The 72,089-nt window shown below is 40.4% G+C and overlaps 1 protein-coding gene across 6 annotated transcripts; it reads right to left on the reverse strand.

Moving 5' to 3' along the window:
• Positions 1 to 11,126: 11,126 nt before the first annotated feature.
• LOC137090137 (uncharacterized) lies at positions 11,127 to 59,795 on the reverse strand. 6 transcript variants are annotated; one of them, XM_067453937.1, is made up of 9 exons: positions 58,979 to 59,795; positions 58,675 to 58,804; positions 58,037 to 58,153; positions 42,725 to 42,851; positions 42,444 to 42,563; positions 14,897 to 15,329; positions 14,728 to 14,805; positions 14,562 to 14,625; positions 11,127 to 13,786 (listed from the first exon to the last, which is right to left on the reverse strand). In XM_067453937.1, the coding sequence occupies exons 3-9, from the start codon at positions 58,056 to 58,058 to the stop codon at positions 12,156 to 12,158; spliced, it is 2,475 nt and encodes an 824-aa protein (XP_067310038.1). In that variant the 5' UTR covers positions 58,059 to 58,153; positions 58,675 to 58,804; positions 58,979 to 59,795; the 3' UTR covers positions 11,127 to 12,155. The 6 variants fall into 6 exon arrangements, with proteins under 6 accessions (XP_067310038.1, XP_067310021.1, XP_067310003.1 ...); XM_067453920.1 differs by lacking the exons at positions 58,675 to 58,804; positions 58,979 to 59,795 and adding exons at positions 42,949 to 43,065; positions 43,160 to 43,237 and having other exon boundaries at positions 58,037 to 58,151; XM_067453902.1 differs by lacking the exons at positions 58,675 to 58,804; positions 58,979 to 59,795 and adding exons at positions 42,949 to 43,065; positions 43,152 to 43,237 and having other exon boundaries at positions 58,037 to 58,151.
• Positions 59,796 to 72,089: the final 12,294 nt, after the last annotated feature.

Genomic DNA, 72,089 nt, shown 5'->3' on the forward strand with positions numbered 1-72,089 from the left:
AGCTTTATCCATCAGGTTCAGAATGTGTTTGAGCTTTATCGATCGGGTTCAGAATGTGTTGAGCTTTATCGATCGGGTTCAGAATGTGTTGAGCTTTATCGATCAGGTTCAGAATGTGTTTGAGCTTTATCGATCAGGTTCAGAATCTGTTGAGCTTTATCGATCGGGTTCAGAATGTGTTGAGCTTTATCGATCAGGTTCAGAATGTGTTGAGCTTTATCGATCGGGTTCAGAATGTGTTGAGCTTTATCGATCGGGTTCAGAATGTGTTGAGCTTTATCGATCGGGTTCAGAATGTGTTGAGCTTTATCGATCAGGTTCAGAATGTGTTGAGCTTTATCCATCAGGTTCAGAATGTGTTTGAGCTTTATCGATCAGGTTCAGAATGTGTTTGAGCTTTATCGATCAGGTTCAGAATGTGTTGAGCTTTATCCATCAGGTTCAGAATGTGTTGAGCTTTATCCATCAGGTTCAGAATGTGTTGAGCTTTATCCATCAGGTTCAGAATGTGTTTGAGCTTTATCCATCAGGTTCAGAATGTGTTTGAGCTTTATCGATCAGGTTCAGAATGTGTTGAGCTTTATCGATCAGGTTCAGAATGTGTTGAGCTTTATCGATCAGGTTCAGAATGTGTTGAGCTTTATCCATCAGGTTCAGAATGTGTTGAGCTTTATCGATCAGGTTCAGAATGTGTTGAGCTTTATCGATCAGGTTCAGAATGTGTTGAGCTTTATCCATCAGGTTCAGAATGTGTTTGAGCTTTATCCATCAGGTTCAGAATGTGTTTGAGCTTTATCCATCAGGTTCAGAATGTGTTGAGCTTTATCGATCAGGTTCAGAATGTGTTTGAGCTTTATCGATCAGGTTCAGAATGTGTTGAGCTTTATCCATCAGGTTCAGAATGTGTTGAGCTTTATCCATCAGGTTCAGAATGTGTTGAGCTTTATCCATCAGGTTCAGAATGTGTTAAGCTTTATCGATCGGGTTCAGAATGTGTTGAGCTTTATCCATCAGGTTCAGAATGTGTTAAGCTTTATCGATCAGGTTCAGAATGTGTTGAGCTTTATCCATCAGGTTCAGAATGTGTTTGAGCTTTATCGATCAGGTTCAGAATGTGTTGAGCTTTATCCATCAGGTTCAGAATGTGTTTGAGCTTTATCCATCAGGTTCAGAATGTGTTTGAGCTTTATCCATCAGGTTCAGAATGTGTTGAGCTTTATCGATCAGGTTCAGAATGTGTTGAGCTTTATCGATCAGGTTCAGAATGTGTTGAGCTTTATCCATCAGGTTCAGAATGTGTTTGAGCTTTATCCATCAGGTTCAGAATGTGTTTGAGCTTTATCCATCAGGTTCAGAATGTGTTGAGCTTTATCGATCAGGTTCAGAATGTGTTTGAGCTTTATCGATCAGGTTCAGAATGTGTTGAGCTTTATCGATCGGGTTCAGAATGTGTTGAGCTTTATCCATCAGGTTAAGAATGTGTTGAGCTTTATCGATCAGGTTCAGAATGTGTTTGAGCTTTATCGATCAGGTTCAGAATGTGTTGAGCTTTATCCATCAGGTTCAGAATGTGTTTGAGCTTTATCCATCAGGTTCAGAATGTGTTTGAGCTTTATCCATCAGGTTCAGAATGTGTTGAGCTTTATCGATCAGGTTCAGAATGTGTTGTGCTTTATCGATCGGGTTCAGAATGTGTTGTGCTTTATCGATCAGGTTCAGAATGTGTTGAGCTTTATCGATCGGGTTCAGAATGTGTTCGAGCTTTATCGATCGGGTTCAGAATGTGTTGAGCTTTATCGATCAGGTTCAGAATGTGTTCGAGCTTTATCGATCGGGTTCAGAATGTGTTCGAGCTTTATCGATCGGGTTCAGAATGTGTTGAGCTTTATCAATCAGGTTCAGAATGTGTTGAGCTTTATCGATCAGGTTCAGAATGTGTTGAGCTTTATCGATCAGGTTCAGAATGTGTTTGAGCTTTATCGATCGGGTTCAGAATGTGTTGAGCTTTAGCGATCAGGTTCAGAATGTGTTGAGCTTTATCGATCAGGTTCAGAATGTGTTTGAGCTTTATCGATCAGGTTCAGAATGTGTTGAGCTTTATCCATCAGGTTCAGAATGTGTTTGAGCTTTATCGATCAGGTTCAGAATGTGTTTGAGCTTTATCGATCAGGTTCAGAATGTGTTGAGCTTTATCGATCAGGTTCAGAATGTGTTGAGCTTTATCGATCAGGTTCAGAATGTGTTGAGCTTTATCGATCAGGTTCAGAATGTGTTGAGCTTTATCGATCAGGTTCAGAATGTGTTTGAGCTTTATCGATCAGGTTCAGAATGTGTTGAGCTTTATCCATCAGGTTCAGAATGTGTTTGAGCTTTATCCATCAGGTTCAGAATGTGTTGAGCTTTATCGATCAGGTTCAGAATGTGTTTGAGCTTTATCGATCAGGTTCAGAATGTGTTGAGCTTTATCGATCAGGTTCAGAATGTGTTGAGCTTTATCGATCAGGGGCCTGTACCATGATGGTAGTTTAACAAACTCAGGGTTAAAGGATTAGTTTTGAGTTGACAAAACCAAAGCATTGTATTAAGGCTTTGTTGGTCCCATGATGCTGATCATCCACTTTCTTTGTCAACTCAGGCTTTGATCCTGAGTTCAGGAGTTTAGCTGTGACATCAGTAGTGAACAGCCAATCACACGCTGTGGAACTGAGATGAACTTCTCGCGAGACAATCAGTGAGATTAATTTCTCTCTTCTGCAGAATATTGCATGATTGAAAAATATTGAGAGTTAAAATAAAAAAAATACACAGCAAGAAGAAAAGCTGTCTATGAAAGAGGACAACTTTAAGAAAAATAGTATACGTCAATGCAAGTAAAAGTTATGAAGTTAGTTTAGTTGATATAGAGAAAATTGAACATTTAAGCTCAGTAAGCTTCTTTTTTTAAGAGGCTAGTTTTATTTATTGATTTTAAAGCTTATCCATATGACTTTATGCAGGTGATGTTATTTATATGACTTATGTATTAATTTTAACAAAGTGCCTATTAATGATTGATTAACTAAAATGATAAATATGTAATTTATTAAAGGTGTAATAATTACATAAATTATATCTAAATCATTCAAAATTATTATTTTTTTATAAATAAGCATTGTTAAAAGCCAGACGCTTTAGTCTTTAAAAACCATTTACTATGCAGTGACCTTTAATTTGGAATAGAAACAGGGGGAGTGACTTTATTGCATCAGAGGTGTGTCACTTTACTCACAGCTGATTGGTCCAATTTCAGATTGAGATTTCTAATCCAGAACATAACCTGCCCCAGAGCAGGTTAGCTCTGGAGCGTAAGTTACTATGGTGATGAACACAGCTAAAAGCCAAACCACTTTAATGGTACCTAAAACCCAGGATTGGCACAAACTAAGCTTAAACAAATCTGGCTAGCCTGCTAAACCAGCTTCATGGTACAGGACCCTGGTTCAGAATGTGTTGAGCTTTATCGATCAGGTTCAGAATGTGTTGAGCTTTATCGATCAGGTTCAGAATGTGTTTGAGCTTTATCGATCAGGTTCAGAATGTGTTTAGCTTTATCCATCAGGTTCAGAATGTGTTTGAGCTTTATCCATCAGGTTCAGAATGTGTTGAGCTTTATCGATCAGGTTCAGAATGTGTTTGAGCTTTATCGATCAGGTTCAGAATGTGTCGAGCTTTATCGATCAGGTTCAGAATGTGTTGAGCTTTATCGATCAGGTTCAGAATGTGTTGAGCTTTATGGATCAGGTTCAGAATGTGTTGAGCTTTATCGATCAGGTTCAGAATGTGTTGAGCTTTATCGATCAGGTTCAGAATGTGTTGAGCTTTATCCATCAGGTTCAGAATGTGTTGAGCTTTATCGATCAGGTTCAGAATGTGTTGAGCTTTATCGATCAGGTTCAGAATGTGTTGAGCTTTATCCATCAGGTTCAGAATGTGTTGAGCTTTATCGATCAGGTTCAGAATGTGTTTGAGCTTTATCGATCAGGTTCAGAATGTGTTTGAGCTTTATCGATCAGGTTCAGAATGTGTTTGAGCTTTATCCATCAGGTTCAGAATGTGTTGAGTTTTATCGATCAGGTTCAGAATGTGTTGAGCTTTATCGATCAGGTTCAGAATGTGTTTGAGCTTTATCCATCAGGTTTAGAATGTGTTTGAGCTTTATCTATCAGGTTCAGAATGTGTTGAGCTTTATCGATCAGGTTCAGAATGTGTTGAGCTTTATCGATCAGGTTCAGAATGTGTTGAGCTTTATCCATCAGGTTCAGAATGTGTTTGAGCTTTATCGATCAGGTTCAGAATGTGTTGAGCTTTATCGATCAGGTTCAGAATGTGTTGAGCTTTATCGATCAGGTTCAGAATGTGTTTGAGCTTTATCGATCAGGTTCAGAATGTGTTGAGCTTTATCGATCAGGTTCAGAATGTGTTGAGCTTTATCGATCAGGTTCAGAATGTGTTTGAGCTTTATCGATCAGGTTCAGAATGTGTTGAGCTTTATCGATCAGGTTCAGAATGTGTTGAGCTTTATCGATCAGGTTCAGAATGTGTTGAGCTTTATCGATCAGGTTCAGAATGTGTTTGAGCTTTATCGATCAGGTTCAGAATGTGTTGAGCTTTATCGATCAGGTTCAGAATGTGTTGAGCTTTATCGATCAGGTTCAGAATGTGTTGAGCTTTATCGATCAGGTTCAGAATGTGTTGAGCTTTATCGATCAGGTTCAGAATGTGTTTGAGCTTTATCGATCAGGTTCAGAATGTGTTTGAGCTTTATCCATCAGGTTCAGAATGTGTCGAGCTTTATCGATCAGGTTCAGAATGTGTTGAGCTTTATCCATCAGGTTCAGAATGTGTTGAGCTTTATCGATCAGGTTCAGAATGTGTCGAGCTTTATCGATCGGGTTCAGAATGTGTTTGAGCTTTATCGATCGGGTTCAGAATGTGTTTGAGCTTTATCCATCAGGTCCAGAATGTGTTTGAGCTTTATCCATCAGGTTCAGAATGTGTTTGAGCTTTATCGATCAGGTTCAGAATGTGTTGAGCTTTATCCATCAGGTTCAGAATGTGTCGAGCTTTATCGATCAGGTTCAGAATGTGTCGAGCTTTATCGATCAGGTTCAGAATGTGTTGAGCTTTATCCATCAGGTTCTGAATGTGTTGAGCTTTATCGATCAGGTTCAGAATGTGTTTGAGCTTTATCGATCAGGTTCAGAATGTGTTGAGCTTTATCGATCAGGTTCAGAATGTGTTGAGCTTTATCGATCAGGTTCAGAATGTGTTGAGCTTTATCGATCAGGTTCAGAATGTGTTGAGCTTTATCGATCAGGTTCAGAATGTGTTGAGCTTTATCGATCAGGTTCAGAATGTGTTGAGCTTTATCGATCAGGTTCAGAATGTGTTGAGCTTTATCCATCAGGTTCAGAATGTGTTGAGCTTTATCGATCAGGTTCAGAATGTGTCGAGCTTTATCGATCAGGTTCAGAATGTGTTTGAGCTTTATCGATCAGGTTCAGAATGTGTTGAGCTTTATCGATCAGGTTCAGAATGTGTTGAGCTTTATCGATCAGGTTCAGAATGTGTTTGAGCTTTATCCATCAGGTTCAGAATGTGTTGAGCTTTATCGATCAGGTTCAGAATGTGTTGAGCTTTATCCATCAGGTTCAGAATGTGTTTGAGCTTTATCGATCAGGTTCAGAATGTGTTGAGCTTTATCGATCAGGTTCAGAATGTGTTGAGCTTTATCGATCAGGTTCAGAATGTGTTGAGCTTTATCCATCAGGTTCAGAATGTGTTTGAGCTTTATCGATCAGGTTCAGAATGTGTTGAGCTTTATCGATCAGGTTCAGAATGTGTTTGAGCTTTATCGATCAGGTTCAGAATGTGTTGAGCTTTATCCATCAGGTTCAGAATGTGTTTGAGCTTTATCGATCAGGTTCAGAATGTGTTGAGCTTTATCGATCAGGTTCAGAATGTGTTGAGCTTTATCGATCAGGTTCAGAATGTGTTGAGCTTTATCGATCAGGTTCAGAATGTGTTGAGCTTTATCGATCAGGTTCAGAATGTGTTGAGCTTTATCGATCAGGTTCAGAATGTGTTCGAGCTTTATCGATCGGGTTCAGAATGTGTTGAGCTTTATCCATCAGGTTCAGAATGTGTTGAGCTTTATCGATCGGGTTCAGAATGTGTTCGAGCTTTATCGATCGGGTTCAGAATGTGTTGAGCTTTATCAATCAGGTTCAGAATGTGTTGAGCTTTATCGATCAGGTTCAGAATGTGTTTGAGCTTTATCGATCAGGTTCAGAATGTGTTGAGCTTTATCGATCGGGTTCAGAATGTGTTGAGCTTTATCGATCGGGTTCAGAATGTGTTTGAGCTTTATCCATCAGGTTCAGAATGTGTTGAGCTTTATCGATCAGGTTCAGAATGTGTTTGAGCTTTATCGATCAGGTTCAGAATGTGTTTGAGCTTTATCGATCAGGTTCAGAATGTGTTGAGCTTTATCGATCAGGTTCAGAATGTGTTGAGCTTTATCGATCAGGTTCAGAATGTGTTGAGCTTTATCGATCAGGTTCAGAATGTGTTCGAGCTTTATCGATCGGGTTCAGAATGTGTTTGAGCTTTATCCATCAGGTCCAGAATGTGTTTGAGCTTTATCCATCAGGTTCAGAATGTGTTTGAGCTTTATCCATCAGGTTCAGAATGTGTTGAGCTTTATCGATCAGGTTCAGAATGTGTTTGAGCTTTATCGATCAGGTTCAGAATGTGTTGAGCTTTATCGATCAGGTTCAGAATGTGTTTGAGCTTTATCGATCAGGTTCAAAATGTGTTGGGCTTTATCGATCAGGTTCAGAATGTGTTGAGCTTTATCGATCAGGTTCAGAATGTGTTGAGCTTTATCGATCAGGTTCAGAATGTGTTGAGCTTTATCGATCAGGTTCAGAATGTGTTGGAGCTTTATCCATCAGGTTCAGAATGTGTTGAGCTTTATCCATCAGGTTCAGAATGTGTTTGAGCTTTATCGATCAGGTTCAGAATGTGTTGAGCTTTATCGATCAGGTTCAGAATGTGTTGAGCTTTATCGATCAGGTTCAGAATGTGTCGAGCTTTATCGATCAGGTTCAGAATGTGTTGAGCTTTATCGATTAGGTTCAGAATGTGTTTGAGCTTTATTGATCAGGTTCAGAATGTGTTGAGCTTTATCGATCAGGTTCAGAATGTGTTGAGCTTTATCGATCAGGTTCAGAATGTGTTGAGCTTTATCGATCAGGTTCAGAATGTGTTGAGCTTTATCGATCAGGTTCAGAATGTGTCGAGCTTTATCGATCAGGTTCAGAATGTGTTGAGCTTTAGCAATCAGGTTCAGAATGTGTTGAGCTTTATCCATCAGGTTCAGAATGTGTTGAGCTTTATCCATCAGGTTCAGAATGTGTTAAGCTTTATCCATCAGGTTCAGAATGTGTTGAGCTTTATCGATCAGGTTCAGAATGTGTTTGAGCTTTATCGATCAGGTTCAGAATGTGTTGAGCTTTATCGATCAGGTTCAGAATGTGTTGAGCTTTATCGATCAGGTTCAGAATGTGTTGAGCTTTATCGATCAGGTTCAGAATGTGTTGAGCTTTATCGATCAGGTTCAGAATGTGTTGAGCTTTATCGATCAGGTTCAGAATGTGTCGAGCTTTATCGATCAGGTTCAGAATGTGTTTGAGCTTTATCGATCAGGTTCAGAATGTGTTGAGCTTTATCGATCAGGTTCAGAATGTGTTGAGCTTTATCGATCAGGTTCAGAATGTGTTGAGCTTTATCCATCAGGTTTAGAATGTGTTGAGCTTTATCGATCAGGTTCAGAATGTGTTGAGCTTTATTGATCAGGTTCAGAATGTGTTGAGCTTTATCGATCAGGTTAAGAATGTGTTGAGCTTTATCGATCAGGTTCAGAATGTGTTTGACCTTTATCGATCAGGTTCAGAATGTGTTTGAGCTTTAGCGATCAGGTTCAGAATGTGTTGAGCTTTATCGATCAGGTTCAGAATGTGTTGTTTTAACACTTGTGTGAGGAACTAAATCTTGTGTTGAACTCTCTTCTAGTGTGTGTGATGAAGATCTGCTCTTCTGAGGTGTAGATGAGCTCAGATTCACTGATGAATGGCACAGAAACTCATTTCTGACTCTGATCTCAATTTGAGAGGAGACGCAAGAGTCTCGTTCTCCATTACAGGTCTCATTCCAAACTCTCAATAGCGTCCTGTTTTGAGTATCTTCTATATTCCTCTGGTATCTCACCCGGTCCCTGATATGTTTTACTGTAGTATTTTTCCAGATCTCTCTGGAATCTGCACACAAACCACTTCCAGTACTTCAGCTCAGAGAGATCAGGAGTGATACTCCAGTCTGCATAAACTCCTCCTTCTCTTCTGTATTCTCTATAAGGGACCGCAACGTCATCGTGATAAAAACATTGATCACTCACTACTGCTGATGTGCAGATGCTAATCTGTAAGTTTGTTGTTCCCTTGTAAGACCACCCATTCAGTCCATAAATACGGTGTAAAGGAGCACTGTGATCTCCATCATGGTTCTCTGAGGTGTTGCTGTAGACGGCTCCACAGAACGGACACTGAACCCAACAGCACTGACAGAAGTGATCGATCAGAAGCTCATCTGGCCTGAACTTATAGTCCAGCTTTACTGGAAATGTCTCAGTGTTGAATCTGCTGCTGATATTAGACAATATATCAGAAAGCTCTCGTCTCATCACATCTCTCAGGAGGCTGAAATCAACAACATCATCATGTTTGAGTCCACTGAGGTCTTTTTCAAAGAAGATCAGCTCATCTGAGATCTGCTGTGTGAATCTCTTCAGCCACAGACCAGCATCTCCTCTGATCTCTTGAACATGTTCAGCAGATTCATGAGCTGCTTTAATGGTCTTCTGCTCCAGGAGTTTAATGTTCTCCTTCATCTTGGGGAAAACACTAACACTGAACTTATCAGTGATGTACCGTCTGACTTCATCTCTGGTGAAACTCTGGAAGTGATCTCTGGGATGATATGATGTATATGGTAAAATCCTCCTGTTCTGCCAGTGTCCTCAGGATGTGGTTCTCCAGATTTGATCTGTTTCCCTTCAGTGATGGACAGTTTGATCTGATTTCATCTATCAGATCTCTGGCAGTCTTCTTGTAGACACTCTGCTCAATGGGCTCTTTCAGAGCTCAGTTTCTGACAGAGGATCTCACCAAACATGGCAGCTGATGCGGATCCATGACAGTATTTCTGGAAAATACTGTAGTACTCTCCTCTTTTCTTCTCAACATATATTACAGGATCATTGGCTTCTCTGAACAGTCTGTGTTGGTCAGTGATCGTCTTGTTTGATCTCTTACAGATGGAAAGAACCAAATCCCTGAAGAATTCATTCTTGAACACATATTGCTCTGATTCTTCCTGATGTTCTGTTACTCTTGCCCTGATGTAATCTATGAGTTGATGAATGCAGCTAATCTTGTAGCCCATCTTTGAGATGTTGAATGACTGAATAATTCTTTCTGTCTGCTGAACAACATCTGAGACTAATGATCTTATTTGGGCTTCATCCTCTTTAGAGAGAAGATAACCCAACATCTCTTTAGCTGATCTGTAGACATTTATGAGAGCTCCTGTAATTCCACTGGATTTCTTTACTCTCACATAATCTGAATAGCTCTGCACAGTGATAATATCCCTGGTCTCGCTGTGGTCTACAGGAACACTTCCATAGATGTCACAGAGGATCTCTCTCACATCTCTCATTATGTCAATGTCTCTGATTGCAGGAGTCTCTCTGATGATCTTCTTCACACTCTCATCCCAGAACAAATCAAACTCTCTGTTCAGTGTTTCTTCATTTGCTCTGTCTTTGAGTTTTAAGGCGAGTTCTTTGCTCTTTTCATAGAGAATGTTTTCATGATGTGTCCTCTGAGCATCAATCTCTTTCTTCAGGTCTCGCTGATGAAGAATCACATTTAAAGCAGCACTAGGTAACTTTTCAACCTTCATAATATATTTTTTAAGACTCTTGTAATGATACATCGACTTACAATAGGTTGAATGAAACGTCTGCCATAGCCTGACGGGGTCTGTATCGTTTTTAATCGTACTTTTAAACTTCGGGTTTCGGGTAGTAACCCGAGAACAAAAAGAACTACAAAATTCGACTGCTTTACGGCATAAACGTCACTTCCACCAACACACACACTTCCTTACATTCGGACGTGCAAGCCCAATTTTGTTCGTCGGATGTTATAGTTATGTCCGAAGCAGCACAGACACATAAGAAAGAAAAGGTTTTGTTGGAGGAAAGCAATAAGAGGAAACGAAAAAGTGATGGGATTAAAGGCAGGACGAGGATCAACATGTGACCAGCGTTTGCTCGTCGGCGTGAGCTGAAGGAGGCGTGCCCGACCGATGCTGTCATGCTTGTTACGGTGATTACCGACCACTCAAACATTGAACTGAAGGATCATATAGATTCTGTAAAACGCTAACCAACAGACTACTATAATGACGCTGGCTTGTAATTGTAAGCATCGTGATTATTTGGCGTTTGAAAAAAATAGAACCCATGAAATGATATTCATATGACATGCTGAAACATATGCCACTGATTGTACCTGGGATGGAGACATTTCACACGCGCCGCTAGAAGAACACCTGCATGTGAACTCCTCCTGCAGTATTCAGGGGAACCGTTAGTGCTGCACCGACCCGCGGGACTCTTTTTTTTTTCGAAAACAGATCATCCTTGCGGCATATATCCAATTGTTGTGACGTAGGTTGAATTGCGAACTTCTCAAGTTCAAATTTTAAGGCCATTCCAAATTCCCTTCCCCCTAAAGTGAAAACCACTAACCAAACAACGACATACAAAGCAAATTTCATGGATTTCTTACTTATTATTTCTCTAACTCGCAACAAAGTAACTAATTTCGTTTGTGGTTTTTTTTGTTTTTTTTTGAGCGGAAAACAAAACTTTAAGACGAGCCCCCAATTTCTGTTACGACCGTCTAGGGGTCAGTAGCAACAGGAAGAGGAAGAAAAGAGTCCCACTACCAGAGAGATAAAATTGAACAAATATTTATTTCTTACACAGGGTTTAGCATCAGGGGTAGACAAGGCCAAAAATAAACAGAAGAAACATTTTGTTTTACCTCTACATTTCCTAAATTTTGAAAGTAAAGAAAACAAAATACAGTTTAAACTTACCTACCTCCCTAACCAAAAACAATGGGAAAATATGTACAAAATAAAATGGCGTCAAACCCCCTACGTCCCTTGATTTAGCACAGATCTAAAGAAAAGTATTTGCAGATAATATATACAGGGGTGTAGCAAACAAAGCAAAATCAAGATCCAAAGTCGATAGTCAAACAGGCGTAGGTCAAGTAAACAGAAAATAACAATGATCAAAAATACTATAGTCACACTCACAGATACAAACTACTAATCAATCACAATCAAACTCTCTGGCACGACAATAATAAACGATACATAGAGCTGCAAAACGATCAAAGACACAATGGCACAAAGATGGCCTCTTCAGTGTGTTAGGGGCGGTCCTTTTATCTGGATCAGGTGAGAGGGAGAACCAATTGCAGCCTCCATCAGGTTAACAAGTCACCGCCCACCTGTAATACAAACATGCATGTGCACATACACAGAGAGAGAAAATTCACAAGACAAACACAGGAGAACAGAATGGAATAAATTAACAAATGACTCTGCTCATAACAGAAGTTATTCGGCCCGCCCCGCACCAATGTATATATTTTTACAACCCGCCCCGCACCTGCGACCATTAAATAGACATTCGGGGTCCGCGGGTTATGAGACGACCCACGCATCACTAGCTCAGGGCTATCAGGGTTGTCATGTCAACAAATGCACGCGCGATGGCATCCCCTGATGTAGGATGACAGCTCTTATGACAGTAGTTGAGGACATTATTTTTTCCAAACTGTAGGGGGACCCCGAGAGCAAAAGTAGCCAAGTGCGGCTTTAATTTCCTCTTTGTTTCTCTCACAATTTTCCTGAAGCTCTTTGAGTTTGATTTGAAATGATGTTTTCCACTGAATCAGTATATCTTTATTCTATATATATATTATACCATATTCCTCCCTCCACTCCTCTTGTATTCTCCTCAGCTCTTCTCCATGCTGTTCTTTGAGGAGCTTCAGTTTCTCTTCAGACTTCTTTTGTTGATCTTTTCTCGTGTTTCTTTCTTCTCTCAGTCTCTTCTCTAAATCCTCTAGTTGTCCTCGTCTCTCTCTTTCTATTCTCTCTTTCCCTCGTTCATATTCCTCCCTCCACTCCTCTCCTCTTCTCTTCAGCTCTTCTTCATGCTGTTCTTCCAGGAGCTTCAGTTTCTCTTCAGACTTCTTTTGTTGATCTTCTCTCGTGTTTCTTTCTTCTCTCAGTCTCTTCTCTAAATCCTCTAGTTGTCCTCGTCTCTCTCTTTCTATTCTCTCTTTCTCTCTGATTATTCCCTCCATTTCACTCTGAAGTCTCTGAATCTGTTCATCACTAATCTGTTTCTCTCTTTCTCTTGTTTTCTTCTCTTCTTCTCGTCTTGTATTTTCCTCTAGTCTCTGTTTCTCCCATTCCTCTCGTTCTCTCTTCATCTCATATCGTATCTTTCTCTCGAGCTGCTCTCTCTCTTTCATTTCTCTTTTAAATCGTTCTTCTCTCTCGTTAAACTCTTCTTCTCTTCCCTTTCTCTCTTTGTCATGATTCTCTCTTTCTTTCTCTATTCTGTTCATCAGTCTCTCTATTTCTGTGTCGTATCTGATCTGAAGATTGTCTTTTTCTTTCTTCACATTCTCTTTTTCTTGCCTCATTTCCTTTATTTCATCTTTAAGCATCTCTCGTTCTCTCTTCATCTCATCTCTCATCTGCTCCTCCTGTTCCTTCATTTCTCTCTTATATCGTACTTCTCTCTCTCTCAATTCTTCTTCTATTCTCTTTATCTCTTTATCATGATTCTGTCGTTCTTCCTCCATCCTCATCTTCATTCTCTCTTTCTCTTCTTCTAGTTTCCTCATCTCTTCTTCTGTTTCTCTGACTCTGTCCATCAGGATCTTCATCTGTTGTTCTTGTTTCTCTCTCTCCATCTGTCTGAACATCTTGCATGAGTAGAAACTCCCTCCGTTGGCCTTCACCATGTTGTCTATCTTCTCCAGTAGATCACACACCTGTGTTCGGTCTCCAGTCTCATTATTATTGAACACATGGAATCTGTTTCCACACGCTTCAATCAGCTTCCTGATCACAGATCCAGGTTTTCCCAAACACTGATCAATGGTTTTCTTCTTCAGAAAGTCTCCTCTGGTGAAGAGCACCATGGTGTACATTAAAGAGTGCTCCCCAAACGTCTCTTGGATGATCTTCACTGATTTCTGTTCTTCTTGAGTGAATCGTCCCAGTGGAATCAGTAGGAGAAACACATGAGGTCCAGGCAGGATCATGGAGATGCAGTTCCTGATTTCTCTCTGGATCTCCTCATTAGTAAGTTCAGTATCAAACAGTCCTGGAGTGTCGATCACAGTAACGTGTCGGCCATTGATTTCAGATGATTCTCTCTGAGTTTTACTGGTCACTGACTCAAAAGATTCTTCTGCTATAAACGCTTCTCTTCCTAAGATTGTGTTTCCTGTTGCACTCTTCCCAACTCCAGTTTTTCCCAGCAGAACAATCCTCAGATCATCTTCACTCTCTGTTGAACCTGTAAAGAGAAAATGCATCAGTTTTCAGCCTTGCTGCTCTAGAGAACTGCATTAGTTCATTGATTGGCCAATAGGCAGTCCCTCCAAAAAAAAAAACGTGATTATGTCATCACAGAATTCAATGCATAGTCAGCCAAAGTCTGCATATTTATGTGGTGGCCGTTTTTTTTTTTCAAATACGCCGCAATTTCGCCGAATAAATAGACGATTTCCGCGAGCAAAATATGCAGGGCTTGCATGATGTCATTATCCCTGCATTTTCATTGCAAAAAAGTCACATAATATATCTTAGCAAAAAGTTGAAAAATATCGTGTTTATTTCACACAAGAGCAGCCATTTCCCCCTATTGCCAGGGGAACATTATGAAGTGACGTAATTATGCCACATGAACATCATAGAAAAGCTTCAAACCCTGCCAGTGAGCTACGCAGTTATAGGCAAAATAATAATATTCAGACAGTTTTGTGTGCAGATTTTATATTGTTTTAAGCATGCCGAGGAGATATCCAGTGCTCTTCACCTCTCTTGCACAGAGTCACGCTCTAATATCCCCATGTATGTCTGTAGAGAGACACCTTTATAGAGTTAATTGTGTTTCTCTAACATAAAGATACCTGCAAATAAACATTCACATTTAAATGTATTTTTTTCCATTCCAGAATAAAAGGATGAAACATGTCTCAATCTAAAATCTGAAGAGAAAAAATAAGACAATGTAATCAGTAACAAACTTTTAAAGTTGCCAGTAACCCCAAAATGTATGATTTACTCACCAGCATAATGGATTTCAAATCCTCTACACAAATGTTTCAAATGTGAAACTCTCTCTTTCAGGGTCTGAAAAATGTCAAATTAAAATAGTTTTTAATAAACATAAGAAATTATGTTTGTCATATAAATATGGTCCACCAAGTGATCCATATATAAAGTTATTACCACCTCCAGTTCTGTAACTCTTGCTGTCAATACTCTGCTGTCTTGTAATTCTCTCTCTTCTTCATTAGGTAAATGATTAGCCTAAACAAAACCAAACACATTATACTGATTAGTCTGTGAACTTTAAACCGGACAGATTGTTGATCAAATAGACAGACAGATATCCAATCACCTCCACTAAATGGTGTCTCCGCAGTGCTGGTATGGTGTAGTGTTGTCTGACGTGGGTCTCACAGTAAGACACAGTGCAGGTCAAACAGGATTTTACTGCTTTGAGCTTCATCTCAGTGCAGATATCACAGGGCACATCTTCAGGTCCCGTGTAACAGTGAGCAGGAAGAGCAGGACTAAATCCCGCCTTCTGGAGTTCCTCAATCAGTTTAGACAAAGCAACATTTACATTAATCGTGGGACGACTTCTGAACCTCTTTCTGCACTGAGGACATGCATAATAAGATCTTGGTTGAGTTGTTTTGCCCCAGTAGGTCTCAATGCAGTGTTTGCAGTAGCTGTGTCCACACGGGATGGAAACTGGATCCTTAAAAACCTCTGTGCAGATTGGGCATCTGTAGTGGTCCTTTGTCAGCAGAGTGGCTGAAAGTGTGCTGTGAGAACATCAGTGTTTATTACACTTTTAACTTATGCAAGGAGTTATGAGATTATATCAATCGCTCATTCCAGCGGTATGTTATTTCCAGATAACACCCGCTCATCCGGGTTATCTTGACCGGTTCTACTTCTGTGCTTAACGCTGGCGCCATCTTGTGGCTGTTAATACTTAAACAGCCGTGGGTTACAACGGAAGACTTCAAGGCGGGTTTCCTTTATAAAGCTTTAAATATGGATATTTTTCTGACACAAACGCATCGATTGGAATCAGAAGGCTCTATTAACCCATCGGAGTCGTGTGGAGCACGTTATTTGACGGACAGCTGCATTTAATGGACTTCAGAAACAGCTCCAACTACTGCTGGGATTAACGTTAGCCTGGACTTTTTAAATATAACTCTGATTGTATTTGTCTGACAGAAGAATGTCATAAACACCTATAATGACCTGAGGGTGAGTAAATCATAGGCTCGGTTTCATTTTTGGCTGAACTAACCCTTTCAGCATTCATTCTCAACATTTAGCAGCAATAGATAAAGGCTTAAAGCAGTCTGGAACTGTTCTTCTTAGCGGAAGCTTTGCGGAAGAGCTAATAAAATATTTAATCTCAAGACAATATTTTGTGTCTAATTTATTTGAGACTAGTAGCCGTGTAATAAGCGGATAATGTCCACCCAGCCGGTTGTTATCGCAGAATAAACCCCTTCAGAGTGACGCTCCGCTTCGCCTCGGGGTCCGGATCACTCAGGAGGGGTTTATTCTGCGATAACAACCGGCTGGGAGGACATTATCCCTTACTTATATATATATATACACACACACACATACATACACACACATATAAAATCAAAGTCTTTTCTTCTAGGTTGACTGTTTATTATTTTTTTCATATGTTCTCTAAAGTTTGTATTTGATCTCTGGGGTGTTCTGGTGTGCAGTAGCAGTGCTTACTCATTCAGCCTGGCTTCCAGAGATGAAATACAGATTTGTCTTTCATTTGTATACATTTTTTTATTATTATTTTACTGAAACAAAAAAGATGAATATTGCCTGTTATCTTTATGTTTTGAAGAACTAGGTTGTTTTCATTTAGCCGCTCAACCAACTCCAACCTTTAAGAATCTGTATCTGTCTATGTGCGCTAGTATTCTGTGTTGTAGATCAGTATTAGAAGTGGACAACATGCGTCCTGCATGCATGACTGACTTGTTCCAGACAAGCTGGCTCCTGGTGCAGACCTGGAAGATAACTATGCACCTAATTTCAGGGTGAAAGCATAAACAAGGCACTATTTACACTGTATGGTTCAAGTGACCCAATTATGATTTTTTCCTCTCATGTTGCACAGATAGGATATGACGGGAATATGCAGTAATCAATATGCAGGAATAAGCAGTAAAAAAACGCATGAATTCAAATATCCTCAGATCGGATTCAGGCCTCACCCATCTGTGGTAATAAATCCGTCTGTGTCTGCCTTGTAAGCGGTCAAATAGGATATTCCCCAGTAAATGCGAGTTGTGCATTATTGAAAAAACAGTGTTAGGACCGCTGCTCTTCACCCTGTATCTGCTCCACTGGGAGATATCATTAGGAAACATGGCGTTAGTTTTCATTGTTATGCTGACGATACTCAGCTCTATATTTCCTCACGCCCTGACGAAACCTACCAATTCACAAGATTAACAGAATGCAGAGCTGATATAAAAAATTGGATGAATAGTAATTTCCTGCAACTTAATTCAGATAAAACTGAATTTTTAATTATTGGACAGAAAAGCTCCACAAGTAGTAACCGAGAATACTGTCTAACACTTGATGACTGCTCTGTCAAGCCCTCGTCGTCAGTCAGGAACCTGGGTGTGCTCTTTGATACCAATCTTTCATTTGAAAGCCACGTTTCTAGCATCTGTAAAACCGCATTCTATCATCTTAAAAATATATCTAAATTACGGCACATGCTTTCAATGCAAAATGCCGAACAGTTAGTCGATGCGTTCATGAGCTCAAGGCTAGATTATTGTAATGCTCTACTGGGTGGTTGCCCTGCTCGCTTAATAAACAAACTCCAGCTGGTCCATGATAGATAGATAGATAGATAGATAGATAGATAGATAGATAGATAGATAGATAGATAGATAGATAGATAGATAGATAGATAGATTATTGTAATGCTCTACTGGGTGGTTGCCCTGCTCGCTTAATAAACAAACTCCAGCTGGTCCATGATAGATAGATAGATAGATAGATAGATAGATAGATAGATAGATAGATAGATAGATAGATAGATAGATAGATAGATAGATAGATAGATAGATAGATAGATAGATAGATAGATAGATAGATAGATAGATAGATAGATAGATAGATAGATAGAAAGATAGATAGATAGATAGATAGATAGATAGATAGATAGATAGATAGATAGATAGATAGATTATTGTAATGCTCTACTGGGTGGTTGCCCTGCTCGCTTAATAAACAAACTCCAGCTGGTCCATGATAGATAGATAGATAGATAGATAGATAGATAGATAGATAGATAGATAGATAGATAGATAGATAGATAGATAGATAGATAGATAGATAGATAGATAGATAGATAGATAGATAGATAGATAGATAGAAAGATAGATAGATAGATAGATAGATAGATAGATAGATAGATAGATAGATAGATAGATAGATAGATAGATAGTGTAAGGCTGGAAAAGCTAGTAGATGCCGGAATGTCTAATCACTTTGAGAAAACAAAGGAAATTAGCATCTGAACTCATTCATACAGTTAGAGTCTCTGTCCGAGACGACATCACACTGAGTGAATCATCTATGAATGACTCTAATTTACATGCCTTTCCTTTCACATGAAACTTCCCCCAAACTCCTGCTCCCCCAAACTTGAGATCACCTGAAATGCACCAGAAATCTCTTTGTTACAATGTCAATCCTCACGATACAGTATTATATGTGTTTGATATCATTTGAAATGTCTCAGTGCGACTGGTACAAATATCTCTACTCCACAGAAGTAAACTAGAACATCCTAAACGTTTTAAGAGTTTAAAGATATCTTTCCTTGGTGTATGGTGGGTGTGGCTTTCAGCCATTTGGCCTCTCTTCTAATCAGGTCTATAGGACCTGATCAATACAAATTCCTATTGTGAACTGGTGTTTCCATTTGAAAGAGTTTCAAATGGTTCTGGGTAGGTATCTGGTTCTGGGTATTTAAGGAAATGTTGCAAAGAGCTCAGGGCTCGATACTGTACTCAGGCCAGCCCGTAATGCTGGACGTTTTAACCCATGCAGCATTATGTAACCTTGATAAGTCCGGTATACATCTCATTCTTTACTTCAGAGTATTTGATGTGAAGTATACCTTTGAATTGATTATGTAATTGGCTTTATACATTTACCTGATTGTTAATAAATTGTTACACTTTGAGTGATTCTGACTTGCTCTGGAATTATTCAGGTTATGAACGGACATAATTTCAACAAAGGGTTAAACGGAATAATTAAATGTGTACTTAAACTATTAAAGAATGACCAAATAACCAATTGGGATTCTAAACCTAAATTCTAAATTATCATTAAATGGAGTCAGATAACGAGGAATTGGAATAAAATCCCCTTTTCCCCGCTGAAAAGACAGAACGCGCAGCGACCTTCACCCGCCGATCGTTGGCCTCCATTGGGACGATTTGGGCGGCCTTACAATTTGGTGACCCGGCGACGTGATGTTGCAACTCTCTTACGAGCAACGTCTTTTCAGTGAAGTATTGGATTTTAAAAACCAACAAGAGGTTTGAGCTTCTCTTTCTTCAACTGCTGTGGTAAGTACATTTTCATTGCCTTTTAGAACTGTTGAGGGAAAGTTTATCTGCAACTCACACATATAGACACATTTATAGAACGGGTCGGTATACCCACTATAGATCGGAACCGTAGAAATCCGATATTGTGTAAGAATTAGACGTGAAACATGACTTTCCAGGGACAGCACAGCTGTAGTGTAGATGAGGAAATTATGGGAATACTAGGCGTACAACTACAAGATCCCCTCTTTCAATTAAGCGACAAAGGATTTAACATGAAGTGGACCAATAACGAAATTATATCCTGGTATTCTGCTAAGGGCGCGCAACTAAAATCAAAATCAAAATACAAGAGAATTCCCGCTGCAATTGTTTATTTGCTTCGCCGTAACGACCTCAAAACAATGGCCGAGAATGAACGAACGATAACAAATATCAAAGAAATTGAAAGATTGCGATCGGATGAATTACAAATGTTAAGAGCAAAAGTCGAAGCGGCAGCATACGAGCAACGAGGGTGGGCTAGACAGCGCGAAGAAATGGCAACAAAAATCGATCAGCTCCAAAGAAAACTGCAAACCGGCAATAACTACATATCTGCTCTCGAAGATTGTTGCGATAATGTAGGATTTCCAGTAGCCGCAGTTAAACAAGCAGCACTGGATGACATTTGTGATCTTGAGAATCAAAATGATGATGATGCCGCATTAACATACAAGCCACAGAGAGAAACTCGTAACCGAGCTCCTGTGTTAAGGCACGATGAACCAAAAGAACAATGCCCGGTAAAGACTCGCACAAAATGTAATGACAAACTCCAAAAGAAGTCAAAACCTGCTGCAAAAACTGAGACTTTAAACTTCAGAGATTGTAAAAGTCTACGTAATGTGGAACCATTTCAATTATTAAATCTAGATGCTAGATGTAAAGAAGTGGATTCTAAAAACACAGAAGCAGAAAAGTCTAAGGCAAAGATTCAAGATCTTCAAACACAGCTAAATAAATTACTAACTGAGCTGTTAGCCCTGACTGAGAAGTGTAAAAATCAAGAGGAGACCATTGCAGATCTCAAGGCTGAACTAGTAGCTAAAAAGTTCATGCCTCCCAAAACGCTTAACAGTGATGGGACTAAAAAGCATGTTCATTTCTTAGATGAGGTGACTTGCTCTAATGAATCTGAAACGTTTAGTTCAGAAAATGCATGTGCAACTCGAGGAAGTGTGCCTATTTCAGTTCTTAAGGTGATGCAGCACTGCAATAGCCCAGAGTCATGTACCAGACCGCATGGTGCTCAAGCATTAGAGAGTCATGAAAATCCTCAAACTCCAGGAGAACAAAGCAGTCAAACCTATGGCAAAGAGAACAGGTTTTGCAGTTCCTGTCAGAAAATAGGCCATTCAGAGGTAACATGCTGGTCACTGGGCAGGGGTCGACCGCCACCTTATTTTCAGAAAAACAGGAAATTCCTTTCTAAGGGCAAAGATAATCGCTCATTTGAAGGTACAACTCTCAGTGAGTTAACTGCATTGTTCATGCAAGGCCTTCAGTTATTAACCTCACTGGCTAGTGGGCTAGTAGCCTAATAGCAATGAGTTTAATAGATAAAACATCCAAATTGCAGTGATCCTGCTTGTATTTTCAAATTTGTAATTGTAAATAAACGTGCGCATTGAACACACTTTATAGTTGTTTATAATCGACGCCCCATCCCATAATTTATTTCCAAATAAATCTGTCTCTTCCGTGATACCCTGAAATTTTGAATATTCCAATCTAATATGATTTCTGACCTGTAAGGTTGCCAGAATAATAATCTTACACGGTGTGTTAATAGGCCAGAGGAGAACTGGCACCCCGACTGAGTCTGGTTTCTCCCAAGGTTTATTTTTCTCCATCACGCCCTGATGGAGTTTTGGTTCCTTGCCACTGTCGCCTTTGGCTTGGCTTGCTCAGTTGGGGACACTAAAAATATGATTAAAGTTATTCAACTTATTATACAAATAAAATGTATGAATTAGGTCTTATTTAATTCTATAAACTATAATACTGATCTGCCAACATTGTCGCTATATGATAAATTAAAATAAGCTGATAACATCACTGTTTACTCCAGAACGACTGTACAGCCAAATCTAATTTTGTCACAATATTGTCCTGTTTGACACTGTGAAGCTGCTTTGACACAATCGTGATTGTAAAAGCGCTATATAAATAAAGTTGATTGATTGATTGATTGTTTGTGTTAATAAAAACACCTAGGCTATTTAAGTTTATTCTTTAAAACACAAGATTGCTTTACTGTAAGTGTATGAAACACTTAGGATAAAGGTTGTAGATGCTATGCATTCTAGACCATGTATCTTGTGAAAAACAGAATAAATGTGTTTCTATGTTGAATTTGTTTGTCTCCCAAGTGGAGCATAGGATTGCCATGATGTGGCTACAGTGTTATTTACAATTGCATTAACCATGAAAATACTATAACGTCTGTTGTGTTAATATTTCAGTGGATCATGTACATCCATGACACCACAAGACTACGCTCAGGTTAGTACACGGACTAGAACACAGTTTTTCGGTGGAGCATTAAAGCACACCAAGCTGATGTTTTAGAGCTCCGACTAGCACATTGGCGTTCAGATACGTAGACTTGGACTGCGGGTTGAAAGACTAAAGACGTCTTCCATTTAAAACAATAACAAATTGTTAGACCAATCTAAATAGGGCAACCCTAATTCCTGATTGTTGTAATATTGCTCTAATTACGTAGACGTGGAAAACCACGGCATGATTATAGAAAGTCACCATTAGAGATAGTAAGTTGGTCACTTGATTCTGTGGTGATGGTCATGGGCCTCTGATTGAAAGCAGTTTGCATTAATTACGAGAATTCAAATCCAAGGGGACTGAACAAAAATATCTTGGAACGTTCAACGTGTAGCACGGGCGACCAAGATATCAGTCGTATAGCCTCTACTGAATGACCAAGACTGACGAGTTTGCGAAAGAGATTGTACTCTGACCGGTGCGAGACTCAATGTTATCGGAATCTTGATTACTGAGTATAACACAATGTATAAGAATTGAATTGAAAGAAAATAGAAACCTAAAGTTAATGATTAACATAATCATTTAAAACCTTTTCATTTTATGGAGTCAGATGAAATAACGAGGTAATACATATAAATACATGTATTGGATTTAATATTATTGTGTTGCATTGGTTCAATTCCCAGTGCCAAAAGGGAGGGGTTGTGCTGTTATCTTTTGCCTTTACAAGAACACAGCTATATGTGTGGCACTGATAATAGCAAACCAATTCACCGTCACCGAGGTGCAACACCTAAAATGCAGAAGTACCTAATTTTATTTTTACAGGTCACAGAGACCTCAATTAATCAAATGTGTGTGTGACATCGTAAGCAGACAACACCAAAACAGGTGAATTAATTTCTGCCCACAGATCTAACTGTAATGAGAGCAACTGGAAATAAAGCCATGGGAACCAACCCATCGGAATTCATGACAATATGAGTGATAAAAGCTCTGATTAATCCAGAAAAATTCCCCAGCAGAACTGGGGTTTCTAATGCTCACAGCAGACTGTGAAGGCTCGACTGTAAGAACAGGTGTCACACACTTTACTAAAACAACAGCAGCAATTCAGACCTGGCCGATGAAACTCTGTTTCATGTGACAGCCAGGATGGAAATTTCAACAGGCATAACGGTGCCATTCAAATAAGTCCAAACCTGACTGTGAAGCTGTTGATAATGTCAGAATTAACTGTGATTCTCTTTGCATTGTTTCTGTCTCAGGTTTACAACTGCAATTCCTTGGAGAACGGATGCTGGAAAGTGGCTAACACCCCATCAGAGCCAGAACAATGGAATTGTCAAAACAACTTGAAATAGAGATGGGTGCGAATACACTTGATGGGGTCATTCACACTTCACAAAATGTATACATGACCTCCCAGTGTAGCACTGGAACTAAATTTTGCAACACAGATTGTTATTGATAAGATTCCACCCATCTCCACACAGAACACAGAACACACACCTCCTTCACTACACCCTCATATCACCTGAAACAGATCAAATCTATCCAGGCTGTACACTACACATCAACGATGGCATAGAGTCCAAAAGTGTTACTTCACTAAAGATCTATTGTCCATCTTTTCACACCAACAGATCCAAATAGCTTCACACACAAAGGACAAAGTAGAGTTAATCCCATGATGACAGTCTCACGAAGACACACATAGCAAACACTATTCACTACATCCTACCAACTCATAGGACTGCTCACACACACACTCACACACACACACACACACACACACACACACACACACACACACACACACACACACACACACACACACACACACACACACACACACACACACACAAGGAATACACAATCTCCATTATTGTATGACTAAACATATTTAGATTTGCCTTAATTGCATTGGAAGATTCCTGAACAAACACAGTGGTTATTATATATATATCTTCATAATTGTGATTGAATATTGAATATTATTGATGTTATTATATATGCACATCATCAATTTAAATATATAAACTGCACTGACTTTTTGCTACATTTCCTTAAGTAATTCAGACCAAGAATACTTAAATTCCGCTGTCACTTTATCACAGTGATAGTGAAGAATTAGGTGATTAAATACCACCCCACCAATTATGAGCTTAAAAAACACTTGAGAGAAGGTGTACCAATCGCACTGCTGACATGAACCCACATTGTTTTTTATTTTATGTTTTCTTTACAATAGATAGACAGACAGACAGACAGACAGACAGACAGACAGACAGACAGACAGACAGATAGATAGATAGATAGATAGATAGATAGATAGATAGATAGATAGATAGATAGATAGATAGATAGATAGACAGATAGATAGACAGATAGATAGATAGATAGATAGATAGATAGATAGATAGATAGATAGATAGATAGATAGATAGATAGATAGATAGATAGATAGATAGATAGATAGATAGATAGATAGACAGATAGACAGATAGATAGATTATTGTAATGCTCTACTGGGTGGTTGCCCTGCTCGCTTAATAAACAAACTCCAGCTGGTCCATGATAGATAGATAGATAGATAGATAGATAGATAGATAGATAGATAGATAGATAGATAGATAGATAGATAGATAGATAGATAGATAGATAGATAGATAGATAGATAGATAGATAGATAGATAGATAGATAGATAGATTATTGTAATGCTCTACTGGGTGGTTGCCCTGCTCGCTTAATAAACAAACTCCAGCTGGTCCATGATAGATAGATAGATAGATAGATAGATAGATAGATAGATAGATAGATAGATAGATAGATAGATAGATAGATAGATAGATAGATAGATAGATAGATAGATAGATAGATAGATAGATAGATAGATAGATAGATAGATAGATAGATAGATAGATAGATTATTGTAATGCTCTACTGGGTGGTTGCCCTGCTCGCTTAATAAACAAACTCCAGCTGGTCCATGATAGATAGATAGATAGATAGATAGATAGATAGATAGATAGATAGATAGATAGATAGATAGATAGATAGATAGATAGATAGATAGATAGATAGATAGATAGATAGATAGATAGATAGATTATTGTAATGCTCTACTGGGTGGTTGCCCTGCTCGCTTAATAAACAAACTCCAGCTAGTCCAAACCGCAGCAGCTCGAGTTCTTACTAGAACCAGGAAGTATGATCATATTAGTCCAGTTCTGTCAACACTGCACTGGCTCCCTATTAAACATCGCAGACATTTTAAAATCTTGCTTATTACTCAAAGCACTAAATGGTTTAGCTCCAGTACTTCAGCAAGCTCTTAACGCATTATACTCCATCACGTCTACTGCGGTCTCAAAACTCTGGCCAGTTGATCATACCTAGAATATCTAAATCAACTGCAGGCGGTCGATCATTTTCCTATTTAGCTCCTAAACTCTGGAACAGTCTTCCTAGCATTGTTCGGGAAGCAGACACACTCTGTCAGTTTAAATCTAGACTAAAAACACATCTCTTTACTATGGCATACCAAGCCTGCAGTATCCCTCTCAGAAACTGAAGCTTTCGTGCCTCGATTGCCCCCCGGTGGCCGGTCCCAGTATAGCCACCCCTCCGTGTTTTCTAATGGACGCAAGGCAAACTAAGCAATAAAATTACACCTCAAATATTTTTTTCCCCAAAGGTAGTTTATGTCATTGAAGGCAGTTATTATCACAATGATTTACATTTACATTTACATTTAATCATTTAGCAGACGCTTTTATCCAAAGCGACTTACAAAAAAGGGGAGAGTAATAGAAGCAATGGAACAGACAAGGCCAAAAACCTGTAAGAGCTGTAAGAAATCTCAATTAATTAGCACAATACACAACAATTTTTTTTTTTTTTTTTTTTTAAAGACAGACATCTACAACAAAAACTCACGTCCGCAAAGTGCCGAACACTGGATTTTGATAGCTATGATAACAACCCATTAGGACTAAGGCTGTTGCCCCAGCTGTTGTCGTTAATGCAGATTCAGTGGCCCAATGGGTTGGTTTTGTATTCTAGCTAAACGCGCAGCAATAGCCATCTACAACAAAAACTCACGTACGCAATATACAGAACACTGGATTCTGATAGTTATGATAACTATGTAACATACCCGCCTGAAGGCACAAATCCAGATGAGAGACGTAGATATGATCCAGGAGTGTGCGCTTTTGGTCGTTGCTGTGGTGATCAGTAAGTGCTATTCTGTATTGGTCAAGTGCAATTGGAAAAGATGTGTCTTAAGATGTTTTTTAAAAATGGCTACAGACTCGGCAGCACAAATTGAGATCGGCAGGTCATTCCACCAGGTGGGAACGGTCCAGGAAAATGTTCGTGAGAGCGATTTCATGCCTCTTTGGGATGGAACCACGAGGCGCCGCTCACTCGCAGAACGCAAGCTTCTGGAGGGTGTGTAAGTCTGAACAAGTGAATTTAGGTATATTGGTGCAGAGCCAGAGGTTGTTTTGTAGGCGATAACTAGTGCCTTGAATTTGATGCGAGCAGCCATTGGCAACCAGTGCAGTTTGATGAAGAGAGGCGTAACATGCGCTCTCTTCGGCTCATTAAAGACCACTCTCGCCGCTGCATTCTGGATCAGCTGCAAGGGTTTGATAGTGCATGCTGGAAGCCCGGCCAGAAGAGCATTACAATAATCCAGTCTGGAGAGAACAAGAGCTTGAACCAGGAGTTGTGCAGCCTGTTCTGATAGGAAGGGTCTGATCTTTCTAATGTTGTATAAAGCAAATCTGCAGGACCGGGCTGTTGCAGTAATGTGGTCAGTGAAGTTTAACTGGTCATCAATCACAACTCCAAGGTTCCTGGCTGTCCTTGATGGAGTTATGGTCGATGAACCAAGCTGAATGGAGAAATTTTGATGAAGTGCTGGGTTGGTTGAGAAAACAAGTAATTCTGTCTTTGCAAGATTGAGTTTAAGATGATGCTCTTTCATCCAGTCAGAAATGTCTGTCAGACAGGCAGCGATACGAACACTGACTGTAGGATCATCTGGTTGAAATGAGAAGTAGAGTTGAGTGTCATCAGCATAGCAGTGATAGGAGAAGCCGTGTTTCTGAATGACAGAACCTAATGATGACATGTAGATGGAGAAGAGAAGTGGTCCAAGGACTGAGCCCTGGGGAACCCCAGTAGCTAGATGATGTGACTTAGACACTTTACCTCTCCATGACACCCTTGTTATGTCTGTGACATATTGTATGTTGTGTATGTTCCTGTGTCTCCTCTCTCACAGGATTGGCTCAAGGTTTAATGAGAGACCGTCAGTGGTTGGACCCGAGATGAGGCCTGGACTATAAAAGTCCTCCAAGTCTCCCCGGAGGGCGCTCTCACTTTTGGCTCTCGCCTTTTACCTTACCGCACATTCTTTGTTATGTGTCTTTATCTCATTTATGTGAATCTCTCCTTGATTATCATTGCTGATGTGTTCGCTCTGATGTTCAGCTTTAGTGAAAATGCTGTTAAATCAAGTTATATTTTAACAGGGTGCTGTTAAATATCGTGAGAGCTTTATGTCTTGAACGTCTATGTCCTATGTATCTGTTTGTTGAACACCTGTGAAGCTGTAGGGGGTGAGTGCCTTATTTATTTTGTAGGCCACTTGGCCTCCACCTTTTTCTCCTGTTTGTTGGGATAGATAGGGAGGTAGGTTATGTTGCTGTACTTTGTTTTCTTTATTTTTGATGCACAGTGGAGTTAGGCATTAATGGGAAGTTAGTGTTGTTTTGTTTATTGTTTTGGCATTTGCTCACCCCTGATCATTTGCTTCCATTATTTCGTTTATTTGCTTTATGTTCTGTTGGTGTTTTTAAATGGCTGCCTCACAAAAGACTTGATACAAAAAAAAACCTAAAGAAAATGAGTGAATAAAATGAGTACTTGAAAAGCCATTTTGTGTTGTGTCATTTATGTTGCGGTCCTGCCCTAGACCTGGGCCGTAACATAAATTGGGGGCTCGTCCAACCGGTTGGCCGTGGCGGATGGTCTAAGTTGAGGGATTTGTTTGTGTGCATTTTTTTGGTGCGGGCTGAGTTACGGTCGAATATGGAATTTGATTTAACGTCGTTTACATTATCTCCTACTACGGAGGAATATAATAAGTGTCGTAAAGCTGATTTATTGCAGATTTCTTTCATATTTCTGTTCCTAGGGAGGGGCCAAAACGGGTAGTTAAAGAGAAGTTGTATAGCAAGTTGATAGAGGCTGGGATTTTGCCGGATGAATCTGTTGAAAGGTTACCGCGGAAGAGTGTTGAAACTGATGTAGGTGAGGAAACTCTGTCTTTTCCTAATATAGATCCTACTCATCCTCGTTTTGATCCTATGCTAGCGATTAGACTGAAGGAGTTGGATCTAGAGTTAAAGAAACAGGATTATGATGTGAAGTTGCTTCACTTTCGAACTGTGGAGTTAGAGACTGATAGTAGGTTTAAATTACGTAGTTTGGAACTACAAGCTAAAGCACAACCTAAGGTACCTGTGCCTATGCCTAGATCAAGACCTCCATCTCCTCGCACGCCAGTGAATGCGTCAGTTTCAGCTGTACCGGATCAAAGTCGGCCACATGCTGCTACTACTGCGTCTGTTGGTGAGTCGGTAACCAGTCTGGATGTGAGTAGATATGTTACACTTGTTCCTCACTTTAGAGAGACGGAGGTAGATTCGTATTTTGTCGCCTTTGAGCGCATTGCAGCTACATTGCATTGGCCGAAGGAGTTGTGGTCACTGCCTCTGCAGTGTAGATTAGTGGGTAAGGCTCAGGAAGTGTGTACAGCGTTACCTATTGAGCAAAGTCTGGATTATGATGCGGTCAAAGCTGCGGTGTTGCGCGCGTACGAATTAGTACCTGAAGCTTATCGACAAAAATTCCGAAATCATCAGAAGGTAACCAGTCGAACATTTGGTGAATTTGCTCGTGAGAAAACCGTGTTGTTTGATAAATGGTGTGCAGCAAGCCGCGTTACCACATTTGAACAGTTACGAGAACTTGTACTGTTGGAGGATTTTAAAAGTTGTATTTCGGAAGATATTGTGGTATACCTAAATGAACAGAAGGTTTTGTCTGTACCGGAAGCTGCGGTTTTGGCAGACGAATTTGTGCTCACGCACAAAACAGTTTTTACCCCATCTGTGTATAGAGAAAAGAGCTCACCTGTTGAATTTTCTGTGCAAAATAGCACGAAAGATTTTAATAAAGATAAGGGAAACCGAGGGTATAGAGAAGCCATTTCGAATGTGTCTCATGAAGGAGAAAGACGCGTGTGTTTTTTCTGCCGTGAGCCAGGACATTTAATTGGAGATTGTAAGCGCTGGAATCGTGGTAAATCTCCGGAGAAACCAAAAGGAGTTGCTTTGGTCCAGACGGCTTCTATGCCTTCTCAAATTTCTAGTTTGCATACTGACCTATACTGTCCATTTATTATGAACGGTTCTGTATCTCTTTCAGACACGCAGGGAGGTTTGAAGCCTATTACCATCTTAAGAGATACCGGGTCCGTTCAGTCTTTCATCTTGGAAAGTGCGCTAGAATTTTCTGAACAATCATACTGCGGATCGAGTGTGTTAATCCGTGGCATCGAGCTTGGCTGTGTTAAAGTGCCTTTACATGCAGTTTATCTCCAGTCTGATTTGTTCACAGGCTTCACGAAGTTGGGGGTACGCTCCCAGCTTCCTGTTGAAGGAGTCGATCTGATTTTGGGTAACGATATCGCTGGTGGGAAAGTGTTTCCTCAGCCGATCGTAGTGAATACCCCAGATGTTACTGAGTTACGCGAACCGATTGTTGTGAGTCGACAATTTCCGTCTGTTTCTCTGGCCTGTGCGGTGACACGCGCTCAGACTAGAAAATTTGATGATGTTCTAGATGTGCCTGAAACATTCATGACTGATGGAAATGAGGGTGTGCAGGATGTTTTTTCTAATGTCCGTGTTCCTGATCAAGCTGTTGCAGTCCGACTTGAGTCTCTGTTGGGAACAGGGAGGGAGCAGCTGGCTGCTGCACAAAAAGCTGACCCGTCATTGGATAAGTGTGTTGCCATGGCGGTACAGAAGGATGATGATATTGCTCTAATTGAAAAGTTTCCGTGTCTTTTCTCTGAGGTGCCCAGTGAAACCACAGTGTTGGAGCATGACATTGATGTGGGTGGTTGTTCTCCCATCAAACAGAATTCTTACTGTGTAAATCCATCTAAAGAAGTTTTTGTTTGTATTACAAATGTATGTATTTGTAATTTTAAGGGTGGGGGTGTTATGTCTGTGACATATTGTATGTTGTGTATGTTCCTGTGTCTCCTCTCTCACAGGATTGGCTCAAGGTTTAATGAGAGACCGTCAGTGGTTGGACCCGAGATGAGGCCTGGACTATAAAAGTCCTCCAAGTCTCCCCAGAGGGCGCTCTCACTTTTGGCTCTCGCCTTTTACCTTACCGCACACTCTTTGTTATGTGTCTTTATCTCATTTATGTGAATCTCTCCTTGATTATCATTGCTGATGTGTTCGCTCTGATGTTCAGCTTTAGTGAAAATGCTGTTAAATCAAGTTATATTTTAACAGGGTGCTGTTAAATATCGTGAGAGCTTTATGTCTTGAACGTCTATGTCCTATGTATCTGTTTGTTGAACACCTGTGAAGCTGTAGGGGGTGAGTGCCTTATTTATTTTGTAGGCCACTTGGCCTCCACCTTTTTCTCCTGTTTGTTGGGATAGATAGGGAGGTAGGTTATGTTGCTGTACTTTGTTTTCTTTATTTTTGATGCACAGTGGAGTTAGGCATTAATGGGAAGTTAGTGTTGTTTTGTTTATTGTTTTGGCATTTGCTCACCCCTGATCATTTGCTTCCGTTATTTCGTTTATTTGCTTTATGTTCTGTTGGTGTTTTTAAATGGCTGTATCACAAAAGACTTGATACAAAAAAAACCTAAAGAAAATGAGTGAATAAAATGACTACTTGAACAGCCATTTTGTGTTGTGTCATTTATGTTGCGGTCCTGCCCTAGACCTGGGCCGTAACACCCTGTAGGACCTACCAGAGAGGTAAGACCTGAACCACTGGAGAGCAGTTCCTGAGATCCCGTCTTCTTAAGTGTTGACAGGAGGATCTGGTGGTTAACTGTGTCAAAAGCAGCAGACAGATCCAGCAGAATGAGCACTGAGGATTTGGAAGCTGCTTTTGCCAGTCTCAGTGCCTCAGTTACCGAGAGCAAGGCAGTCTCGGTCGAATGGCCGCTTTTGAAGCTGGATTGGTTGTTGTCTAGGAGGTTGTCCCGTTCAAGAAACATAGAGAGTTGATTGAACACAACTCGCTCAAGGGTCTTTGCGATGAAAGGCAGAAGGGATACCGGTCGGTAGTTTTCTAAAAGTGCTGGATTCAGACAGGGTTTCTTAAGCAGTGGGGTTACCCGAGCCTGCTTAAATGCTGTGGGAAAGGTTCCCGTGTGAAGAGAAGTGTTGACAATGTGAGTGATTGCAGGAGTGATTGAAGAAGAAATGGCCTGAAGGAGGTGAGTGGGTATAGGATCAAGTGGACAGGTAGTAGGGTGATTGGAAAGGATGAGTTTAGAAATATCTGCCTCGGAGAGCGGAGAGAAGGATGGAAGCGTGTTCGTGTTAGTTGTTGAGATGTGCGTGTCAGTTAGTGATGAGGAGAACTGTTTGCTGATGAGAGCTGTTTTGTTGGTGAAAAATGATGCAAAGTCATCAGCTGTAAGAGTTGATGAAGGAGGGGGAGGAGGTGGACAAAGGAGAGAGGAGAATGTTTTAAAGAGTTTGCGAGAGTCAGAGCAATTGTTGATTTTGTTGTGGTAGTATGTTGTTTTAGCAGTGGAGACATTTGTAGAGAAAGAAGAGAGAAGAGACTGATAAAAGGCAAGGTCAGTATTGTTTTTAGATTTCTGCCATTTCCTCTCTGCCGCCCTGAGTCCAGAGCGATGTTCACGGAGAACTTCAGACAGCCAGGGGGCAGATGGGGTGGGGCGGGCTGGTCTGGATGAAAGGGGGCAAAAACTGTCTAAGGAGGATGTTAGAGTGGAGCAAAGAGTGTCGGTAGCACTGTTAGTGTCCAGTGCTGAGAACTGAGCAGGTGGAGGGAGTGAAGATGAAACCATAGTGGATAGGCGAGAGGGAGAGAGTGAGCGTAGATTACGCCGAAAGGTAATCTGTGTAGGAGTACGTTTTGTATCAGGAGTCAGTATGAGGTTAAGAGTGATGAGAAAGTGGTCTGAGGTGTGTAATGGAGTAACTAAAGTGTTGTCTGTGGAGCAGTTGCGTGTTTAGACGAGGTCTAATTGGTTACCTGATCTGTGAGTAGCCGTAGTAGATACTAACTTAAGGTCAAACGAAGTCAGTAGAGTGCTGAAGTCTGCAGCTAGGTGTTTATCAAGATGGATGTTGAAGTCACCAAGCAGAATCAGTGGAGTGCCATCCTCAGGGAAGCTAGAAAGTAACACATCCAACTCCTCCACAAAGTTACCGAGGTGACCTGGAGGACGATAGACCACTACCACATGGATTTTAACAGGGTGAGTAATAGTGATTGAGTGCGATTCAAATGAATTGGCCGGTAGAGACGGTAATGGATCAAATTTCCAATCATTTGAGATAAGCAAACCAGTACCCCCACCCCTCCCAATAGGCCGAGGAGTGTGTGAAAAAGTATAATTGCTTGAGAGGGCTGCAGGAGTGGCAGTGTCCTCTGGTTTGATCCAGGTCTCAGTTAGGGCCATGAGGCTAAGCTGAGAATGAGTCCCAATAGATGAAATAAAGTCTGCTTTGTTTACAGCCGACTGGCAATTCCAGAGACCAATTGGAATAGAGAGTAAAGTAGCAGAGGATGTTAGGATATAGCGCAAATTATTAGGATTGTGGCGTCTCGTGCGTACGGAGCGTGATTTACGAGTGCTAGTAGTTATAGTTGAGATTTGAAAGCACATGGTGAAAAGGCCAGATAGGAATTAGAGCCGAACACAAATAATGAAAAGGAAGATGATACTCAAGTGCCTTGCCGGGGTCCTTGCTCGGGCGGAGTTGCACAGGGAAGAGTTGAAGTCTTTACACTCGTAGGTCTTCACACAAGGAGGGCTTCACACTGCCGCTTCCGCTGCCGCGGACTATCACGCTATTTATACTCACTTGAGTATCGTTATTGAAAGCAGCTGGGAACGCCCCCAACAAACTCGCTCCCAACGTGGCAATGACCAAACAAATGCTAACTCAACAAATGCTAACTCCCACACACACCGAGAGAATATACCAAAACTAATAATACACACCTCTGCACTACACAGACACACTTATCCAACAACAAATGAACAAACAATCAAAAATGAGAAAAGTTACAAACACTTACACAGTAGTTGTCTATCAGTCAATTGAATTGCTCCTCTCATTTCATTTCAAGTGTTCGTTTTTAAAATAAGTTTAGTTTTAGTTAGTTATTTGATTATAAAACGTGTGACGTCATGATTGACAGCTGAGATCGACGGCTTCTCTGAGTGAAGTCGTCACTGAGGAACTACCGGACTTTTTTCAGGATTTTTGGGAGCAGTTTGGAGCTTTAGCTTTAATTTCTACATTTCCATAACTGTTTATTTCATTATCATTTAAAATAATAATACATATAAACGTTTATTTGAAAATAATATTTTAATGTTGTGTAAAATGTGTGTGTAATTCTATAGACACAGTCAGTTGATTGAGAGCTGTATTTGTGAATTGTGATGGATTGATGACTTTATAGCTGTATTAGAGGTTTACACACGCACTGAGCAGTTAATCTCTGTCGTGCGTTAATGTGAGTGATGACGGATATTATGGGATGCAGCGCAAGAGATGCAGATAATTTGATCTTGACCCTTAAGAAACTTTAATTAATACTGTCACATAACAAATCTGCTTCAAATTGAATTAAAAATGAAATTACAACATTAAAATAAAAATGTGTGTACAAAAATTATAAAAATCGTGAATATAAATAATTGGGAATCACGTTCATCAGAACAGTGCACATTAATTTATCTAACTGTTATGTTGGTTTGGTCGTTTGTCTGTTTCCTTATAACGGTCCAGAAATTCGTGTTTTTTCTTTTTTCTTTGACAAGTTTTTTGTCAGGTGTCTTTTTTAATAATATGATGTCATCATGTTGTCTTGATGCCAGCCAATCGCTGCTGAACGTGGTTTCGAGTCTCGATCATCTGCCCCCTTCAGGAACACAGGCATGAGCAATGATCTCAGATAACTTCATCCAGATATATTAATCCAATCCGCAAATTCGTTTGAAGAATTAGCCAGAGATCAGTTATCAGGATTAAAAGATCTGGGATCTGTCAAATCATCTCTGATGTGTTAAACGAGGTATGAAGAACAGGCCCCTGAACTCTTAGTGTGCAGACTCCAGTCCCAAGATGTCAGCGCCGTGCAGGTCAGCCGGAACCGGGAACACTTCCCATAACACCTGATGTACTCGTTACATCATAAAAAGAGTGACATCTACGCTAATGTTAGTCTCTCTGTTTATCCCGAGGTTTATCCCGGATCTGGGCCCTGTCCGGATCGGATGGTGGACCTGCGCCTGGACATGAAAATATGACCATATCACACCAGTCCTCAGGCCTTTACACTGGCTTCCAGTTACAACTAGGATCGATTTTAAAGTACTATTACTTGTTTATAAATCACTCAATGAGCTGGGACCTCAATACATCGCAGATGTGCTGATTGTGACAGATGTGTGACAAACCCAACAGATCACTCAGATCAGCAGGATCAAGTCAGTTAGAAATACCAAGAGTTCACTCAAAGCAAGGAGAGTCTGCTTTTAGCTATTATGCCAGCCGCAGCTGAACCAGCTTCCTGAACGGATCGGTAACACTTTACTTGAAGGGGTGTGCATAAGACTGACATGACACCTTCATAATCATGACATGACACGTGTCATGAATATGAAGGAGTTTTTATGCATGTTTATAACAACTGTCATTAAGTGTCATTCGCTTAATTATGTCATTTTTAATGCAATGATGACATTTCGGAGTTGTCTTTGTTATGACAACTTGACATTACCAAGACAACATAACCTGTCATAAACAGATATGAAATGACATAGCAGATTAATTATCAAATTTAAGAAACTACTTAGCTTTTTGGATTTACATTACATTAGTTGCTAGTAGGGATGTCAACGATTAATCGATGATCGATTAATTGTCGATAAGACATTTGATCGATAAGACTTATCGATCATCGATTAAGCAGGGTCATGCGCGTGCGGCTCAACCGCGAAACCGGAGGAAAAATGAAGCGAGCGTGCCCGAGTTCTGCTAGGGACCATTTTACAGCTGGAGTTACACCTTCATCATTACTGCAAGTTTGCATGTGCATTCGAAGCCTTTTGTTTTGTGCAAATGTAAGTTGTAATATTGTGTTTATTTTGTGCAGGCCTATCTTTAGCTGATTTATCTCATAAGGATGCATTTGGTTAATATTAACGTTAGAGGCGAGCGGTAGTAAAAGCGTGGCTGTGATCAGCTTCAGCTTCAGCTCCAACAGCAGTAATAATGACTATGATTGGGACTGTCATATTACACACCATTAATGAGAACACTATTGTAATAAAACATTGTGATTGTTAATTATTGGGGTTTATTTGCCGTGTGTTTCATTGCGTTGATCCAGGAAGAGCGCATGCACAACATGAGTCACGCACTCTGACTGGCGCATGTAACTTAGTTCACTTGTGCATTCGCATCAGATTGTGCTGAAGTAATTTGTAATATTACATTTATTTTGTAACGTTATATATGTGATCAATCATATAGGATGCGTTTCTTTAAGCGAAATAAAACGCACTAACAAATGTCTTCAGTCAGTGATGGCTACCAGTTTTCATTCAGTGCTTCGGCTTTAGCGCATACAGAGCAGTGCATAATAACGATGATTGGGACAGTCATATTATATAACAGAAATGAGAACACTATTTTAATAAATGGTTGTAGTCATTGGGTTTAGGTGCCGTGTTCAGAGCGTTGTTCCCGGAAGAGCGCGTCTCCCATTCTGAATATCAGCAACTCAATTCAAGTTCACTTGTGCATTCGCATCATTTTGTGAAGATATATAATTTGTAATATTTTGTTAACTTTATATAAATCTGATTATTCTCATATAGGAAGCTTTTTGTTGAGTTAAATAATGCGCTAACAAAGAGCTTCAGTGTAACTTACCAGTGTTGATTCAGCGCATCAGCTTCAGCTCGCGCTGTTCAAACAGCAACGCACGACTAATAATAACTATGATTGGGACTGTCACGTTACATAACATTAATGAAAACAATATTTTAATAAATTGTTTCGAATGAATTGGGTTTAGGTGACGTTTCAGCACGTTGCTCTTGTAAGTGCGTCCTTGTCATTCATTTGGTGAAGAACATGGCGTTTTGAGCAGCATTGCACATGCTGTCGGCTGTAAACCACTGCTGTTGCATATTTCAGTATTATGGTTAACGATTAATCGATTATTTGATCGTTAATTTAAACGGCGATCGATCATGGGAATTTGTGAAAATTGACATCCCTAGTTGCTAGGCAACGTGGGGGAGAGGACGCTGGCGTTGTCTGTTCGCCGCTTCTCCACCCACAAATCATGTTAACTTTACTATTAAATTTAGATTTTATTTTATTTTCTTATGTTTGTGACTAGTCTAACAGAGCTACTATTGGGACTGTTGCTGTTTGCTGGCAGCCACTGAGAGGACGTTGTTTGCCGTTTTTTCACCGCTTCTCCTCTGTTTTTGTTTGAATTTGTGGTTGGTTTTGGTTTGAAGGACATTTGATGTTGCTCGCTGCGGCTGCTCTCTCTTCTGGGTGTCGGCTGCTCACTGGTGCTCTCCCTCGGGCTTGAACTGCATGGTGGCTGAAGTTTGCACCAGGCTAGCGTCATCAGCGTCCGGCATGATGTTGAGATGTAATTTTTACTTGTTATTCATGTATTGTTATTTTTTCCCTTTGTTGCACTTTGAGATTCTTCGGAATGAAAAGTGAGTTAAAAATAAAATCTATTATTATTATTATTATTATTAAACTGTCATGTGGTTGGTTTTGACGTTGGCTGTCATTAGGCTATTATAATGTCATGATTTTTTTATAAATTTAATTTGTCATTTACATGTCATTAAGTGTCAATACTCTGTCAAAATATTTTATAACATTGTGATGAATATATTTCTTGACCTAAACTACAGTGGTACAAGTTGAATTTGTCATTAACATGTCATTAAGTGTCAATACTCTGTTAAATTATTTTATAACAGTGTCATGAATATTTAGCGTTGACCTGAAATATGGCATCATAGAGGAAATCGTACAGAGTCATTAAAAACTATTAATATAACTCAAAATGATAGAGTGGCATAGACATATACACCTATATGATGATGTCTATGGTGGCACCACTGGTTATGTGTACGCTGTAACAGTTGTTGGCAGAGCCTCAGTCAGGTTAGTTTGTTTAGCTGTTTAATGTCAATTTAGTTTGCAGTAAGTAAAAACAATTCACAACAACGTTATTTTGGGTTTAATATACTTTATTTAAACTTTCGCTCACTCTTTAACGAATAGTTTGAGTTTATTCTTACCATTTTTTTTGTTTGTTCGTTTGTCATGGCGGAGTCCCGTGTGCTGGTGCACCGTCAAAAGTGGTTCGGGCGGAAACGTTGGCCGTATATATAATGTTCCGGCCTAGGATCTAGTCGCAACCATTCAGCCCGGGGTGGGGCTCTAAAGACTATTCCTCTTATTTTTATACATCGGAAGATAATTTATAAAGTGAAGTCATTTGAGAAAGTGTTATTTTTCTGTGTTTGTTTATGTGTGTATATGATGTTGATATATACAGTCTTGTTCAAAATAATAGCAGTACAATGTGACTAACCAGAATAATCAAGGTTTTTAGTATATTTTTTATTGCTACGTGGCAAACAAGTTACCAGTAGGTTCAGTAGATTGTCAGAAAACAAATGAGACCCAGCATTCATGATATGCTCGCTCTTAAGGCTGTGCAATTGGGCAATTAGTTGAAAGGGGTGTGTTCAAAAAAATAGCAGTGTCTACCTTTGACTGTACAAACTCAAAACTATTTTGTACAAACATTTTTTTTCTTCTGGGATTTAGCAATCCTGTGAATCACTAAACTAATATTTAGTTGTATGACCACAGTTTTTTAAAACTGCTTGACATCTGTGTGGCATGGAGTCAACCAACTTGTGGCACCTCTCAGCTGTTATTCCACTCCATGATTCTTTAACAACATTCCACAATTCATTCACATTTCTTGGTTTTGCTTCAGAAACAGCATTTTTGATATCACCCCACAAGTTCTCAATTGGATTAAGGTCTGGAGATTGGGCTGGCCACTCCATAACATTAATTTTGTTGGTTTGGAACCAAGACTTTGCCCGTTTACTAGTGTGTTTTGGGTCATTGTCTTGTTGAAACAACCGTTTCAAGGGCATGTCCTCTTCAGCATAGGGCAACATGACCTCTTCAAGTATTTTAACATATGCAAACTGATCCATGATCCCTGGTATGCGATAAATAGGCCCAACACCATAGTAGGAGAAACATGCCCATATCATGATGCTTGCACCTCCATGCTTCACTGTCTTCACTGTGTACTGTGGCTTGAATTCAGAGTTTGGGGGTCGTCTCACAAACTGCCTGTGGCCCTTGGACCCAAAAAGAACAATTTTACTCTCATCAGTCCACAAAATGTTCCTCCATTTCTCTTTAGGCCAGTTGATGTGTTCTTTGGCAAATTGTAACCTCTTCTGCACATGCCTTTTTTTTAACAGAGGGACTTTGCGGGGGATTCTTGAAAATAGATTAGCTTCACACAGACGTCTTCTAACTGTCACAGTACTTACAGGTAACTCCAGACTGTCTTTGATCATCCTGGAGGAGATCATTGGCTGAGCCTTTGCCATTCTGGTTATTCTTCTATCCATTTTGATGGTTGTCTTCCGTTTTCTTCCACGTCTCTCTGGTTTTGCTCTCCATTTTAAGGCATTGGAGATCGTTTTAGCTGAACAGCCTATCATTTTTTGCACCTTTTTATAGGTTTTCCCCTCTCTAATCAACTTTTTAATCAAAGTACGCTGTTCTTCTGAACAATGTCTTGAACGACCCATTTTCCTCAGCTTTCAAATGCATGTTCAACAAGTGTTGGCTTCATCCTTAAATAGGGGCCACCTGATTCACACCTGTTTCTTCACAAAATTGATGACCTCAGTGATTGAATGCCACACTGCTATTTTTTTGAACACACCCCTTTCAACTAATTGCCCAATTGCACAGCCTTAAGAGCGTGCATATCATGAATGCTGGGTCTTGTTTGTTTTCTGAGAATCTACTGAACCTACTGGTAACTTGTTTGCCACGTAGCAATAAAAAAATATACTAAAAACCTTGATTATTCTGGTTAGTCACATTGTACTGCTATTATTTTGAACAAGACTGTATATGTTTATTTTGTGTAATGGCCATTATTTGTGTACGTGTTTTCCCCTTTTTGCGTTAATTGGTGCTGGTCACCTGTGTATAAATTCATGCCTTGTGTTTTTAAGAGTCAGTTCTGTGAGAGGGCAGGTCTTAAAAATTAAATGATTGATTTTATTTCTCGAACTCCTTTTCATATTTTTAAGACATTTGAAATTGTCTATTATCTAACCTTCTGTTGAAGCTGGTGGAGGAAACTTAAAAAATAAAATAAAACATTATGAACTGAAAAATATTAATGATGCTGTTATTAAAAAATAATTTGACAGCGTATTAACACCTAATTACATTTTAATGACAAATTAAACTTTTGCCACTGAAAAAAATGTATGACATTATAATGGCCTCAGTCAACATCAAAACCAACCACATAACAGTTTAAAGGGGGGGTGAAATGCTGTTTCATGCATACTGATCTTTTTACACTGTTAAAGACTTGGAATCCCATACTAAACATAGACAAAGTTTCAAAAGTTAAGGTGGACGTTTGATGGGAGTATTTCTTTGTCAAAAATACTACTACCGGTTAGTCATAAGTTTCGGCAAGTTTTTTGAGATCATGCGTCCCCTTTGACGTTAATGGGGGCGGAATTTCCTTGTATGGGCCTTACGGACAATTCTACCGGAAGAGCGTGAGAGAGAGAGAGGGGGAGAGAGAGAGAGAGAGAGAGAGAGAGAGAGAGAGAGAGAGAGAGAGGGAGAGAGCGAAAGTAGCAGGCTACGCCCATCAAAGCGGGGCTTGTAGGATGCTGGACAGGTGATAATTACACATAGCACATAACAATGTCACCAAAAAAGTGGGTTTTTGGTTGCCAGACCAAGACAGTCCTGCACAGATTCCCCAAAACCCCGCGTTAAGGCAACAGTGGATGGAATTTGCTTTTCCGGATCAGCAACTGAGTTGCGCGAATGTTTATATCTGTTCGCTGCATTTCGGTGCCGACTGTTTCATAAACAAGGCCCAGCTCGACGCCGGATTTTCCCAATCGCCTAATGCTGAAGGATGGAGCAGTCCCAACGTTAGAAGGGTGAGTGAGACTGCTTTTAGTCCGCTTACTGTCTACACAAACCACGCGTAAACACACAAACACACGTGCACAACTGCACTTCCCACATGTACACCTTCAAAGACAAAAATACGACGATATAATTCAAGTATAAATATGTAAATAACACAAGCCGCTAAGCATATTATATAGTTAGTGTATAACTTGTAGCACATAGAGACGTCCTGCTCTAGTCGTTTTTGCTGCTGCTCCTGTTCAACTGCAGCCTCTGGGTCTGATTCCGGATCATAGATGTATGGCTGGATCTGATTAAAAGCCATATTTTTATTTTGAATAAAGTTTTTTTCCCGCTGTTAGGGATGACGCTCGACTCAACACACAGCGCGCTGCTGCACACGTCATTATTTAGCTCCGCCCGCACGATACGCCCCCACCCGCTCTGCTTTTTTCGGAAAGACTCGGAACAGCGCATCTTTCTTATATAATTATTAAAAAAATAAAGACTTTTCGGAGATATGCAGGATGCAATGCTACTCTATAGGTACTCAAGATTGACATGACACTGACTGAAACTGAGTGTTTCACCCCCCCTTTAAGGTTAACCCTATAAGCTAAGTAAGTTTCTTAAATTTGATAATCTGTTATGTCATGTTTATGACAGGTTATGTTGTCTTGGTAATGTCAAGTTGTCATGACAAAGACACTGACAGGTTATGATGTATTGGTTTATGTCAAGTTGTCATAACAAAGACAACTCCGAAATGCCATCATTGCATTAAAAATGACATAATTAAGCGAATGACACTTAATGACAGTTGTCATAAACATGCATAAAAACTCCTTCATATTCATGACACGTGTCATGTCATGATTATGAAGGTGTCATGTCAGTCTTATGCACACCCCTTCAAGTAAAGTGTTACCAACAGATCAGATGTGCTCCAACAGTAGCCATATTCAAATCCAGACTCAAAACACATCTGTTCAGCTGTGCATTTACTGAATGAGCTCTGAGCACTGTACGGCCGACTGACTGCACCCTATCTTATCTGTGCAGCATCTTTATAATCTATAACTGTTTTAGTTTACCTTTGTTCTTATCTTTGGTTATTGTTATATATATATCTTTTTTTTTTTTTTTTACAACTGTGTATTTTTATTTCTTATGCATCTGTTGATTATTATTTTTGGTTAGGGCTGTCTGACAGGAAGAGATTGGAAAAGGAGAGCAGTGTGCTTCGCTTTATTCTGCTTGTGGTAGCAGACAGTGAAGCGGACTCAGGAAAGGGGAGGCCCTGCAGGTCAAAGGTCACACACCCCTACAGGTCACGACCCCGACAGGAGCCCGTCTTGGACCGACATGTAAGGTCAAGGAGACAATGCGAACCTTTCTCCATCTCTTCCATCTCAGATAGGGGTACCGGAATTTGGAATCAGGCAGATAGGGATCTATTTCTCACCATTATATATATATATATCAATTCATGACATCTTTAAAATGGCCTGAAAATATGATGACTTCTTTGTTTAGTGAGCAATCAGCTTGGTGAAATTAAAGTGATCAGTGTTTACCGAGCTTGATGAAAATAAGTTGACTTTTAAAAAGAAAACCTGAACATCAGTCCACAAATAAAATATATTATTTAAATTGTTGCTGCCTTTATTTGTTATTTTGGAATAAACATAAAAATATTTATCAACAGTTATTTCATTAAATTTATACTTGGTTTTAATAAAATTATTACATAGTTAATTATAGTACAGTTAATGAATATAAAGTAGAATTGTATTTGGTTACTTTATAATGTAATGTTTATTAAACCAGGAAATGTGACAACAATAAGTGTAACTGGGACAAGAATTTACATATTATACTTGATTATTTCATATACATTTATTTAAATATATTTGATTTATATAAAATAAAAATAAAAACAGTGAGAACTCATAGAGCATTCTCATTTCAGAATATCTTTGCATGCCAGTGACACACACACACATGCACACACACACACACATGCACACACACACACACACACACACACACACACACACACACACACACACACACACACACACACACACACACACACACACACACACACACACACACACAAACTAATAGAAACTCATACCTGTAATTCTGTGCTTCCTCTCTAAACACAATTGGTTGATCCATTGACTGATCACTCTTTACAGACAGAAGTGAAGGTGCTGGAGATGGGGCTTCATCTGGTCTCATGTATTCTAAAGTACTGGAAACAAGCAGTAAACTTACAACATGACATTGAAAAATACACACACACGCATGCACGCACACACACACACACACACACACACACACACACACACACACACACACACACACACACACACACACACACACACACACACACACACACACAGAATCTCATACCTTGTGAACCTGTAATTCTGTGCTTCCTCTCTCAACACAATCGGTCGATCCATTGGCTGATCAGTTTTCGGAGATGTGAAGGAAGGTGCTGGAGATGCTGCGTCAAACTGTTTTTTTCCCAAATGGACTGTAAGAATGGAAACAAAAGCAGTTTAAGAATCTTCAAAAGACACACTATGCAAAACACAGCACAGCACAGCTATAACGGATAAAACATGTCTTACTGCTTATTTGTAATGGTGTTTTGCGCTCCATTGTTCAACATAACTGGCTGATCCACTGACTGATGAGTCTTTACAAACAGGAATGAGGGTGGATGTTGTGCCTCATCTAGTCTCACACTGTTTTAATAAGGTTATAACAAATATCATAAAACAAACCTATAACATAATATGGCCACAGCCATTCTAAAAATCACATAATTTACACTTATACTTTTCTCCCATTGATCTTTGTCCTCCATTGTTCAGCACAATCAGAGAAAGAAGTGAGTGTGCCTCATCTGGTCTCAGACTGAAAGTATAAAAGGTTAAACAAATATCACAAAGCAACATCACTTCAGCGGACTACAGGGGATTCTCTCATAGTTGAATTGTACCTATGATGAAAATTACAGGCCTCTCTCATCTTTTTAAGTGGTAGAACTTGCACAATTGGTGGCTGACTAAATACTTTTCCCCACTGTATAAGGTCGAAGTACACCAGTGAAGGACGACAGAGGACTTTACATTGTGTTTTGTTATGTGTGTGTGCGGCAGTCATCAGTGAGGGGCTGCTTTCTTTACTTTCAGTTTGTTTATTTTATTTGATAAAAGTATTTTATAAACTCAAAAACATTATTCAGGGCCTTCATAGATAAGACACATTTAAATTATGTTTACTTTACTAAATTAAATTAAGTCATGTCGAAATTTGATGTGTTTGTGTTATATCAGCCTAATATACATTAAATATGTGTGCTGTCATAACTAACAGCAGTGGATCTGTAGTTCCCAGCATGCTTTGCAAACGGACTGCGCTAGGAGAGAAAATGTACGGATTAAAGTGTTATTTTATGTGTTTTTCAGTAAAGGGAAAGATGTTGTTAAATTTTTTAAAGGCAAATTAAATTTATAACAGTGTTCACCTTACATAATAAACTTTTATAAATGTAACATAACAACATTAAAGGAAGTGTGTGTAAGATTGTGGCCAAAACTGGTACTGCAATCCCTTTCCAATGACGGTGTGCCCCCCCCCCCCCCCCCCAAATGGTTTGTATTTACTAAAAGAAATTGTGCCAGCTTTACTTGATTTTTTTTCTTCATATAACTAACTAGTTTTTTTGCTCAATATAATTGTGCAAACACTCACTACATATTTTATAAGTAAATTCAACAAGTAATTTTTTTGAGTGCATGTTCGCCGGTTCCCGCCTCCTTCTTCCTTTATCTAAGAACTGTTACAGTAGGATATGTTTAAATAAAAACATGAAAACTTGACAGCAACTGTGCAAATGAATATATTTTAACAAAGAAGTAGTGTAGAAACATAATTTATAATTCAATTTAGAAGTGCAAAACCTGCCTTATATGTAGTTTACATGTTTGTATATCAGTTTTATGTGAGTGTTAAAAAAAGCGAGTTTGGCCAGATTGTGACGGCTAGACGACTGGGTCAGAGCATCTCCAAAACTGCAGCTCTTGTGGGCTGTTCCCGGTCTGCAGTGGTCAGTATCTATCAAAAGTGATCCAAGGAAGAAAGCCTGTTGTCGGAGACAATAGACAATAGCATAATAGGGGCACTTAAAAAAAAAAAATGAAGGACATCATCATGTATTTCAATGTTAAATGTCTGTGGATGAGACATTTGATGTCAGACTATGATGTCATATGTGGCCCCATTTGAAAGCTTCAAACTCTACCCTGGCCAGATACACATTGACAATGAGCTGCACTTTTAAAATATAATAATTTCTTCTTTTGAGTTATGTCAAAGTATTTAACATATCCTACCTGTTTACAGTAAATATTCAGATAAAACCCCTTTGTAATCAGTAACATTTTACAGTAAGTCACTCTAATTTAATTACAAATTTTTCTCAGTAACTGTAACTAAAGTCACATTTATATTGTAATTAAATTACATAACTCTGTTACATACTCTCCAACACTGACCATGGTGAAAATATGAAAATAGTACGTTATTTTCCCATTATCTACAAACATTTATCTATAAACGTTTATGTGACACATGGCACATGGCAAAGCACATGGCAAACTATAGGGAAATTCCCTGCTACGGTAAATAACTAGGCCAATAGAGCTTGCTAAAAATAAATCTTAATCCAAGTTCCTGTTAGAAATAAAAGTCTACATGTAGCAAAATAATGTTACATACCCTTATGCACTTTCTATTAAGACATAAACAGTACACGAAAATAGGCCCTTTTGAAAATGAAACGTGGTCTGATTCTGTTCTGTCCATTCTAAGGAAGCATTTGTTGTCTTTAAGCAAAAGAATTGAGCACACGATTATCCCATGACATGAACCTTTGCCTTTTTATAACAAACAATACATTAGGCATTGCATAGTCCAGCTTCATTCAGTAGTTTGCAAAGAGTAGGTTCCCTTTCAGTCGGTCACGTTCGACATACGTTGGACTAGACCGACGAATTGGGATCACTTCTGGGAGCCCCTATCAGCTTCGAGATATAGAAAACGGCCCAATGAACATTTGCGTGCGTGCTTTGCATATCGCACCCCACCCCGCTGCGCGGGTATAAAGCGGAAGTGATCGCCACGCACTGTTGTTATTCACTTTGGAGCAGAACGCCGTTGATGAAGCATCTGACTGCCTTTTATCTAGCGAGATAGAGAGAGAAAGCATGTGCCGGGGGAAATTGCTCGTGTTGGCCAGATGACACAAGACAGCATGACCGTGATCTCACTGCTGCTGAGAGAGCTGCTGTTTTCACAGCAAATTACATTACACACACACACACACACACACACACACACACACACACACACACACACACACACACACACCACAGTTGGTTCGGTGGGTGTGTTCCTTTTCTGGTGAGAGCAGAAACAGGCTGCACACAAACCCTGTTATTCTGCCGCGGTCGTTCACTGGGTTGCTTCAGCACTAAAAGAGCTTGTGTTCCCACTGCGAGAACACGCCTTCCTCCGGGAAGGTGGAGTCCCCCTACCCATAGCTTGATCTAGGTCTATTCCTGCCCAGCAGAATAGACTTACTTTGACGGATGGCCGGGGTGACCTGAGGGTCACGGTTAGGGCAAACTCTTCGAGTGAGCCTCCGCGGGACCCTAATCCCTCACAAGCGCCACAACCGGTGGTGGTTCCGGAGGATCCCTTCAGCCCCCCACATGCACGGCCGACGGTGTCCTTTGGGGCGGACGAGCTGATGTCAATCGCTGCATCGGAGGGGGAGTTTCAGTCCTCTGGGGATGAAGATTCGGCTGTATTGCCTCCCTCTGGGAGAGTGGCAACGGTCGAGTCGGACCCGTAGTTGACCGCTATGCTTTCCCGGGCCGCTGAAAATGTTGGGCTTGAGTGGAACCCTCCACCACATCCCAAACCTTCTAGGTTGGATGATTGGTTTCTTGGGGCGGGCCGCTCTGGTTCTCAGCGTCCCGCCCCCAGTGCCTTTCTTCCTGGAGGTGACCAACTGGGGCTGACTAGGACTAGGTCGTGGAAAGCACCGTTTAGCGCCCGTGGGCGACCTAGTGGCTCCTCCCCCCTCACTACCCTTGACAGCGGGCAGGCCAGGGGGTATGAGGGTCTTCCGCCGGTGGAGCGGGCCATCGCGATGCAACTGTGTCCGCCTCTAACTGGCACGGGGACCCGAAGCTCCCGCCCAGGGCCTGTAGGTTCTCTTCCGGTCTGACCGAGAAGGCCTATAGGTCCTGTGGCCAGACCGCGTCCGCCTTGCATGCCATGGCGCTGCTGCAGGTGCACCAAGCACAGTGCTCATGGACATACACGAGGGTATTCCTGGCCCAGAGCTCCTCCAGGAGCTCCGGACGGCGACGGACCTCGTCCTACGGGCGACGAAAACCACTGCCCGTGCTATTGGCCAGGCGATGTCCACAATGGTGGTCCAGGAGCGGCATCTCTGGCTTAACCTGGCTGATATGAGGGAGACCGATAAGACCCTGTTCCTGGACTCCCCTATTTCGTCGGCTTGGTTGTTCGGCGACGCGGTCGAGAGCTTTGCCCAGCAGTTCTCGCCCGCCCAGAAGCAGATGAAGGCCATCCGGCACATCCTGCCCAGGCGGTTTGCTGCTGCCTCCACCCCGCCGGCAGCGGCAGCACCTCCGCCTGCTCGTCGCCGCCGCCCCCGCTCCCAACGCAGCCCAGCAGCAGCCTCCACCCGGGCGTAGGTGTGGAGCTGGCTACGGGGATGACGTCCAGCCCGCTCAGGCTGCTGCCAAGCCAGGTGGCAAGCGCCGTCGTAAGAGACCCTGAGACAGGCCACCCAGAGATGGAGGATCCTGCTTGACAGGAAGTGGCAGCAGCACCATTTCCTCTTCCCGGAATCTGTCCTGCCACTGGCCGTGGCCAGTAGGACCCAAAACTTCACAAAAAGAGCAGAGAGCGCGCTTGGCAGTGTTCAACGCTTCCATGCCTTGTCACCCTCAGGCCCCTTTCTAATCGCCAGCAGGGGGCATGCAGGACACCCACAGGCAGCCTCCCCACTGCACCCTCAGCCCCCTCAGCGGAAGCAGGTAAGTGTTGCCACGCGCACAAAGACGGGCTTTTACAGCCCGTACTTCATTGTACCCAAGAAGAGCGGTGGGTTACGGCCGATCTTGGATCTGTGGTTCTTGAACCGGTCCCTTCACAGGCTACCGTTCAGAATGCTAACGCAGAAATGCATCTTCAGGTGCATCCCCCCCCAAGATTGGTTTGCAGCGATTGACCTGAAGGACGCGTACTTTCATGTCTCGGTTCTTCTGCGAGACAGACTGTTTCTACGCTTTGCGTTCGATGGACGAGCATATCAGTACAAGGTCCTACCCTTCGGGCTCTCCCTGTCGCCCCGTGTCTTCACGAAAGTCGCGGAGGCGGCCATTGCTCCCATGAGAGAGCGTGGTGTTCGCATTCTCAACTACCTCGACGACTGGCTGATTCTAGCTCAGTCACGAGAGCAGTTGTGCGAACACAGGGACATGGTGCTCAAGCACCTCAGCCAGTTAGGGCTTCAGGTCAACTGGGAGAAGAGCAAACTCTGCCCGACGCAGAGGATCTCTTTTCTCGGTATGGAGCTGGATTCGGTCGCCCTGACAGCACGCCTCACAGAGGAGTGCGTCCAGTTGGTTTTGAACTGCTTGAATTCATTCAAACGCAGGATAGCGGTCCCACTGAAACAATTTCAGAGGCTCCTGGGGCATATGGCATCCGTAGCTGCGGTTACACTGCTCGGGTTGCTCCATATGAGACCGCTTCAACGCTGGCTACACGACCGAGTACCGAGGTGGGCGTGGCACAGCTGATCCCTCCGTGTCTCAGTCACACAGAAGTGCCACCAAACCTTCAACCCGTGGTCGGACCGTGGGTTTCTACGGGCAGGGGTGCCCCTAGAACAGGTGTCCAGGCATGCGATTGTCTCCACGGATGCCTCATCCACCGGCTGGGGTGCCATGTACAACGGGCTTGGAGGCCTCAACTGCAATGGCACATCAACTGCATAGAGTTGCTAGCAGTTCGTCTTGCCCTGAGCCGCTTCAAGACGTCGCTTCAGGGCAAGCACGTTCTGGTCCATACGGACAGCACTGCGGCCGTAGCGTACTTCAACAAACAGGGTGGTTTACGCTCTCGTCGCATGTCACAACTCGCCCGCCACCTCCTGTTATGGAGTCAGAAGTATCTGAGGTCACTTCGTGCAACTCACATTCCGGACCTGCTCAATCGTGCTGCCGACGAGCTCTCACGACAGAGAGGGAGAGTGGAGACTCCATCCCCAGGTGGTCCAGCTGATCTGGGATTGCTTTGGGGCCGCACAGGTAGACCTGTTTGCCGCACCGGACACTGCCCACTGCCAGTTGTTTTATTCCCTGACCGAGGGGACCCTTGGCGCGGACGCGCTGGCACACAGCTGGCCCCGTGGCCTACGCAAATATGCGTTTCCCCCAGTGAGCCTTCTTGCACAGACTCCCGCGGTCAGGGAGGACGAGGAGCAGGTCCTGTTGGTGGCACCGTACTGGCCCAAAAGGACATGGTTCTCGGAACTAATGCTCCTTGCGACAGCACCTCCTTGGCCCATTCCTCTGAGGAAGGACCTCCTAACTCAGAGACGGAGCACCATCTGGCACCTGCGTCCAGACCTCTGGAAACTCCATGTCTGGTCCCTGGATGGGACGTGGAGGTTCTAGGTTGCCTGCCACAGGCTGTGGCAGACACCATCACTTCCGCTAGAGCTCCCTCTACGAGGCACCTCTATATGTTGAAGTGGAACCTGTTCATCGACTGGTGCTCTTCTCACCGAGAAGACCCCCAAGATGTTCGATCGGGCCGTGCTTTCCTTCCTACAAGACGGGTTGGAGAGAAGCCTGTCTCCCTCTACCCTCAAGGTGTATGTGGCCGCAATCACTGCCTATCACGAGCTAGTAGAAGGTAATTCTTTGGGGAAGCACGACCTGATCATCAGGTTCCTGAGGGGCGCGAGGAGATTAAATCCACCTCGCCCCCCCTCTATACCCTCTTGGGACCTGTCTCTGGTGCTCAATGCTTTTCAGGGACCTCCCTTTGAGCCTTTGCAGTCAGTGGAGTTAAAAATTCTGGCTCTAAAGACAGTGCTCCTAAAGGCATTGGCCTCTATCAAGAGGGTAGGGGACCTGCAGGATTTTTCGGTCAACGAATCGTGCCTGGAATTCAGGCCAGACAACTCTCACGTAATCCTGAGACCCCGGCTTGTATCCGTGCCCAAGGTTCCCACCACTCCATTCTGGGACCAGGTGGTGAGCCTGCAAGCGCTGCCTTTGGAGGAGGCCTTTTTTTCACAATTGTGAGTTATAAAGTCAGAATTCTGAGATAAAAAGTCGCAATTGTGAGTTATAAATTCATTGATCTGCCACGTCCCGACACCTAAGTTGTGTCGTGAACACATTATAATAAGTATTTTAACTATAGTTTTAGATGATAATCATGGAATGATTGTCTTATTACCAGTGGTGGAAAGAGTACTGAAAAAGCATACTCAAGTAGAAGTGTTGTTACTTGTCAAAAAATGTAGTTCAAGTAGAGTAAAAGTACCTGTCCTAAATACTACTCAAAGTAGGAGTAAAAATTAGACCTTTTAAAAGTACTCAAGAGTAGTGAGTATTATGCTATGAATATTAGGCCACCTTATACCCTGCAAATTAAAAATGTATCTTACTCTTTTATGGAGGACTCTCAGTAAGAACAAAAAACATGATATCACCAAAAATATTTCCATATTTATTTTTATTTTTGACTGTTAGCACTAAGAATACAGCCATGTAATATTTGAGAAATCAACCAAAAATCTAGTAACATTTATGACAACCATTCTGTTGAGGTTTTCATGCAGGTAATTAAAAAAGGTTGCAAAGCATTGTACATTAACAATTTTATGTAAAAAAAAAAAAAAAACATTAATTAAAAAAATCTTTTGTTTCAAAGAAAAGGGATTTCTTTTCAAGACACATTCATGCTTTAATTTCAATGGACGTTTTCTCTGTAAAAAGAATATAAATCAGAATCGAGTAACACCACTGATTATTTTTGCTTGCAATTAAAAAATAAACCTGATTTAAATATAAATCTGATTTTTTATAAAAGTTATTTGCTAAATACAGGACCAGCCAAAAGTTTGGACACATTACTATTTGTAATGTTTTTGAAAGAAGTTTCTTCTGCTCCTCAAGCCTGCAGTTATTTGATCAAAAATACAGAAAAAAAGTAATATTGTGATATATTATTACAATTTAAAATAATTTGTTTTCAATTTATTATATTTTAAATGATCCTTTATTTGTGTGCTCAGAGCTGAATGTTCAGGATGGTTCCTCCAGTCTTCAGTGATCATGATCCTTCAGAAATCATTCTCAGATGAGGATTCATTTTCAAAGTTGGAAACAGTTCTGCTTAATATTTTTTCATAACCTGTGATACTTTTTTTTAAATAATATTTTGATGAATAAAAAGTAAAAATAAAATAAAAAAAGAAGTAAATGTTTTAAAAATAGAAATCTTTTGTAACAACAATATTCACTACTGGTCAGTCATTTGGGCTCAGTCATTTTTTCTTTTCTTTCTTTTTATGAAATAAATCAATAATTTTATTCAGCAAGGATGTGTTAAATTGATAAAAATTGATAGTAAAGGAGATTTATAGTATTTGAAAATATGTTTTTATTTTGAATAAATGCCGTTCTTTTGAGCCTTTTATTCCTCAGATATATTAACCAGCAGAACTGTGTCCAGCACTCGTAATGAATCTTCATCTGAGAATGATTTCTGAAGGATCATGATCACTGAAGACTGGAGGAACCATCCTGAACATTCAGCTCTGAGCACACAAATACATCAGCATTTAAAGGAGAATACACTGAAAACCAAATATTTTACATTGTAACAATAAATCACAATATGAAAAAAACATTTCTGTATTTTTGATCAAATAACTACAGGCTTGATGAGCAGCAGAAACTTCTTCAAAAACATTACACATAGTAATGAGTCCAAACTTTCGGCCTGCACTGTAAATGGCATACAATTTTAAATCGCCATGTGAGAACACGTTACATTAAAATATGCACTTCAATAAGCTGACAGAAAGCAGGTTTAATGTGTTTACATGTTAAACGAAATCGACGTAAGGGACAAAGATCTAGCAGTGGTGATCGGATACTGCCTACTGCACTGAAGCCTGGCAAACAATCATGCTAAATGAAGAGTTTCCAGCAGATGGCACCGCGAGCTTGTGCTGCGTTAACAGAATACAGACTATTTATGCATGTATTAGAAAATGTAATATTCTGAGGTCCATTTGTAGTAATTGTTTAAAGCAATTTGACGATTGCAGTCATCATACAGTAGCCAGCACTTAACCCCTTTCATAAAGCGCACCTGCTTCACTCTCACACTGGTCGCTATGGTTAATTTGACGGAAGTCACGCGCGTGACGCATGGACACACAGGACTGATTATTGATCTTAGCCAATCATGTTGACAGGAAAATAAATAAACATACAAATAATGTAGCGACGGCAGGTTTAGGGAAAATAGCGCAGTAAAAGTACCGATACAGCACTTAAAATGTACTCAAGTAAAAGTAAAAGTACACTGTTTTTAAACTACTTAAAAAAGTACAATTCCTGAGAAAAACGACTCAATTACAGTAACGAGAGTATTTGTAATTCGTTACTTTACTCCACTGACTACCTGAGTGGCATTAATATCTCTGAGCAAACGTGCTCTTGAGAGGGGATTTTTAGTGCAAGCTTTGGCACTGAAACAGAACAGATGTGAGGTGATAACGTTCATATTCTGACGTGTTATTATGGAAAAATAATCCGCAGAACATCATCACCCTCAGAATGTGCTGTAATTCACGATTTCCTTAGAGAACGAGTGTGTTCAGTAATGACACGTCCAGTTGGGCCTATGACATGTCGCTATACATACAGTCACCTGAGCGTGGCGCTGCTTGGATCATATTTCATAAATAACGAATCATTAATAACATATTTCATTAATAACGCATCAGAATATGCTGTAATGCAAGATTTCGTTTGAGAATGAATTTTATTGAATTTTATTCATATGCTCGGTTTTGAAAATATTTGAAATAATAAATTAATTGATCTTTAACTAATCTGTTACAAATTCTAATAAAGTAATATAATCGCATATCATTAAATCTCAGCTGCAAACATTATATAACGTCATTGTAACGGTGTCCACTGAAGAGGCGAGGTTTAGAACCCAAGTGCAGTTTATTGGAACACTTAACATAAATCCAAACATTAACAATAAACTAGACTTCACTTAGACTTGACTTAGACTTCAAACAAACACTCACCAAATGTGGGTTACAACATCATCAATAACCGACCAAGACTCTGGCAAACATGAGGGCTTAAATACACAAGGGCAAGTGACAAAACGAGGGACACCTGTGAACAATGAGTAACCTATAAACCAATGAAAACAAGACACAGGAACACGAGGCAGGAACACATGAGGGCATGGAATCACATGACAATAGACCACATGACAAGACCAGGAAGTGCATGACAACATGACAGTGAACATGAAAACCTAAAACATGAAACATGAACCTACACCAAAACACCTTGTGACAGTCATCTTTCTATGTGCTTTAAATATGTAAGACATGTATAAGCCACTTTATATAGAGTTATATAGGAACCTAGGGGTCATTTTGAATGCCCTGTCTCTATTTTAACATGGAATACTGTTTTAATTGAAAAATAATTTAAAAGAAAATATTATTTAAAAAAATATGATTTTCAAAAATAGCTAATAAACATTGTATAATATTGCATATTATGACAAAATACCCTCAAAGTTCTAAATAATAATTAAAAAATAATATTGAACTAAACCCTAAATGGGAGGACCAGAGGGTTAAAAACAAATGACTAAATCATGCCTTTCACAACATTAGTTCAGCAGTAAGTGTATGGCTCGCCCATCTCTGGGAATTTGGGTAATTATTTCCCAGTAGTAAATGCTACTTTCAGGTGAGTTTAGTCTCTAAAATCACACAAATAATACACACAACTGTTCCTGACACCATTCTTACATGTAACTGACACACGTCTGTTGAATATTTACTTTATTGAAATGGCTTAGTGTCTTGGGAAACAGTCCCTTAGCATCTCAACCGTTTTCTTTAGAGGTAAAGTTAGGCTAACGCTATCGATTGAGCTCTTGTTTATGAAAGTTTGAGATTTTAAATAAATCTTTATGTGAAAATGAGAGGTTTTATAAAGGTTTTAATCATCCAGCTAATCATCAGAAGTTCAGGGTAATAACTCAATGTGAACACTTTTACTAAACCAATACTAATTTATAATGTTCCAACTATAAAGATATGAATTATCATGTCAGTGTATGCAGACGAGCAGTATTAAGATATTAATGTGTAATATCTGTCCCATAACTGTGTTACTATCCACACACACACACACACACACACACACACACACACACACGCACACACACACACACACACACACACACACACACGATTCGACTATCGGTCGACCATAGAGAGATTGGACAATGCTGATTTGAATGTGTAAATCCTTAGTCGGGGACACCACTATATAAATCCCAAATATTTTACTTATAATGTTAATCATTACCAATTATTCAGTTATTTGTATTCTCTGAATACTGAATTATGTTCAGTGTCACAATATTACAGTTTTTTTAGCATGAGACTTCTTTAAAATCATTAAAAATAGTAGTCAAATCTTTTGATAATTTAAAATATAATAGGCCTTTGTAATGTGCCTTTAATAATTATATTCTAAATAAACTGCAACAAAATCAATTTCTTTTGTCCTGCTGCATCATTATGCAGGTCTTTTGTTCTCCTCAGCTGTAAATCACAGCATTATTCATGATCGTTCACGCCTCTTCACATACAGCCTTTGTAAAGAAAAGTGTCTTGTGAAATGTAAATCAATATATTGTTTTATTTGAATAAGTAGGCACAATGATTCTCACATCAGTTTGAAGTAGGCATGTGCCGGTATCAATTTTTCTTTTTTTGCGATTAATTGCTGAAGCTTTTATCACGGTATACGCTATTATCACAATATTGAAATAAGTTGCACAAAAAGTGTTGTCATAGTATGACAGCTTTAACCCCATGCCTTTCAAAAATCATATACGGCCTCGGATTACTATTGTTCAACATTCACTGCTCGTCACACTATATTACTTTATCTGGACAAGCTCAGTATCATCAGAAAGATTAAGACTCCAGCTTCGATATTTGAACACTGTTTATGATAAAACTGGGTTGCAGTGACATTAATTTCTTAATTTATGTCAGGAGTGCATTATTATCGATCCGTTATGAACGATATTTTGAATAGATTATCAGACGCACGTTCATTCTCTCTGGTCTGCACTGGCTCATTTGTGGCTCATAGTCGCAGACATCTCTCTGATCTGTCACTCTTTTGATATTGCTGAACACCGCCCTCGCACAACGCGCTCCTCCTGTCTCGGACACTCCTCATTCTGGCTCTGTGAAGAACGAGTCTATTCTACATTTCTACATGTGAACTAAGAAGCTAATAAACACACGATAACTATGGAATAAGGCTTTTGTGTGATTTTTCATGTGATTTCAGCTATTTTATATCAATAACGGATGTTTAAATTATGACTGCTAACAGGTGTAGCGATTAGCTCAATATAAAATGATAAATATAACATATTTTAACATCACCATTCGAATAAAAATCCCATTATATCGCGACAGGAAACTAATAAAAACACTTGGTGGTGGTCTAAAGTGAGATAAAGAATGAAAGTGTAGTTTTAATGTTTTAAATTGTGTTATGTAGCTTGATGCTAACTGAAGCTCTAATGCACCTGCTGGACTAGGAGCTTTCATCTATTATGTTACAATAATTCACAGAATGTGCTTTTAGTTTAGTTTTTTTTTAGATTACTGTGGCTTACTAAAGGAAATACTGTGCTGTTAATGGGCCATTTAGGCAGACATGCATGTTATAATGGATTTGAATAATGGCTGTTAACAAAACAAAAGATTCATAATAAAACAATAATGAGGATTACGTCTCAGATATTGTAGCATTAATTGAGCTGTTCTCCTCGCCAGACATTAGGCACAAGGTTTATTTTTCTCCATCATGCCCCGATGGAGTTTTGGTTCCTTGCCACTGTCGCCTTTGGCTTGGCTTGCTCAGTTGGGGGACACTAAAAATATGATTAAAGTTATTCAACTTATTATACAAATAAAATATATGAATTAGGTCTTATTTAATTCTATAAACTATAATACTGATCTGCCAACATTGTTGCTATATGATCAATTAAACTAAGCTGATAACATCACTGTTTTCTCCAGAACGACTGTACAGCCAAATCTAATTTTGTCGCAATATTACCCTGTTTGACACTGTGAAGCTGCTTTGACACAATCGTGATTGTAAAAGCGCTATATAAATAAAGTTGATTGATTGACATTAGACAAAAGACTGCAAACGTGTATTCAGGCCAACACACTTATTTGATAAAAACATCTAAAAACAATCCAGACATGGTCTTAGAAAATGTTTCATAAAATTCATAGTTTTGGACATAATAGCCTCAGATTTTGAATAAAGCATGAACACACCTGTGCCTTCAAGTAAGTTGTAGTTATAAGTCATTATACTACATTCACATAATATTTTTATACACGAAGTATTTTTTATTATTGTTTATGTTTCAGCCTATATATCTCTATATTAAATTAATAACTGTCTGAGTAATTCTGAGTATTCAGCTGTAAACGCTCAAGTGTTGGCTTTCTAAATATATACTGGTTATGTGTATATTCAGATTACCGTACGAGCAGCTGTCTTTACACTATATGAGCATGTCTAAAGGCTCCATTTGCCAAATCGGGAGATGACGTAAGTACTCTTTTTGTAATAACAAATCTCTGAATGTTTAAATACAATAATACAATGCACCAAAAATATAAACAGCTCTGGAAAAATTACAAGACCACTTAACATTAAGAAATCAATGAGAAATCAATGTTAATTGTTCTCTTAAATATTTCCAGGGCTGTAAAAGTAAAACTTTTCAAACAGATTAAAGTGCAAAAGAATTAGGCTATAAAGAACAACAGGTAACAAATTACAATAAGGTCTCATTATTTAATGCATTAACTAAGATTGAGCAATAGCTACATTTGGTACAGAAAGTATAATGTTTTTGGTAATGTTAGTTAAGAAATACTGATCATTGTTAGTTTTATCTTAGGTCCATTAAAAAAGTTATTTTGATTTTAATGTTATTAAACAGTAACTGAGAAATTAACATTACTTAGAATAATTAATTCTAAGTGTTTTTCATTGTCAGTTTGGTAATAATGAATTAACATGTTAACTAATGAAGTCCTATGTCTCAATGTTTTACTGAACAATAACAAATAATCAGAACAGTTCTAATCATTAGGGCATGTTGTAGTCCAGATTAAAACATCAAAATGTTTAAGTTTGAGAATAAAGAGGCTATTAAGTCTTTAAGTATTAAGTATTTGGTGCTGTGATGAACATTGAGATTACAAAACACTAACGGCTGTTTTAAAAACTCCTTCACTAGCGCGGATGCTTTTGTTTGCGGTTTTCCGGGGTAACGCTGCATTCTGCCGTTCATCAGCGCCCTCTGCTGTCACTGAGCGGCACTTCATTCAGCGCGACTTCTTGTGCAAACGCACGTTGGGCTTGTTTATATCTCAGCGCATCCCTTTGACGCAGAATACAGCGGTGTTGAGCATTTATACGGTTGATGGGCAAAGTATTCTTGAGTGCATTATAAAAAAATTCATTAATTGTTAATAAATTATTATTTACGGTATTTGTGCCCACAATAACAATATCGTGCATATTCATTATCGTGATATATCGCATTACCGAAAATCGGCACATGTCTAGTTTGAAGCAAAAACTCTAGGCAACAACACCCATTAGTCTAAAGTCTTGTGGACACACATCTATTGTGTGTTTTGAGGCCTTAATTCAGCGACTTACATTTTTAGGGTGGGTTAGGTTTAGTTTTTTCAAAACCATTCATAAACCTAATTCTCTCAAAAATACAAGCATGTACATACATGTTGCTCACATATTATGGCAGCCCAGTTTGTGCTGAATACAGTGTAAAGACACTTTTGCCATTAATGTGTTTATAAGCAACTGAAAAAAGCACAAATGTCAGAGCATGTCAAAACTTCTAAAGGGCCCCAAAAACAGCTCAGACTCCTGAGGGTTATCATTCATTTCTCATACATTTTCAAGAGTCACTTACATGTATATTTTACCTTGTTTAATTCTGTTACTACTTTGAGTTACTATGACTCTTGTGTAACAAAAGTTCATGTGTTTAGTTTAAAATAAGACTAGATTTATGAATATAGACCATAGGGTTTAAGAGCTGCAGACATGTTTATTTGGGTATGTTGTTTTCAGAAAATTCTCAAAAATAAGTTTAGTTAGGTTTGAGTTAAGTAACAAGGCCTAAGTTAAGAGATTAAAGTTTGATCTGTTAGATTCTCACCTCTGGTGTCATCCGCAGACATGTTGATATGTTAATATTTTCTCCTTGTTTCTAACTCCAAATCTTCAACCGCTCATCATCTCTGACTCCTGACGTGACGTCTGTCTCTTTATCGTCCTGTCAGAGATATTGAGTGATTGTCAAACATTAACAGTCTCTGTTCATTTGTCCAGATTGTGTAAATCTCCATCATTGTTCTGGAGCTTTTGTGCAGTTTTCTGTTTAAACCCCTGTCGTGGGTCACAGGTTTGACTGGACAAACTGAACTAACACACACTGATCACACTAATAATATAAGAGAGAAATAAGCCACTGTCCTGAATTACAGAAGACAGACTGAACTGAATTATTCAGTTTAAGAAAGTGTTTTGGACATGATGTGAAGCTTTAATCTCTGCATGCTGAACTCTTCTGCATCATGTTTAATCTCCAGCACGTTCACCAGAAGATCACAGACTACACACACTTCACTTCAGCAAATATTCACACATCTCGACACTGAGATATGTTTCTCAGACGGCTCTGTGACAGAATCGAAAGGGAAACCCACTGACGTTCTGCTGTTCCACTGATGTTTTAATTCATGATTAAAACATATTTACGCGTCTTATTAGAGCATTAATAAAGAAATATCATACCTGTAGGTTTCCTCACACCTGCTCGTTTATTTCCTGGTCTGAGAGCAGGAAGAGATCTGGATGTGTGAGCGGTAAAAGTCCTGTTTCTGTCTTATCTTTCAGGCATAGGTAAAAGTCCAGGCCACAGTTCCTGTGAGAATGAGGTGTAATGTGATAAAGGACAAAGATAATGATAACTCAACATAATATAAATGCATAATAAAAGAGAGAACGTTGATTTGCTGTAGGAGAACTAACAGTGACATTCTGTGAACTGACTCTCTATTGAGTTCATGTCAGTAGTAAAGACTCCAGTCACACATACCGTAGGCTTTATTATTCTCTCATAAAGTTGTCGTGTTTGTCTGAATCAAACATATGTGACGTTTCTTTGGGTCATACTGTGTGTCATTCAGAAATAAGTGTTGAATTAATAATCATTTATTCACATTTACATGTCATCTATGACTCACAAATGAGGAGAGCAATAAAACCATATAACCAGTCCCAGATAGTCCAGCCCGGTTCACAGAGCAAGGTTTTATTCATAATTAATAATGTTATTAATATCTAGTTCTGGCATGAAACTCTAGATGGCGCCGGCTAAAGGTCCTTCACTCATTTCCACTGTTAAACATTTCAGTGTGAAGTATATTCCAGGTTAATGATTGCACTTTCACAGTAATTTCACAGCTGGACTTTTCTTGATCTAACTGCACTAAAAAGTGGTTTAACTGTGAGTTTACAGTATTGTAAAACACAGTTTACTGTAATCAAACATCACACTGCAATGAAAAAAAAAAGACAAGTTTAAAAAGCAGCGCCCAGTGGTTCCACGCCACTATATTGAGTCATTTTACAAATAATTTAGTCATATGAACCAAAGAAATTCAAGTAAAGCTGACTGCATTTCCTTGAGTAAATACAAACCATTTGAATTTGTCACTGGTACATAATATTTATAAGTCCAGCTTACTTAATAATATGTTACATTATTAAATAAAGTTTATTATGTGAAGACATTCATCGATTTCATTTACCTTATTAAATTAACTATTTGCTCTCGAAGTGGAAGTGGAAACTATTTAATAACAACAAGCATATCTTTACAAACAAAAAGCAAAAATAACTCATTGGACAAATTCAATTTAATTGAGGGCAGGAATTCCATCCAGTAAATGTGTGTGTGTGTGTGTGTGTGTGTGTGTGTGTGTGTGTGTGTGTGTGTGTGTGTGTGTGTGTGTGTGTGTGTGTGTGTGTGTGTGTGTGTGTGTGTGTGTTTTAGACCGTATCATAGCACTGAGACTGCTCTAATTAGAGTTACAAATGATTTACTCTTATCATCTGATCGTGGTTGTATCTCTCTATTAGTGTTACTCGATCTTAGCGCTGCATTCAATACTATCGACCACATGCGTTTTTATAATGTTTTATATCTACATTTACGTTGATTTATTTTTGTAATATGTATTGCCTCTTTTTTTTTTTTTTTGAAGAGACACTACTCCTCTTTCCTACTTATTGACAGCCTACATTTAGAATAATATCTTTGATTAATGATGAAAAAGGTTTAAAAATCATGACTCTTTGGATTGTTTTTCCTGCCGTCGAGCCACAGGCGTTCACTGAATGACCCATCTGGTTTGCGATTACAGATACAAACTTATTGTATTTTACTTTTACAATGAGCATAATAATTACAACAAAAATAAAAATAGAGAGAGAGGACGCAGTGTTCAGAATGAACAGTCAAGTAAAACACACACCGCCCATAGCAACGACGTTTATGGCAACGACTTTTCAGACGGACAGATCCGTAAAAGATAAACGGGACTTTTCCGCTATTTGTTCCACATTCCACTGTTTTGTACAGATTGTTATATTAAGTATAATTCCAATTATGTTTTATTGGCCACAATATTATCGATGATTGTTGAAAGGGGCACTTTTGATTAATTTTCAAAAAGGGCAGAGGCTCCAACCCCCAAAGCCTGAGTCTGGTTTCTCCCAAGGTTTATTTTTCTCCATCACGCCCTGATGGAGTTTTGGTTCCTTGCCACTGTCGCCTTTGGCTTGGCTTGCTCAGGTGGGGACACTAAAATAATGATTAAAGTTATTCAACTAATTATGCAAAAAATGTATGAATTAGGTCTTATTCAATTCTATAAACTATAATACTGATCTGCCAACATTGTCGCTTTATGAATGAAAATAAGCTGATAACATCACTGTTTACTCCAGTACGACTGTACCTACAATAATTGTTGGCTTTTAGCACAGGTAGTGAGTGATAGTTTGGTTTCGATTTGAGTCGTTGGCAGACCGTTGCGTTGATTAATCTTTGGGATAATTATAAAAGCGTCCACACCTGCTATCCCTCAAGCAGTGATCAGTGTGTATTTAATAAGCGTGTCAGCGCTGTCGCGGTAGCGTCAGCGGGAGCGTTCAGCCCTCGTGTTCAGCCGCCTCGTGTGAAGACCGACAAGTGTAAAGACATTCGTTTTCGACTCGACCTACGATCGACTCCACCGTAGAACGAACACCGAGAACGCACTTAAGTATTTATTTATTTCTCTATCCAATTCAATTCAATTCAATTCAAGATTGCTTTATTGGCATGAATGTAAAAATACAATATTGCCAAAGCGAATTACATAAATAATAATACACATTGACATAAATAATAATAATTGATCGTAATAATAAAGAAAAAATTACAACACAGTATAACATAACTTGAACTTAAATAACCGGTGTAACAAATTAGAACATTTGATACCACAGTGTTTAAACATATATACACACACACTCACACATTCAGGGGGTCACTGTGGTGGACAGTAGGGACACACACTGAGGTCAGATGCATTACACACATTACACACACACTCACCTGCTGTCTCTCAGGCTGTGACACGCACACACGTATCTCGCAGCCAGTGCCGCTGTCTGTCCCTCTCCTAGTATTATGTTTATTTGTTCTATTTCAGTCATGGCTGTAAAGTTATTTATTAATGTATTAAATTTATTAAAGTAGAGGTCTCTTATAGAAATGTATTTGTGACAGTGAAGGAGGAAGTGCGTCTCTGTCTCGATCTCTCCTGTCCTACAGTGAACACACACCCTTTGCTCTCTGGGTAACCAGCTCTTTCTGTGCCTGCCCGTCTCGATGGCCAGACTGTCCTCCTTCTCCTTCTCTCTTTTCTCACAATGTGCTTTCAATACATACCCACTATTTCTACCCCTCGCTCCACTATCAGACGCAGATGGCAGCGCAACACTGCTAATCTGCGTCTTATTCCTTCCTCTACTAATATCCCTCCCTCCTTTTCTCTGGGTCTATGGAATTGTCAGTCAGCTGTAAACAAAGCTGACTTCATTCCAGCCTTCGCCACTCATTCCAATCTGAATATCTTGGCCTTGACTGAGACCTGGATCTGTCCAGAACACTCAGCAACTCCTGCTGCTCTCTCTAATAACTTCTTTCTCACACACATCCCTCGCCACACTGGCAGAGGTGGAGGCACAGGTTTCCTTATCACAAACAATTGGAAATACTCAACCCACACCTCTCTCTGTAATAACATCTCATTTGAATACCATGCTATTACAGTTACAGCTCCTGCTAAAATCCATCTTGTAGTCATTTACCGCCCTCCAGGTCAATTGGGCACCTTTGTTGAGGAACTAGATGTGCTGCTGTCCTCATTCCCTGAGGATGGCAGCCCACTTGTAATCCTTGGTGATTTCAACATCCACCTGGACAAACCGTATGCTACAGATTTTCACTCCCTTCTATCCTCATTCGATCTCAAACTTCTTACTACCTCACACACACACAAATCTGGCAACCAACTTGACCTCATCTACATACGCAACTGCACTACAGAAAACACTTTGGTCAAACCCTTACACTTCTCGGATCATTACTTCATCACATTTAATCTACATCTTACTACTCGTACACTTCCACCTCCTCTACCAGTTAGTTTCAGATGAAACCTGCGTTCTCTTTCTCCCTCTCACCTCTCCTCCGTTGTGTCATCCTCTCTTCCGTCACCCACACAATTCTCCTCTATGGATGTCAACACTGCAACAGACACTTTATGTTCCACTTTAACCACTTGTCTAGATACTATCTGCCCTCTGTCTTCTAGGCCAGCTCGCTCTACTCCCTCTAACCCTTGGTTATCTGATGTTCTTCGTGAACACCGGACCAAACTTAGGGCAGCAGAGAGAAAATGGCGCAAATCAAACGACCCATCTGACCTGAGTAAGTACCAATCTCTGCTCATTTCCTTCTCACAGGACGTCCATACAGCTAAATCCTCATATTTCCACAACAAAATCAACAGCACCTCAGACTCACGCACACTTTTCAGAACTTTCACCTCTCTCCTCTGTCCCCCTCCACCACCTCTCTATCTGCAGACGATCTTGCCCATTTTTTCACAGAAAAAACCACACTCATCAGCAGTCTGTTCACACCTCCACACACACACAATTGTAAATCAGCCACATCCACAGCCAAACATCTTCTCTCCTCCTTCTCTACACTCACTGAGGATGAAGTATCTAAGCTTCTCCTCTCCAGCCATCCCACTACCTGCCCTCTAGATCCCATCCCCTCACATCTCCTACAAGCCATCTCCCCTACACTCTTACCAGCACTCACACACATCATCAACACATCTCTCTCCACCGGCATCTTCCCCACCACATTCAAGCAGGCTCGGGTAACCCCACTGCTTAAAAAACCCACATTAGACACATCACTTGTAGAGAACTACAGACCTGTTTCTCTCCTACCATTCATTGCGAAAACACTTGAAAGAGTTGTTTTCAACCAGGTCTCATCTTTCCTCTCACAGACTAATCAACTGGACGTAAACCAGTCAGGCTTCAAAAAGGGCCACTCAACTGAGACGGCATTATTGTCAGTTACTGAAGCCCTGCGGCTGGCTAAAGCTGCATCCAAATCATCAGTCCTCATCCTCCTTGATCTGTCTGCTGCCTTTGACACTGTGAATCATCAGATTCTTCTGTCCACCCTCTCATCACTGGGCATCACAGGGACTCCACTCCACTGGTTTGAGTCCTATCTCACAGGTAGGTCTTTTAAGGTTGCCTGGAGAGGAGAGGTATCCAAAACACATCAACTGACCACGGGGGTTCCTCAGGGCTCAGTGCTTGGACCTCTCCTCTTCTCCATTTACACTACATCATTGGGACCCATCATTCAGGCACATGGTCTCTCTTATCATTGCTATGCTGATGACACACAGCTCTACCTCTCATTTCAACCAGATGATCCCACAGTAGCTGCACGAATCTCAAGCTGTCTGGCGGACATCTCGGCATGGATGAAAAAACATCACCTGCAGCTCAATCTAGCAAAGACTGAGCTGCTTGTTTTCCCTGGTAATCTGACCATACAACACGATTTTACCATCCAGCTAGGTTCATCTTTGATTACTCCTTCAGGGTCGGTCAGAAATCTTGGAGTAATCTTTGATGACCAGCTGTCCTTCAAAGACCACATCTCGAAGACGGCTCGGTCATGCAGGTTTGCATTGCACAATATCAGGAAAATCAGACCGTTCCTTACGGAGCATGCAACACAGCTTCTTGTCCAAGCCCTGGTCATTTCTAGACTTGACTATTGCAATGCACTTCATTCAGCTAATGACCGAAGGCTTGTGGTACCATCACAGAGAGGCATGAAATCCCTCTCCAGAACTTTTTCTTTCATTGTTCCTGGTTGGTGGAACGATCTTCCATCCTCCATACGCACGACAGAATCACTCGCTTCATTCAAAAGACAGGTAAAAACTCATCTTTTCCGTGAAGAATCTTAATCTTACATTAATAAAAAAAAAAAAAAAAAAAAAAAAATCTTTCCCCCTCTATTTCTCCTTTCTTCTTTCCTTTTCTGGTCTTTGCTACTCTGAGCAGTGTCGAAATCTTGGTGTTTAGGGCACTTTTTGTGTTTCGTTGCCTCTTCTTGACAGATCGCTTCCTGTTCTCCTGAGTTGTAAGTCGCTTTGGATAAAAGCGTCTGCTAAATGCATAAATGTAAATGTAAAATATAAATAAAGTTGATTGATTGATTGATTGATTGATTGCTTGATAGATAAGAGATGAAATGTTGAAATATGACATGCTAAGTCATAATTAAGAGATAAAATGTTAAAAAAATATGATTTTAAAAGTCGTAATAAAGAGATAAAATGTTAAAAAATATGACATGCTATCATGACTTTTAATAATATTTTCAACATTGTATCTCTTAATTATGACTTAGCATCAAGTTCAAGTTCAATTTTATTTGTATAGGACATTTCCTTCAGCCCCCAGGCTGACCAAAGTGCTTTACAGAAGAGCAAGAATAGCGCACATACATAGAAATAAAACCAGAACAGAGTAAAAAAGCCCACCTATTTAAAAGTTTAACATATCAGGGTAATCAGTACTCTGAAGAAAATAAAAAGGTTTTTAACAGGGACTTAAAAATAGACAAGGAAGGGGCCAGCCTGATCTCTAAAGGCAGGGTATTCCGAAAGCACGCTCGCCTCTACGCTTTAGTCTAGCGTGTGGAATGACCAGCAAAGCCTGATCACAGGAGCGGAGGCTTCTGGGTGGAGTATAGGAGTGAAGGAGTTCAGATAGATACACAGGAGCTTGTTATGAAGGGATTTGTAGACGAAGAGGAGAATTTTAATTCTAAGAATAGGAGAGACGTGTTCATATTTACGACACTTCAAAAGAAATCTGGCAGCAGCATTTTGGACAAGCTGAAGTCGTGCAATTTGAGATTTAGATATAGCGCAATATAAAGAATTACTGTAATCTAGACGTAACAAACGCATGAACAGCCATTTCTAGAGTTTTTGGGGAGAGAAAGTTTTTAATTTTGGACAGTAGACGAAGCTGATAAAAACTTGATCCAACAACAGAGGAGATATGTCTGTCAAATTTTAAATGCTGGTCAAAAATAATACATAGGTTCTGCACCCTTGTCCATCAAAAAGCGGATAAACTTTCTAGCTCAGGGCTTATACACCGAGTGTTGTCATTGGGACTGAATACAATGACCTCAGTCTTGCCCTCGTTTAAGAAGAGGAAGTTTTGGGCTAGCCATAATTTAACCTCCTCTAAACATTGAAGAAGAGAGGTGATCGCTGTCATAGAGAGTAGATACTTGCATTTTTTTGATTGACAACCTAGCCTGGTAATGTGATAGGTTGAGAGTAAGAGGGGGCGGGACTAAATGAGCAGAAGCAGAAGACAGAACAAGAGTGTGTCTGGGAAGACTGTGTCTGTTGCAAGTTGCTGAATGAATAAGTTCTTAGCGACAAATTCATTGTAAGTGAGACTTATTTGACATGGTGTCAGAAGTTGTGGAGTAGTAGAAATGGCGAAATTTGCTTCACCCACGAACCTTTGATAGACCTCAAGATTGGGCCGCATGGCGACAGCGCTTCCCGAGGTACAGGATAGCCTCGAAACTCACAGAGGAGGATGGCGAGGTGCAAGTGAGTACCCTAATATATGCCATGGGACCAGAGGCAGAAAACATATTCAGCTCGTTCACGTTGGAGAGAGACGAGCAGAAAAAAGAATTCAACGCCGTGCTGAACAAGTTTAATGACTATTTCATCCCGAAAAACAACATTATCCACGAGAGGGCGTGCTTTTACCAACGCATACAAAGGCCGGGGGAAAAGGCAGAGATGTACGAATTAGCAGAGAGTTGTGTGTTCGGTGCCCAGAAAACCGAGAACATCAGAGATAAGCTTGTGGTTGGCATCAGAGATAAGCTTGTGGTTGGCATCAGAGATAAGCTTGTGGTTGGCATCAGAGATAAAGAGCTTTCAAGAAGGTTACAGCTGATGACAGACCTTACCTTAGACACAGCGGGCTGATGGTGAGGCAGGCAGAGGACATCGCTCAGCAGGTGAGCCAACCAGAGGAAAGTACACCAAGCAGTGTTCAGGAGGTTACACGCAGAAAGGAAAGGAAGATGGGGTGAAAAGAAGCCAGCAAGGGGAAAAACCGATAGAACGGTTGGTGGCGGCAGGTCGGAGAGTGTGGGAAAACGAAACATCACAACAAGGAAAAATGTCCCGCAGCAGAAACTGAGTGTCGAAAATTGAAAAGAAAGGACACTGATGTGTATGTGTTCCTCAAGGACAGTTAATAAAGTAATAAGAGGAACTATGAAGGTAAAATAATGCCATATAGATTTGCAAGCGTAGGGTAAGATTTGTGAAAGTGTACATAAGATTGCAAGCGTAAATTAAATTTGCATGCGCAAGATAAGTTTGGTAAAGGTGTAAATTGCCTTTCAAGTGTAAGAAAAATATATTTGCAGCATTTTACTGTTATTCATAAGTGTAATTCATGTATTGTGAAACTGCAGCTTCATGTTAACGCAAAATAAATATGATCTGTATTCTTCTGACTTCCGTTTTTCTGCGTTTACCCTTCTGACACGTTTCTTTCGCCAGAGTACGGCCAAAAGCATTGCACGCCTGCGAACATCGACTCGCAACCGAAAACAACAGAGTCAGGAACTGCGGAATAGATTGAGCGTGTAAAACCAACCTTTGTGTAAAAAAATAAACTGTTGCAACTGTCTAAATGACCTGTTGTGTCCGTACGGCAAAAAAAGGCTCCCGAAATAAACCGATTTGCAAAGTTCCGTCTTTCTTTAGCTGCGCTTACAGTTTTGGCACGATTCTGTCACTGACTGAGTTTATCTAGCGCGAGGAGGAAGGCGGGTCCACCTTCTGCTGGAGCCAATCAAATGAGCTGCTCGATTTACTCTCATCTGATTGGTTCAAGAAAAACCTCAGCAGCCAGGACACATCTTTATCTTCGATGCTCACGTTTACAAGCCAGCGTCATTATAGTAGTCTATTGGTTAGCGTTTTCCAGAATCTATATGATCCTTCAGTTCAGTGTTTGAGTGGTCGGTAATCACCGTAACAAGCAGGACCGCATCGGTCGGGCACGCCTCCTTCAGCTCACGCCGACGAGCAAACGCTGGTCACATGTTGATCCTCGTCCTGCCTTTAATCACAGCACTCTTTCCTTTCCTCCTATTGCTTTCCTCCAACAAAACCTTTTCTTTCTTATTTGTCTGTGCTGCTTCGGACATGACTATAACATCTGACGAACAAACGACAGTTGGGCTCCACGTCCGAATGTAAGGAAGTGTGGGTGCTCGTGGCTCGACTCGTCGAGACTGTTTTCCAGTATGGAAACGCGTAATGTACTGTGTTTATAAAGTATCTTCTTATTACACTGTTTGTACACTTACAACGTTCTCAATGCTTTGGTGTGTTAGTGTGAGGCTCTTTTGAGCCTTGTTAGTGGTATTAACTAGCGATTTAATTTCACTTTCCCCTTTGCCCCATAGACAAGCGTTAGAAGCTAATCTGTGTTTAGAGATAAAACTCTTTACATTTGATTCTCATGAAAACGCATCTCAGAGAACGATCTACTCGCTGACCATCTGTTAATCACCCCGAGGGGCATTTCTCACCGCAGTTGTCCTTTAATTTAACTGCCATAGAAATCAACAGTTTCACAGGATATGATAATGGACAAGTTGTATGTTTATTATTCTCCGTGTCCAGATAGAAAAAATGCCGCTAAACGATTGACTGGGAAAGACAAAACTACGGAAGTCACTGAGTTAATAACTATAGCTATAGTTTGGAGGTAAGAGATGCAGGGCATCAAGTTACCTTTTCCCATCACGTATCAGATCGGAAAGGCATTTATATTCAATAAAAATTGAGAAAATATTAGAAAAGTGGAAATAAAGCATCTAACGTGTTTAATAATAAGTGTTTCTCGGTTAGGGGTAGGTAAACATACATATAAGACTGTTGTGTGTGTGTGTGTGTGTGTGTGTGTGTGTGTGTGTGTGTGTGTGTGTGTGTGTGTGTGTGTGTGTTCTACTGCGGTTTATACAAAAAAAGCACAGAGGTAATCTTAAAATCTAGCTCCTGTAACCGTTAGTTCACTTGACAGTCAGACTCGCTCAGACCAAAAATACAATTCTGCCTAAATCACATAAGACAGAAGAAACCACAATAACTAAAAAGCAGCACATCAGTGTGTCTGACTGACACATTTCAACTCCTCACACTTCTCAACCACATGGCATGACTTCCCTCGCTCACACACACACACACACACACACACTTCTTCTTTCGGCTGTTCCCTTCAGGGATCGCCACAGCGAATCATCTGCCTCCATCTGTTCCTATCCCCTGTATCCTCTTCTCTCAGACCGACTACCTTCATGTCCTCCTTCACTCCATCCATAAACCTCCTCTTTGGTCTTCCTCTCGTCCTCCTGTCTGGCAGCTCTAACCTCAGCATCCTTTTACCGATGTATTCACTCTCCCTCCGCTGAACATGTCCAAACCATCTCAGCCTGGCCTCTCTTTGTCTCCTAAACATCTCCCATGTGCTGTCCCTCTGATGGACTCATTCCTGATCCTATCCATCCTCGTCACTCCCAAAGAGATCCTCAGCATCTTCAGCTCTGCTGCCTCTAGCTCTTCCTCCTGTCTTTTCCTCAGTGCAACGGTCTCCAAACCGTAAGACACACGTTTGTTTTTGTGAATTTTGGGGATATTCCATAGGTGTAATGGTTTTTATACTGTACAAACCGTATTTACTAGCCCCTTACACTGCCCCTAAACCTACCCATCACACACACACTTTTGTTTCACTATATTAGTGAGGACTACATAGACTTCCATTGATTTTATATCAGGTCAATGATATTTTCTATCCCCTAAACCTAACCTAACCCTACCCATCACACACACACACACACACACACACACACACATGCTCATCCGTCTTTTTCCACTCCTTTCTTATTCATCTCTCCCTCTTCATACCTACTTCCCCCCAGTGGTCTACGTAAGTATTGCACTGCCTAACAGGACACACACTTTCCACCACTGGTAAGTGGAAAACTATTAAAAAACAAGCACATACTGAAATACCACTTTAATCCCTAAATGTACTCTACTGATGCAGTCGTTTGCAAAGCATGCTGGGAACTGCAGATCCACTGCCCAGTTTGTTTGTTTCAATGTTAAGTTGACCAAACACTTATTAAAGGTCCCGCTCTTCGCGTGTTTTTGAAGCTTTTGATTGAAGCTTCGACTCTTACCATAACGGGGCGATGCAAGAGCAACGAGACCACGCCCCCTATTTTGCGTGTTCTTGTGGGCGGGGTCAACAAACGGTTCTAGTGACGTCATCACAGCAGGAAGTGCAGCGGTGTAGTCCAAACCGGCCGCTCGCTGTAGGCTTTGAAAGGGAACTTCTGCTAAATAAAATATCTCGCTTGGCATTGAGCTTTGAGCTTTATAATTTTACAGGTATTATTTATGCTCTAACAGCAACATTACACACTAACTAAAGTTTGAAAGATGGAATCGCGAAGAACGGGACCTTTAAGTGAAGCTGTCAATACTCATTATTAGTAGCAACAACTCAGTAAATGTAAGTTCATGTAGTTACAGGAGTTTTTAAGTAATGTGAACAAGGATGATTTGAGTGACACTCCCAACAGTGAAAGTTAACTTTTATGAGACGTACGTCTGGCAGAAAACTGGAGCACGGCCGCGCAGAACCGACAGGCATTCGTCAATATGGACACGAGCGGCGGCTACGAGCTAATCTCACATCAGGTCTCAGCTCGTGTGCTGCTTGGTCAGACAGAAAACAGAAAACAGATTCAACACTTGTCTGACATGAACGGTGATATTGTGGTCGTCTTAGTTCGGTTGCGCAAATTAGACTTCACTTGATGTGTGACAGTCAGAGTCAGTCGCTTTTGGTCCAGGCCCAAAGAAACCACAATAACTAAACAATACCAGGAACTACAGCTCTCTCTGACTCACACTTCAACTCACTTAACCTCACTGAACTGACTGAAATAAACACACACACACACACTGACTGAAAGACGCACACTAACATCACTGACGGGATTTCCCTCGCGCTCGCTCTCAAACACACACACACACACACACACACAGACTTCACTGACTGAAATAAACACACACACTGACTGAAAGACGCACACACACACCTTTCTTTTTTCTGTATTTCCTGAGGAGCTGAATGTCAAATGTCAGCAGAAGTGTAGTATTAGCCTCTCGTGCATCCTCAGATCTGCTACACACTCACTCAGAGGAGCCGACTCACTCAAGGTAAGAGATTTATATTAACACACTTACTCTAACACACTTCTGGCCTTCACCTGCACTCCTGGAGTCGCAGCGTGTTTAGTCTGAGGAGTTAATGAATGAGGAATTGAACAGATCACAGAACTGTATTTATTTACAGCAACACGCGATATTTATGATGAATGCAGTATTCATAACGGGACGGGCAGAGCTGAGTTTGATCTGATAAACGCTGCCCTGCTATCGCCGATTAGTGGCGACTCATAACTTCACACACATCATAACTGGAAAACAGCTAGCACTGTTAGAATATGAGGACAGAGGAAAATGAGCGAATATTTCATAAACAGAGCTGACAGTGCGACGGATCTTCTTTTCTGTAGCCAATCAGCTGCTCCGTCTAGTCAGGGTCAGGGTTTGGTTCCTCTGCTTCCAGATGTGGAGTTTCATTCATTAAGAAGTGTTATGTGTCTTGTTTTATGTTATTGTGTCTAAACCAATAAGGTAACAGGAACCACATGTGTTTCTCTCTGACTAACACAATTCAACTTTTGACACTTCGCAACCACAATGACGCAGTGTTTTCGACTTTGTCGCTATATTTAGGGACTTTTTTTTTTTTCAAAAAAGCGACTAGCGACAAATCTAGCGACTTTTTGGACACACGTCAGCTAGTTTACAAATGTCGCTAGTACTGTCCTGCGAGCGCGAGGTCTTTTTTCCCCTCTGCCCTCACACACACACACACACACACACACACACACACACACACACACCCCTCTCTCTGCATCTGCCCTGTTCAGTGAATGGCTGAGAGGAGCTGCACGCATGCCGGTGAACCCACCCACACACCCACACACACAGCAGCTGACAGACGTGAATGAGCGAGGTAGGCTACACATAAGCACACAGGGTTTCCACGGATTCATTTATTATTGTAAAATGAAAGTAAATGAGAACGGAGTAGGAGAGAAAACACGTTACAGGCTAAACGCAAGGACGTCAGGTGTGATGACGTCACGGATATGCTAATTGCCGTTTGACATTATCTAGCGACATTAGCAAGTTTTCGGGCAGGCTTTGGCTACTTTCCTTGTAAAAAATAGTTGGCAACACTGCAATGACGCGATTTCGCTCGCTCTCGGTCTCGATCTCTCACACACACACACACACACACACACACACACACACACACACACACACACA

This window comes from Pseudorasbora parva, chromosome 2 (genome assembly GCF_024679245.1).
Source record: "Pseudorasbora parva isolate DD20220531a chromosome 2, ASM2467924v1, whole genome shotgun sequence".
NCBI lineage: Eukaryota > Metazoa > Chordata > Actinopteri > Cypriniformes > Gobionidae > Pseudorasbora > Pseudorasbora parva.

Bases quoted from the DNA above. Each gene is read 5' to 3' on its own strand.
- LOC137090137 (XM_067453920.1), bottom strand. From the start codon at position 42,979: ATGGAGCGCAAAACACCATTACAAATAAGCA. The intron at 42,852-42,948 runs GTAAGACATGTT...CCATTCTTACAG, and splicing joins AACACCATTACAAATAAGCA to TCCATTTGGGAAAAAAACAG. The intron at 42,564-42,724 runs GTATGAGATTCT...GCTTGTTTCCAG, and splicing joins CAGAATTACAGGTTCACAAG to TACTTTAGAATACATGAGAC.